The sequence below is a fragment of the Hemitrygon akajei genome, chromosome 6, assembly GCF_048418815.1.
Source record: "Hemitrygon akajei chromosome 6, sHemAka1.3, whole genome shotgun sequence".
Lineage (NCBI taxonomy): Eukaryota > Metazoa > Chordata > Chondrichthyes > Myliobatiformes > Dasyatidae > Hemitrygon > Hemitrygon akajei.
In genome coordinates, this window is record NC_133129.1 from 67,220,557 (window position 1) to 67,292,645 (window position 72,089).

Consider the following 72,089-nt stretch of genomic DNA (forward strand, 5'->3'; position numbering starts at 1 on the left):
GAAGCAGCAGATGGAGTTCAACCCAGATAAGAGTGAAGTGGTTCATTTTGGTAGATCAAATATGATGACAGAATGTAGTATTAATGGTAAGACTCTTGGCAGTGTGGAGGATCAGAGGGATCTTGTGGTCCAAGTCCATAGGACGCTCAAAGCAGCCGCACAGGTTGACTCTGTGGTTAAGAAGGCATACGGTGTATTTGCCTTCATCAATTGTGGAATTGAATTTAGAAGCCAAGAGGTAATGTTGCAGTTATATAGGACCCTGGTCGGACCCCACTTGGAGGGGTCAGTTCTGGTCACCTCACTACAGGAAGGATGTAGAAACCATAGAAAGGGTGCAGAGGAGATTTACAAGGATGTTGCCTGGATTGGGGAGAATGCCTTATGAAGACAGGTTGAGTGAACTCAGCCTTTTCTCCTTGGAGCGACAGAGGATGAGAGGTGACCTGATAGAGGTGTATAAGATGATGAGAGGCATTGATCGTGTGGATAGTCAGAGGCATTTTCCCAGGGCTGAAATGGCTGCCACAAGAGGTCACAGGTTTAAGGTGCTTGGGAGTAGGTACAGTGGAGATGTCAGGGTTAAGTTTTTTACTCAGAGTGGTGAGTGTGTGGAATGGGCTGCTGGCAACGGTGGTGGAAGCGCATACAACAGGGTCTTTTAAGAGGGTTTTAGATAGGTACATGGAGCTCAGTAAAATAGAGGGCTATGGGTAACCCTAGTAATTTCTAAGGTAGGGACATGTTTGGAACAACTTTGTGGGCTGAAAGGCCTGTATTGTGCTGTAGGTTTTCTATGTTTCTATGAAGTATTCTAAAGGGAGGATGAGGCAACCGTGACTCAAAGGGAAGTCAAAAACAGTATAAAAGCAAAAGAGGGCATATGACATATAATATAGCAAAATTAGTGAAAAGTTAGAGGATTGGGAATCTTTTAAAAACCAACAGAAGGCAGCTAAACAAGCAATAAGGAGAGAAAAGATTAAATATTTATTTAGCGATACAGGGTGTAGTAGGCCCTTCAAGCAGCACCACTCCAGCATCCACCAACAGCCCTGATTTAACCCTAACACAATCAAGGGACAATTTACAATGTCCAATTAACCTAGCTGGTACATCTTTCCGGGAGGAAACCAGAGCACCAGGGAAACCTCATGAATTCCATGGAGGACGTACAGAATCCTTACAGAGGATGCTAGGATTGAACTCCAAACTCTAATGCCTCAAGCTATAATAGTGTTGTGCTAACTGCTACACTACATGGCACCCAAAAATGAAGGTAAGCTAGTCAATAGTATAAAGGGGGAAACCAATTTTTTCCCGGATATATAAGGAGTAAAAGAGAGGCAAGAGTGGATATTGGACTGCTGGAAAATGACACTAGAAAGATAGTAATAGGGGACAAAAAATAGCGGAGGAACTTAATAAGTGTTCTGTGGAAGATATGCCATAAATTTGAGACTGTCAGGGGGCTGAAGCAAGTGTGTTCGCTATACTAAGGATAAGGTGCTTGGGATGTTGAAAGATCTGTCGGTAGAATAGTCACCTGGACCTGATGGACTATACCTCAGGGTTTTGAAAGAGGTAGCTGCAGGAATTGTGGAGCATTTATAGTGATCTTTCAAGAATCAATAGATTCTGGTATGGTTCCAAAGGAATGAAAAATTGCAAATGTTACTCCACTCTTTAAGAAGAGATGGAGGCAAAATACAGGAAGTATTGGGCCAGTTAGCCTGACTTCAGTGATTGGGAAGATGTTGGAGTCTATTATCAAGGATGAAGTTTCAGGGTATTTGGAGGCACATGATAAAAAAGGCCAAAGTCAGCATGGCTTCCTTATGGAGAAATCTTGCCTGGCCAATCTATTGGAATTCTTTAAGGAAATAACAGGCAGGTTGAGACAAAGGAGAGTCAATGCATGTCGTTTGCTTAGAATTGCAGGAAACCATTGACGAGATGCTGCACAAGCCTGCTAAACAAGAGCCCATGGTAGTTTAGGAAAGATACTAGCATGGGCAGAATATTGGCTGACTGCAGGTGGCAAAAAATGGGAATAAAGAGGGTATTTTCTGTTTGCTGGTTGACTGCAGGTGTCTAGTAGTGTTCCACTAGGGTCAGTGTTGGGATCACTTCATTTCAAACTATATGTCAATGATTTGGATAACAGAATTAATGGTTTTGTGGTCAAGTTTGCAGACAATACAAAGATGGGTGGAGAAGCAGTTTCTATTAGGGAAAGACAGATTAGGAGAATGTGCAAAGAAGTAGCAAGTGGAATATAGTTTAGGGAAGAGTATGGTCATGCACTTTAGTAGGAGAATTAAAAGGGTTGATTATTTTCTAAACTGGGAGAAAATTCAGAAATCAGAGGTGCTGTGGTGAACTACATATACCTGTCTAGACATGCCCACCCTGCTGACTGCTCCTGTGGCTCCTCCCACAGACCCCTGTATAAAGGCGATTGGAGGCACTGCTCCTTCCTCAGACTCCAGGATGTTGTGTGGCGGTCACTTGCTGCTTGTGCTTTCTTCCAGCCAATAAAAGCCTACCTTAACTCACGTCTCCGAGAGTTATTGATGGTGCATCAGGTGCAAAAGAACTTGGAAGTCCTTGTGCAGAATTTCCTTAAAGTTAATTTGCAAGTTGAATTGGTGGTAAGGAAGGCAATTGCAGTATTAGCATGCTTTCCAAGAGGACTTGCAAGGATGTAGGGCTGAGGCTGTATAAGGCATTGATCAGACTGCATGGAATACTGTAAGCAGTTTGGGTCCCTTATCTAAGAAAGGACATGCTGGTATTGGAAAGGTTCAGAGGAGGTTCACCAGAATAATTCATAGACTAAAAGGGTTAATGTATGAAGAGCATTTGATCGTTCTGGACCTGTACTCACTGGAGTTTAGAAGAATGGTGCAGGGGGCATCTCATTGAAACCTATCAAATATTTCAAGGCCTAGAAAGAGTGGATGTGGTGAAGATGTTTCCTATAGAGCAGGAGTCTAGGACAGTTAAAAATTCAAAGTAAATTTATTATCAAAGTACATATATGTCACCAATTACAACTCTGAGATTTATTTTCTTGTGGGCATACAGGGATAAGGTTCCTCACCTACCACTTAAGTAGCCTCCATGTTCAGCACATAATTCTCCATAACTTCCACCATCTCCATCACCAAGCACCTCTTTCCCTCCGCTCACTTTCTGCAGGGGTCGCTCCCTACGTGACTACCTTGTCCATTCGCCCCTTCCCACCGATCTATCTCCGGTATTTACCCTTGCAAGCGGAACAAATGCCATACCTGCCCCTACACCTCCTCCCTCACTACCATTCAGGACCCCAATCAGTCCTTCCAGGTGAGGTGATAGTTTACCTGTGAGTCTGTCGGGGTCTGGTGCTCCTGGTGTGGCCTCCTGTATATCGGTGAGCCCTGATGTAGACTGGGATTCTGTTTTGCTGAGAACCTGCACAATGTCTGCCAGAGAAAGTGGGAACTCCCAGTGGCTCCCATTTCAATTCTACTTCCTATTCCCATTCCAACATGTCAGTCAATGGCCTCCTCTACTGTCGCGATGAGGCCACACTCAGATTGGGGGATCCACACCTTATATTCCATCTCAGTTGCCTCCAACCTGATGGCATGAACGTCGATTTCTTGAGTTTCCACTAATTGCCCCCTCCCCTTTCCTTCACCATTCCCCAGTCCCATCTCCCTCTCTCACCTTATCTCGTTACTTGTCCATCACCTCCCGCCTGTACTACTCCCCCTTCCCTTTCATCCATGGTCTTCTCACCCTCTCCTATCAGATTCCCCCTTCTCCTGCCCTTTTATCGCTTTCATCTATTAACTTCCCAGCTCTTTACTACCCCTCCCCCTGCTTCCCCCAACACCTACCACTTTGTATTTCTTCCTCCTCTCTCCTGCCACCTCTTACTCTGACTTCTCATCTTTTTTTTCCAGTCCTGATGAAGGGTCACGGTCCGCGATTGTTTACTCTTTTCCATAGATGCTGCTTGGCCTGCTGAGTTCCTCCAGCATTTTGTGTGTGTTAATTGCAGTCACTTGGATTGGTTGAAATGTGTCTATTTTGATGAGGGAAGTATGAGGTGCAAGGGTCAGTACATGGAGCTACAACACTGTGGCCATTGTGGTGAGTTGGCTATCACAAGGGCAGAAATAGCTGCTGGATATTCTGGGATTCAGATGTTTCAAAGGTGACAGGAAGGGGGGTGGTTGGTAGGGTGTGGTGGCAGTACTAAACAGTGATACTTTCAGCACTGTTGCAGAAGAGAAGGATATCCTGGAGGGGTCATCTACTGAGTTGCTGAGGTGTAAGTAAGAAACAGAAAGGGAGCAAATCTATTAGGAGTATTCTATAGACTTCTCAGCCCTCCTCCCCAGCCCAATAGCACAGAAACACTAAGATGCAAATTGGGAGGCAAAAGGTTTTGGAAAGATGTAAAAAAAAACAAGTGTTGTTGCATGGATAGCTTCAGGTTCCCTAATCTTAATTGACACCTCCTTAATGTAAAAGGTTGAGATGGTGCAGAATTTGTTAAGTGTGTCTACACAGTATGTAGATAGGCCGACTACAGGAGAGGTCATACTGCATCTGGTACTAGACAATGAACCTGGTCAGGTGTCAGATGTCTTGGTGGGTGGGCATTTAGGACCATGACCTCAAGTCCCTGACATTTACCAATGCCTTGGACAGAGATTAAAGCAGGAGGCATAGAACATTATTTAATTGGAGGAGGGCAAATTATGAAGCTGTTGGGCAGGAACTGGGAGCATAGATTGGTGATGGATGTACTCAGGGAAATGCATAGCAGAAATGTGAAGGTTGATTAGGGAGCACTTGCATGGGGTTCTGGATAGATTTCTCCCATTGAGGCACAGAAAGGATAGTAGGATGCACTTACATCCACTCTGATAAAGTGCTTTGAGAGGTTAGTCATGAGGCATATCAATTCTTGCCTGAGGAGTGACTCAGATCAGCTCCAGTTTGCCTACCATCACAATAAATCAACAGCAGATGCCATTTCATTGCCTCTTCACTCAGCTCCAGAACATCTGGTCAATGAAGCTGCATACATCAAAAACACTTAATTGACTACAGCAGATTATTCAACATAATCATCCCCTTGAAACTAATCACTAAGCTCTGAGATTCTGGCTGTTAATACTATCCTGTGCAACTGGATCCTGAATTTCCTCATTTGCAGGTCCTAGGTAGCACAGATTGACAACATCATTTCCTCCACAATCACCATCAGCACAGGTGCACCACAAGGCTGTGTGTTTAGCCCCTGCTCTACTTGCTTTATGACTGCGCAGTTAAAACTCTACCATGGATGGTCTCAAGCCCAGCTGCGAAAAGAGCTGCGAAAAGGGCTGGGCATGAGGCTAGCAACCTCATGAGGCTAGCAACCTCATCCTATGGAAACCCAGAAATGCCAACAGAACCTCTTAAGGCAACCTCATGAGGCTAGCAACCTCTTAAAGCAACCTCATGAGGCTAGCAACCTCATCCTATGGAAACCCAGAAATGCCAACAGAACCTCTTAAGACATCATCCCTGGGAGAGGAAGGATACACCAAGAACATGGGCTACACCTGAGAACAACTTAAAAGAATGGCCCAGGACAGAGATCTCTGGCAAGCTACTGTCAGTGGTCTATGCTCCAGTAGGGTGATGGGCTTAAGAAGAAGAAGCATGGTCAAGTACAAATCCAATGCCATATTTAAGTTTGTTGATAGCACCATTGTTGGCCAAATCAAAGGTGGTGATGAGTTGGCGTACAGGAGGGAGATTGAAAATTTGGTTGAATGGTGCCACAACAACGCAATCTCACTCAACGTCAGCAAAAACAAGGAGCTGATTACTGACTACAGGAGGGAGAAGCCGGGGATCTCATTAGGGGATTGGAGATAGAGAGGGTCAGTAACTTGAAATTCATTGGTGTTACCATATCAGAGGATCTGTTCTGGGATCAACAAGTAAGTGCCATCACAATGAAGGCATGACAGTGCCATTACTTCCTTAGAAGTTTGCATAGATTTGGCATGGAATATGGAACAGTACAGCACAGGAACAGGCCCTTCAGCCCACAATTTGTGCTAAATCAGCTAAAATGTAAATCAAAAGAACTCCCAAAATGAATAACTCCTACCAACACAATGTCCACACGTACAAACAAGCTGGATGAACTCAGCAGGTCAGGTAGCATCCTTTGAAATTCAACGGATGCTGCCCAACCTGCTGAGTTCATCCAGCTTGTTTGTACGTGTAAGTTTGAGCACAGCATCTGCAGTGTACTTTGTGTTTACACAATGTCCATATCTCTCCATTTTCTTCATATTTCTGTGCCTATCTGATCATCTCTTAAAAGCCTTTAATGTATTTGCCTGTACCACGATACCAGGCATCGCATTCCAGGCATGTACCACTCTCTGAATACATAAATAAACTAATCCCTCACATCCCCTTTGAACCTATCCCATCTCACCTTCAATGCATGCCCCTGGTGTTAGATATTTCTACGCTGAGAAAAAGATACTCCCTATTTACTATACCTATGCCTCTCATAATCGTATAAACCTATCAGATCTCCCTCCCCTCAGCCTCCGCCACTCCTGAGAAAATAACCCATCTTTGTCTAGCCTCTCTTGATAGCACATGCTATGAGGAAAAACTTCTTCACACAGAGAGTGGTGAATCTGTGGAATTCTCTGCTACAGGAAACAGTTGAGGCTGGTTCATTGGCTATATTTAAGAGGAAGTTAGATATGGCCCTTGTGGCTAAAGGGATCAGGGGGTATGGAGAGAAAGCAGGTACAGGGTTCTGAGTTGGATGATCAGCCATAATCATACTGAATGGTGGTGCAGGCTCAAAGGGCTGAATGGCCTACTCCTGCACCTATTTTCTATGTTTCTATGCCCTCTAAACCAGGCAGCATCCTGATCAACCTGTTCTGCAGCCTTCCAAAACCTCAACTTCCTTCCTATAGTAGTGCAGAACTGTGTGCAATACTCCATAAGTGGCCTAACCAGAGTTCTATCAAGTTGCAACATAGCCTTTTGACTTTTGAACTCAATGCATCAACTAATAAAAGCAAGCATTCCACAAGCCTTCTTGACTACCCTATTGACCTGTGTGACCACTCTCAAGGAGTAATGAACTTGGACCCTGAGATCTCTGCTTGACAACACCTTAACAGTGCACTGTCTCCTAGCATTTGTCCTACAAAGGTGCAACACCTCTCATTTAAACTCCACCTGCCATTTCTCTGCTAAAACTTTGGCGAACTTCTATAAATGTGCAGTCGAGAGTATCCTGACTGGTTGGATCATGGCCTGGTATGAAAACACAAATGCTCAGGAGTGGAAAAGTCTACAAAAGGAGTAGATACAGCTCAGACCAACACATGCACTGAGTACATTCACAAGGAGCCCTGCCTCAAGAAAGTAGCATCCATCATCAAGAACCCCATCATTCAGACCATGCTCACATCTTACTACTACCATCGAACAAGATGTATAGGAGCCTTAGGTCCTCGATCACCAGTTTCTCAAACAGTTATTACCCCAAGCTCTTGAAACAACTTAACTCAACTCTGAACTGACTCCACAACCTATAGACTCACTTTCAAGGACTCCACAATTCATTATTTGTTTACTTATTAGTTGTCTTTGTTATTTATAGTTTTTCATAAATTCTATTGTAGTTCCTTGTTTTCCTCTAAATGCCTCTAAGAAAATTAATGTCAGGGTAGTGTATGATGGAATATACTCACTGCGATAATAAATTTACTTTGATCTTTGAACCATGGTTGACGAGAAATGTGGAACATCTAGTTAAGAGAAAGAAAGAAGGATACTTAAGATTTAGGAAGCAAGGATTGACATAGCTCCAGTTACAAAGGAGTTGGGAAGAAGTTTAAGAATAGGATTAGGAGAAATGGAAGGGGAAGGGAGAAGGTCTTGGCAAGTAAGATTAAAGAAAACCCCAAGGCATGAACATGTATGTAAACAGGAGGATGACTAGAATGAGGGTAGGACTGATCAGGGATAAAAGAGGAAACTTACCCAGAGTTGGAGGAAGTGTGGGTGCTCCTTAATGAATACATTGCTTCAGTATTCATCAGTTAGAAGGACCTTGACAAATATGAGTTTAGCATAGAACAGACTAATATGATGGAAGATGTCAACATTAAAAAAGGGGATTGTGAGACGTTTTGAAAAATATCAGGATGGTTAAGTCCCTAGGGCTAGATAGGATGTACCTCAGGTTACTACAGGATGAGAGGGGAGATAGTGCTGTGTCTTTGTTGATGATCTTTGCATCCTCACTGGCCACAGGAGTAGTGCCAAATAATTGAAATGTGGCAAATGTTATTCCTTTGTTCAAGAAAGGTAACCATGAGAATTATAGACCAATGAGACTGTTGGAGAGGATTCTTAGGGACAGAATTTATGAGCATTTGGAGAAGTATTAGGGATAATTAGCATGGCTTTATGAGGGTAGGTTGTGCTTTACAAGCCTGATTGAATTCTTTGAGGAAATGATAAAACTCATTGATGAAGACAGAGCAGTGGATATGGTGTACATGGATTTTAGGAAGGTTTGCCAAGTAGGCTCATTCAGAAAGTCAGGCGGTATGGGATCCAGGGAAATTTGGCTGTGTGGATTCAGAACTGCTTTGCCCACGAAAGGCAGAGTTGTAGTAGATTGAGTGTTTTCTGACTGAAAGTCAGTTACCAGTAGTATTCTGCAGTGACTTGTTCTGGAACCTCTGCCTCTTAGTGATTTTTAAAAATGACTTGAATGAGGAAGTGGAAGGGTGGGTTAATAAGTCTGCAGATACCATGAAGGTTGCTGGTGTTATGGATAAAGTAGGTCAAGCAGGAAGAAAGTAAGGAGAACATATGAGGGTTAAACCTAAAGGCAGAATACAGGGTTGATGGCAGGATTCTTAGCAGTGGAGGAGAACAGAGGGATCTTGGGGTCAATGTTCGTAGATTCTTCAAAATTGCTGCACATTTTGATGGAGTGGTGAAGAAGGATGCAGTGTTGGCTTTCATTGAGTTTAAGAGCTGTGAGGTAATGTTTCAGCTCTATAAAACTCTAGTTAGACTTCTCTGATTATCTCATTGTAAGAATATGTAAGTCCTGGAGAGGGTGCAGAAGAGCTTTACCAGGATTATAAAGCATCTCTTTGAGGATAGGTTGAGTGAGCTAGGGTTTTTCACTTTAAAGAGAAGGGTAAGAGGTGACTTGATGGAAATGTATTAGATAAGAGCCTTAGACCTGGTGGACAGACTTTTTTCACAGGGTGGAAATGGCTAATATAAGGGGGCATGACTTTTAAGGCGATTAGGGGAAGAATGTCAGTAGTAACTTTTTTTTAACCGAGTAGAAGGAGCGTGAGTCAGAGGGAAGGAAACAGAGTCGATGTTTCATTTCAGTGGACCATTTGTGAGAATATGGGAAAGAGATACCCTAAGCCTACAGTGTGGAACAATGTGAAAATGCTGTCCACAGAGCAGAATTAAACTTTTTCATGTTTGTCTTTCCTGAAAGTTAAACAGTAGTTAATTTAGCAAGAAAGTGAAAATTTAAAAAATGCTGTACATCTAAAACAAAAACGGAAAATGCTGAAAATCAGGCCAGTCCCATCATTGGGAAGTCAGGTACAGTAGTAAACTCTTCAACCAGCTGATTTGAATAGGCGTCCACTAAATTGAACTACAAAGGAGAAACAAAACGTTACAATTACATTCTGCATTTCCAGAATGTTCTTTTTTTCTCTCGCGCGTCCGGTATCTGCATGTTTTTGCTTAACACGACAACTCTAATCACGCCTTCCTCCGAGGCTACGCATGCGCGCCTCCGGCCGAGGTTGGACTTCCTGATCCTGACGTCAGGAGCCGGCCCACAAGTCCCCGTATGAGCCGGCAAAAAAAGCAGAAATTTCCAGAAGGTTCCCGGTGTCTTCAGAGCAGCTGTGGGTAAGTGATGGTTGTTGGGGGGATTTAACTCATCTTGCTGAAGCTTCATACCCCGTTCGTCTCTCTCAGAACATCTGTGTGGAAATATCGAAGTTAATGCTTTAGCCGGAGTTTAACCATTTATTTCTTTGTAACTGTAATAACCTCGTACGATCATAACCGTGCTGCTGTCTTTCTCCTCCTCGGATTTTTAAAATTGGTTTACGTGTCAAACATCTGGATTAAAAGTGTGAGCCTCCCTGCCCCGACCCCTTTCTGTTACAGATGGCGGCCCCGCCACATGAGACCACGGGTCTGGCGACATTCTGTCCGTCTCCCCACTCCTGGTTTCCGGTGGCGATCGGCGGCCCGGCCCACGTGACCCCGGTACCCAGCCCACGTGACCCTCCAGCCGCCGTCGCCGGTATCCAGCCCATGCGACCAGGCTGTGGTAGCTGGTCAGCGGCAGGTACTTCCAGCCGGTCATTGTCTCAGAGTCGTATGGGTTCCAGTGGATATCATCCATAAACACTGTGCCCCGTCTGTTAGATTATCTCTAAGGAGATCGCGAATACTTGGATTTAAAACATTCTAGGGTATTGAATTTAATTAGAAAGGGGGGAGGGCTGCTCTAAAGAGGCAAAAACGCAGTGGTCAAATGTGTGCTGCTGCTTAGCAAAATTGCCGATCTGGTCTGTCGAAGCCTGATTTCAGTCGCTCTTGGAATAACAGCTCCCATTTTGCTGATTAGAATTCTGGTCAGGCCTCAGGTACTCCTAGCTTCACGGTAAGTTACAACGTTGTTACGGTTTCTAGGCTGAAAGTACAGAAGTTTAGTGGCATTGTATGTAGGTAGACATATTGGCGTAAAATTGTACCAGAATTAAAGAGCGATTAATTGTTTTATTTTTTTAACAATTTAGTGAAGTTATCTTTGTGAATAGCTGTGTTTTTCGTATTCTTAGTACAGTGGTTTATAAGGAGATTGACAGCTACCAGGTTTTGTGGGAACTTTTAAAAAGAAAAAATACTGCAGATGCTGGGTATCGGAAATAAACAACAGCTTATTCTGGGAATAATTTGAACATTAACCTCTTTTAACCTTGACAGTTGTTGACCAATCTTACTTCAGCGCTTCTGTTGTGAATCAAAATATCAATTAGATTAATACTTAAGATGAGTGTTGTGCAGTCCCTTGGTTAAAGAGCAGTGCAGTAGGATTGACTGGATAGCTATTGAGAGATGGTGCACAGGCGCCAATATCTGGGAAAGCAAGCTGTCCTTTTGGGGATGTGATTGACAAATTGTGCTGGGACTGGTGCATTGGTGAATTAAACTAGCACCACAGATTAGGCTTAACTAGATAGTGGAGAACAATTGTAGTTGAGTTTAGAAGACCATTGATCTCATTGAAATATACAGAATTCTGATTTGATGTATCATTTCCCAATTCAGTAAAGGGAACTAGAGGCATGATAGAGGTGCTGTCCAATGTTGATTAGAAGGGGACAATAGCAGGGATGACAGTCCAGCAGCAATGGCTGGAGTTTCTGGGAATAATTCCGAAGGTGCAGTATTGGTTCATCACAAAGCGGCAGTGTTCTAAAGGGAGGATGAGACAACAATGGCTGACAATGGAAATCAAAGACAGCACAGAAGCAAAAAGAGAAGGCATATAATATAGCAAAAAATTAGTTGAAAGTTAGAGGATTGGGAAGCGTTTTTTAAACACTGAAGGCATCTCTTATCACAATAAGAAAAGATGAAATGTGAAGGTAAGTTTGCCAAAAACATCAAAGAGGATACCGACAGTATTTTCAGATATTAAGAGTCGGGAATGGACATTGGACTACTGGAGACATAGTAATGGGGAACAAGAAAGTGGGAGACAAACTGAATACATATTTTGTGCCAGTCTTCACTGGAAGACATCAGCAACATCCCAAAGCTTTGAAAGTGTCAGGGGGCAGAAGTGAGTATATTTGCTATTACTGTACTAAGGTGAAAGGGCTTGGGAACCTACACCCCAGGGTTCTTAAAAGAAGTTGCTGAAGGGACTGGGAAAGGCTTAGATAGAGGGGATGTGAGGAGGACATTGAAATAGTGGGAGAGTCTAGGTACACAGAGAAGCCTCACAATAGAAGGATGTCTCTTCAGAACAAAAATGAGTAATTTCTTTAGCCTGAGGGTGGTGAATCTGGAATTTATTGTCATGGGCTGCTGTGGAATCCAAGTCATTGGACATAGTTTTTAAAATAAAGGTTGATAGGCTTTGATTAGTGAGGCTGTCAAAGGTTGCTGGGAAAAGGCAGGAGAATTGGATTGAGAGAAAGTAAATCAGCCGTGGTTGGTGGAATTGACTTGGTCTGAACAGCCTAATTCTGTGGTCTTATCAGGAGGAAAGTGGTGCTGAGGTAGTGATTCATGTTCATCAGTATTGTGTAGAGAATGCTGAAAGGAGCTGTTGGTGAGAAGTGGTTGTTGTGTATTGCAGTGTGACAATAATGTTTGTTTTTCGACTAAATTTAATGCACTACTTGGGCAATGGTACTCCAGTGTCCTCTTCTGGGTGAGGTGCTAAGTAAAGGTGATGTAAGAAAATTTAATCAATGTGAAACATTTTGAGGTAATGTTTTAATAGGAAAATCCTCCTTTACCAGTAACTGATTTGTAGTTGAAATACAGAAAGTAGATGTAATACTGAAACTTTTTATTGGCATTGTATTTTAATAAATGATTCTGAAACAATGTCATAGGAACTTCCCACGTTGGTTATTGGTTATGAGGCATCTTTACTTCTAAATGATTAGCAATGCACAGAATTAATGAAAAGTTAAACAAAGGTCATTTGGCCCATTATATGTACTTCCCCCCCTCCCCCGCCATATATGCATCCTGGCTATTTCTAGGTTGTTACAGATTGCAAATTCCAATGACCTTAATACAGTGGATTCTGGTTAATTGGGACAGCTGCTTATTTGAGCAACTCTTAAAGAACAAAGGCTAATCAAGAAAATAGCCATAGTTCCTTTTGTTCAATTGGGACACTGTGCTGCTTAATTGGGACAGGAGACTTGTCTGTCTGTTAAATACTACACTGTATAGAACTGTTTCAAACATTCAGGCTTGGAGATGCCAGAAATGACTGAGTGAAAGCAAAATGATTTTGCTACTTCAGCAAGTTAAGAATTATGAATAATTTGAAGGTAGTGACAAATCATCTTGAATTTTACAATGAAAACAAAGATATGGAAGATTCAATTGTCCTGAGCACTGTATGAAGGTAGTCCATTATCTGCACTGCATTGTTAACAGTCAGTTAAAAGAACATGGCAGTCTACATTGGTTGAATTCCTTTATTAGGAACTTAGCTTTATAGGACTATAGTTGTAATGGTAGTGTTTGTATTTGTTCTATATTTCATTTAAATAAGTTTAACTCGTTTGTAGTTTGTCTTTTTATATCTATAACAATTTCCATGAAACTTCAGCTAATTGGGACAGCTGCTTAATTGGGCCAAAATGCACTGGTCCAAGTTAACCAGAATCACTGGTTAATTCCATATAACTTTGCAAGTACAAACTTGGTCTTTAGGGTGTCAGTTGAGCTTGAATATACTTGGCTGTATATTGAAGGAGATCAAGGGACTCATTTGTGGTGGACTTCAATACTGCATTGTTGTGTATCTTTGTAAGGTTTAATTACATTTCTTTGTACATTACAGTGAAAGATGGTGAAGGAAACTGCATTCTATGATGTTTTGGGGGTTAAGCCCAACGCAAGTTCAGATGAACTCAAGAAAGCGTACAGAAAACTAGCTTTGAAATACCATCCTGATAAGAATCCAAATGAAGGTGAAAAGGTAAGTGTATTTTCACTTAAGGTTAACCAGTGAATCTTCAGTGAAAAGAAATTCCTTCTCATTTGTAGCTATATTAAACAGTCCTTTTCCTGAGCCTTTTATTGCATCCTCCCCAACCCTGTCTTATTCTCTGCTACATTGGTTCTGTTTGTTGCACTTTTAAAAAATGCTTTAATTAAATTTTCAAATAGGATACACAAGATAGAAAAGAATAGTGAACAATATCAACCCTTCTCCCTCTCTCTTCCCCCCCCCCCCCCAACATGTCCCTATATTTAAAAAAAAAAAGAGAGAAAAAGAAAGGAAGACTACCTGGATATCGGAAGATCCCCACATGCTCCATGGAATTCAAAAAAAACTTTGATATATATTTCTTTCTTTCCCCAGATAACCAATAACTTTATCTTCGGAGCACCTATATATTTAATCCTATCTTTTGTAAATAAGGGCGCCAAATTTTCAGAAATATATCATATTTATTTCTTAAATTATAAGTAATTTTTTCAAGTGGAATACAGCTAAGAAAATTTCATTCTTCCAACCATCCATACTTGAGCATGAATCTGATTTTCAAGTAACTGCAATAGCCTTTTTGACTACTGCCAATGCAATTTTTATGAATTCTTTCTGATATTTGTTCAATTTGGGTTTCAGTTTTATCCCTTCTAATATCACCTAGTAAAAATAATATTGCGTTATGTGGAAGTTGTGTTCCAATAATTTGTTCCAATAAAACTCTTTAAATTTGTCAAAAAGGTTGAATTTTAAAACAAGACCAAGTAGAATGTAAAAAAAAAAGTACCAGTTTCTTGATTACATCGAAAACATTAATCAGATAAATTTGGGTTTAATCTGTTTATTTTTTGTGGTGTAATATATATTGATGTAAAAAATTGTATTGTACTAATCTATAAGTCAGACATTTGTTGTATTTGTCATACTGTCAAGGCATAGTCTTGACCAATTTGTTTCATCATTTTTAATATTCAAATCAGTTTCCCATTTTTGTTTTGACTTATGAATTCCTTGTTTAATTGGCTGTTTTTGAATCAAATTATACATACAAGTAGTAAATTTTTTAATTTTTCCTTTTTGAATTAAAGTTTCTATTTCATTAGGTTTCTGCATTAACATTGTTTGACCCAGTTTATCTCTTAAATAAGCCCTTAATTGGAAATAAAAGAAAAGTATTATTTGATATTTTATATTTATTCTATAATTGATCAAATGACATTAATATACCTCCTTCAAAACAGTCTCCTATATCTAATCCCTTTTTGAAACCAGCTATATAAGAGTTGGTTATCCATTGTAAAAGGAATGACTATTCTGAATTAAAGGTCTCTTTGCTAATAAAGATTTCTTTATCTCATCATCAATGTTTATCTTATTCCATAGATCAATCAAATATTTTAATATAAGGGATTCTTTCTTTTCCCGTATCCATTTAGATTCCCATTTATATATAAAATCTTCTGGTATATTTTCTCCTATTTTATCTAATTCTATTCTAATCCATGCCGGTTTATCTTCATCGAATAAAGATGCAATACATCTAAGTTGATTTGCTTTGTAATAATTCTTAAAGTTTGGTAATTGTAACCCTCCTAGGTCAAATTTCCATGTCAATTTTTCCAACGATATTCTTGACATCTTACCTTTCCAGAGGAACTTCCTCACGCATTTATTTAGTTCTTGAAAAAACTTCTGCGGTAATTGTATTGGTAGTGTTTGGAATAAATATTGTAATCTAGGGAATATATTCATTTTTACAACATTGACTCTACCTACTAATGTTATTGGTAACATCATCCATTTATCAAGATCATCTTGAATTTTTTTCAATAATGTCAAATAATTTATATAAATTCTTTATATCATTGTCAACTCTTATACCTAAATACTTTATACCATTTATCGGCCATCTAAATTGAGTTACTAATCAACATTGATTATAATCTCAGATTCAGATTCAGTTTATTGTCATTTAGAAACCACAAATGCAATGCAGTTTAAAAATGGGACAACGTTCCCCCAGAATGATATCACAAACATATGACAAAACAGACTACACCAGAAAATCCACATAACGTTTGGCAATCCCCAGTCCGGAGAGGCTGCTGCGTATTAATATCGCGCTACCATCTTAGCGCGTTCCCCGGAAGGGAGCGAGCTCCAAATCCACCAGACAAAAACAAGACCAGAAACTAAAGCTACAAGACCTGTACAAAATCACATAGTTACAACAGTGCAAGCAATAGCATAATTGATTAAAAAAACAGACCATGGGCACAGTAAAAATAGTCCAAAGATGTTAAAGGACTATAAGTTCAAAAGAAATCACCACACAGTTTCCACAAGTCCCCAGGGTCCCGACAGACTCGCCATCCCACGCCGGCGGCAGAAGGGAATACCCCCACTATGGACTTCCACGGCGCTGCCCGATTCAACCTCGCGGATACAACGCACAACGAAAGCTACGTCGAACCCAGCCTCGCAGACGCAGAACACACCGAAAGCGACCTCACCGCAGTGGACTCCGAGTCCATCCATCGAACCTCCGAGCCGACGACCATCCCCTCCGGCACAGCTTCTCCGAGCACCATCCTCTGCCGAGTGTATTAAGACAGCCCCGCCAATGGCCATTGGCAACGCGACCCCGAGGACTGGGGGCCTGTTCTTCCCAGCAGAGACCCGGACCTCGCAGCAGCAGTGGCAACGAAGGTCTTCCTGGAATTTCCGGATGTTCCTCCGTGCTCCCACGTCCGTTTTCAATTGATTATGATTGCGCATGGCACCCCACTTCACAAATAACAGATAATCAGTTCTGGAGTGGCCGCTGCAAGCTGCGTCGTGCCACCATCTTGGATCTCCTTTAGTAAGGGGTAAAATTTCACTTTTATCCCAATTTATTTTATACCCTGATATTTTCCCTTATTCTTCAAATCTAGAAGATAATTTACGCAACGAGTACAATGGGTTTGTTAGATAAATCGGATCTTCAGCAAATATGTTAATCTTGTATTCCTCCTGATTAACTCTGAAACCTATAATATCTGAGTCAGTTCTAATTAATTCAGCTAATGGTTCTATCGCCAATACAAACAAAGCAGGTGATAATGGACAACCTCGTCTAGTTGACCTTGTTAACCGAAATGATGTTGAAATTTGGCCATTTTTAGCTACTTTAGCTTTGGGATTAGTATTTAAGGTTTTAATCCAATTTATAAAAGATACTCCTAATCCATATTTTTCCAATACCTTAAATAAAAAATCCCATTCCAATCTATCAAATGCTTTCTGTGCATCCAAAGCAACTGCTACACTCATTTCCTCCCTCTTTTGTGCCAGATGAATTATGTTGAGTAACTGAGTTACATTATCTGCTGATTGTCTGTTTTTAATAAATCCAGTTTGATCCTTGTGTATTAATTTTGGTAAGTATTTAGATAATCTATTAGATCAAATCTTTGCTATTTATTTATAGTCCGTGTTCAACAAAGAAATAGGCCTATATGATGCTGGCTTTAAAAGATCTTTTTTTGGCAATACTATTAAAATCGCTGTCAAAAAAGATTCTGGAAGTTTTTGTGTTCTTTCCGCCTGATGTATTAACTCCGTATGAGGAGAAATTAATAAATCTTTAAACTTTTTATAAAATTCAGGCGGAAAACCATCTTCTGGAGATTCATTACTCTGAAGTGACCCTAAAGCTTCTTCGACCTCTTTTAATGTAGATAGATAGATAGATACTTTATTCATCCCCATGGGGAAATTCAACTTTTTTTCCACTGTCCCATACACTTGTTGTAGCAAAACTAATTACATACAATACTTAACTCAGTAAAAAATATGATATGCATCTAAATCACTATCTCAAAAAGCATTAATAATAGCTTTTAAAAAGTTCTTAAGTCCTGGCGGTTGAATTGTAAAGCCTAATGGCATTGGGGAGTATTGACCTCTTCATCCTGTCTGAGGAGCATTGCATCGATAGTAACCTGTCGCTGAAACTGCTTCTCTGTCTCTGGATGGTGCTATGTAGAGGATGTTCAGAGTTTTCCATAATTGACCGTAGCCTACTCAGCGCCCTTCACTCAGCTGCCGATGTTAGACTCTCCAGTACTTTGCCCACGACAGAGCCCGCCTTCCTTACCAGCTTATTAAGACGTGAGGCGTCCCTCTTCTTAATGCTTCCTCCCCAACACGCCACCACAAAGAAGAGGGCGCTCTCCACAACTGACCTATAGAACATCTTCAGCATCTCACTACAGACATTGAATGACGCCAACCTTCTTAGGAAGTACAGTCGACTCTGTGCCTTCCTGCACAAGGCATCTGTGTTGGCAGTCCAGTCTAGCTTCTCGTCTAACTGTACTCCCAGATACTTGTAGGTCTTAACCTGCTCCACACATTCTCCATTAATGATCACTGGCTCCATATGAGGCCTAGATCTCCTAAAGTCCACCACCATCTCCTTGGTCTTGGTGATATTGAGACGCAGGTAGTTTGAGTTACACCATATCACAAAGTCCTGTATCAGTTTCCTATACTCCTCCTCCTGTCCATTCCTGACACACCCCACTATGGCCGTGTCATCAGCGAACTTCTGCACATGGCAGGACTCCGAGTTATATTGGAAGTCTGATGTGTACAGGGTGAACAGGACCGGAGAGAGTACGGTTCCCTGCGGTGCTCCTGTGCTGCTGACCACCGTGTCAGACCTACAGTCTCCCAACCGCACATACTGAGGTCTATCTGTCAAGTAGTCCACTATCCAATCCACCATGTGAGAGTCTACTCCCATCTCCGTTAGTTTGTGCCTTAAGATCTTGGGCTGGATGGTGTTAAAGGCACTAGAGAAGTCAAGGAATGTAATCCTCACAGCACAACTGACCCCATCTAGGTGAGAGAGTGATTTGTGCAGCAAATACGTGATAGCATCCTCCACTCCCACCCTCTCCTTATACGCAAACTGAAGAGGATCCTGGGCGTGCCTGGTTTGTGGCCTCAGATTCTGTATTATCAGCCGCTCCATGGTCTTCATCACGTGCGACGTCAAGGCCACAGGTCTGAAGTCATTCAACTCCTTTGGTTGTGGTTTCTTCGGTACCGGGACAATACAGGATGTTTTCCGCTGTCTGGGTACTCTTCTCTGCTCCAGGCTCATGTTGAAGATGCGCTGTAGTGGTTCTCCCAGCTCATTCGCACAGGCATATCTAATCTCTTCTGTTCTTCTGAATTCAATTTTGGGAGAGTTATTTGTGATAGAAACCTTTCTATCTCAACAATATCATTTTGTCATTCTGATTGATATAATTTAGAATAAAAACTTTTAAAAGTTTCATTAATTTCTAAAGGTCTATAAGTAATTTTATTTACACTTGTTCTAATTGCATTTATCGTTTTGGAAGCCTGATCTGTTTTTAACTGCCAAGCAAGAATCTTGTGTGATCTTTCACCTAGTTCGTAATATCTCGGTTTAATTCTCATAATTGCTTTTTCTGTTCGGTTTGTCTGAAGTGTATTATATTGTAGCTTCTTATTAACAGGTTGTCTTTGTTTTTCTTCTGTCATATATCTTTGAGATTCTTTTTCTAATTTTGTAATCTCTTTTTCCAATTGATCTATTTCTACCATATATTCCTTCTTAATTTTAGAACTATAACTTAATATCTGGCCCCTCAAATATGCCTTCATCGCTTCCCATAATACAAATTTATCATCAACTGAATGTGAATTTGTATCTTAAAAAAAAACTGAATGTTTTTTCATAAAATCACAAAAATCTTGACGTTTTAATAATATTGAATTAAATCTCCATCTGTAAATCAGTTCCTCCTTATCCATCATTGTCATTATCAAGGGGGAATGATCTGACAATATTCTTGCTTTATATTCCATATTTTTCACTCTGTCTTGAATATTTGTTGATAATAGGAAAAAATCTATCCTTGAATAAGTTTTATGTCTATTTGAATAAAATGAATAATCTATTTCTCTTGGGTTAATTTTTCTCCATATATCAATCAAATTTAAATCTTTCATCAATGATAAAGTTAATTTTACTACTATTGATTTTGTAACAACCTTTGTTGACCTGTCTAAAACTGGGTCTAGACAAAAATTAAAGTCTCCACCTATTAGTATTTTATCATGTGCGTCAGCCAAGTTCAAAAAGGCTTCTTGTATAAATTTTACATCATTTTCATTTGGTACATAAATATTCATAAGAGTCCATAATTCTCAAAAGATTAGACAATGTATAATCACATATCTCCCTGCAGAATCAATTAATACATTTTGTATTTTAATTGGTAAAGTTTTGTTAACCAAATTGCAACTCCCCTCGCCTTTGAATTAAATGAAGCTGCAATAACATTTCCAACCCAATCTCTCTTTAATTTCTGATGTTCTATCTCTGTTAAATTTTTTTCTTGTAAAAAAAAGCTATATCTATTTTCATTTTCTTAATGCATGTTAAAATTCTCTTCATCGGTCCATTAAGCCCATTAACAGTAAAACTTAAAAAGTTCAGTAAATTAGTCATTATTTTTAACAAGGTTACTCCAATCTATAACAATACATAATATTTCAACTCTCGTAGTATCTTGGGGAATCTTTTTAAAATTCTCCATGTTGCTATGTGTCACCCCCTGATCATCCAGGCAAAGAAAGAAAGATAAAAGAAAAATAGATTATAAAGAAAAAGATGACAAAATACCCCCCTACTAATGTTGTGAATGAAAAAAAAACCACAACATTACCCCCCTCCATTGTATGGGTCATGGCAATTGCCATGATTACACACGTGAATCCCGTAGTGATGGATCAGAAGTTCCCCCAGCTCCCCCGTAACGAACAGAAAAGATATGTAAGAGAAGAGAAAATAATACCACTACTCCCGATTAATATTCCTCAAATTTTTACCTTTCTCCCCCTCTATCACATATTTAAGAGTATATTTATATATTCTTCTGTCCTTCAATATCCATCAATTCCATTCACTATCTCAGTCTTCATCTTTAATCCGTTTTGCTTCTATAGATTCTTAGCTGTATCTAGCGAATATTTGGGAGTTCTTGTGCGAACTCCTCTGCTTTCCGATAATCAGTAAAAAAAAAAAATTTAAAAAAAAAATCTTTTTTCGTCATCCAAAAAAATTATCAGTGTTGCCGGGTGGCGCAGTGTAAATTTATAACCCTTTTTCCATAAGACTTTTTTCACTAGGTTAAATTCCTTCTTTCTCTTCAAAAGGTCATAACTTATATCAGGATAGAAAAGAACTGTTTTCCCTTCTATCTTCAATGGCCCATTTCTCTTTCTGGCACATTGGGCAGCCGCCTTCAGGATCCTTTCTTTATCTTGGTATCTTAAGAATTTTATCAAGATTGGTTGCGACTTCCGGTAAGATGGTGATTGTTTAGTCGCTTCAAACTTTTGCTCCGTTACATTTCTTACCTTTACACTATGTGTCTCCCTTTTTAAACCTTAGTTTGTTATTCTATCTGTTTTTTTTTATCTGCCTGTGATTACGTCTATCTTACAATGGCTACAAAAAATTATAAATCCGGGAAAAAAGAAACTCCCACGTCTTTGTCTGCCGAGATTCTCTCTATCCTGGAACAGAATCGACAAGACATTTTAACTGATATCAAGACTGAATTTAGAGCCTCTATCAGTCAGCTGGAGTCAAAATTGGATCAGATTAATGCCAGAGTGGATGATCAAGCCGAACATTTATATGGCATCGACCTAACCTCTGAAGATTTAAAACGCCACGTTCAGCATTTGGAAACTCTCTGTTCCAACTTAACGAGCAAAACAGCAAACTTATTTCCATAATGGCGGATCTCAAATCAGAACAGGCGCTGCAATCTGCGAATTCTCGGTTTACCAGAGGCCACTGAAACGGGTTCCCCCGTTGAATTTTTCTCTTTTCTCTGAGATTTTCCGGAAAGAATTTCTCCCGACTCCACCTGAGCTAGAAAGAGCTCACAGAATTTATGTCCCTTGAGCTGTTTTGGGTTCTAGAGCACGACCAGTTATCCTGTGTTTCCATCGTTAACAGGTGAAAAACCGTTTGATTATGGAAGTACGCTGACTTTCCGAAATAATACCATTCGTATCGTGGAAGACTATGCTCCCCAGGTTCTGAAGATGCGTGCCGAGTTCAAAGGCGTTATGAAAGAGCTCTTTAATCGTGGATTCAAACCTTCCCTTTGCAATCCTGCCGATCTTCGAATTACGCTTACTACTGGAGAATATAAGTGGTTTAAGTCAGTTAGAGAGGCTGAGATGTTTGTTGGAAATCTTCCAGCCATCTTGACTTCTTTGGACCCGGTTTGACTTTCTAAAATGGCTGATGAGTATTTTTTGAATTAAAGTCTTTTTTGCGAGCTCAGACTCTTATTTGAATAATTTGGTCCTTAACTACTGAGAACCTAAGGGTTTTAGTTGGTCTCTCCTTGGACTTGGTGTGATTTTCTTAAATAGATGATTTAAATTAATGTTTTCCTGTGGACTTGGATTTCATTTGTGTAATTTAGTTTACTTTTGAATAACTACCGGTAACTATAGAGAACTAGAACTGGTCTTAATTTATTTGGGAGGCTTAGAGTTTTTTTTAAATTGAAGGTCTCCCTGTCAATTTACTGTATAAGACCTGCCTTTTTTTAAAACGGCTGATATGTACTCTTTAAATATAGAATTTTCCCCCCTTTTACCTTTTTTCAATTTTTCATAGTTTCTCGCGGGTAGGTTAGTTCTTGATTGTTATTTTGTATTAAGTTTTATATTCTTTCTGATGAAGTTGTTCCTATTTGTAATTTTGATTTGTAGTGCATAAATTAGTTGGTATCTGCTATATTATTTACACGGAGCTTATGTTAATGTTACAGAACTGGAAGTTGGTTTTTGGGGTGTCCTATTTTCTGTAGAGCTCGCTGCTTTTTTGGGTAGCCATCTAGTTTTGGGTTGTGAGGGTGGGGTGGATTCTCCAGTACCAACACTATTGGTTTTTTTTGTTTTTCCTTGTTATCCAGGACATGTCTATGTCCTGATTTTATTGATTTATGTTTTATTGATTTATGTTTAAACTGTTATTGCAATGTTTGATCTTATATATGCCTACTGCCTTTTACGTCTTAACAATTGATAATGGTTAGTCCATTGAAATTTGTGAGCTGGAATGTAAAGGGATTGAATCATCCTGTTAAAAGAAGAAAGGTCTTCTCCCATATTAAGCAACTTAAAGCTGACATTGCTTTCCTCCAAGAAACTCATATTTGTAGTTTCGATAATTCTCGGCTTATGTCAAAGTGGGTGGGTCAACATTTTCATTCATCCTTCCCGGCCAAAGCTGGGGGGGGGGTGGGGGGGGGGGTTTCCATTCTTATCAACTCAAATGTTCCTTTTGAACTCCATAGTAAGATATCTGACACAAATGGCCGTTTTATTATTGTTTCTGGGAAATTATATAATACTAAGGTAGTACTAGCTAACCTGTATGCTCCCAATTCTGACGATGTTACTTTTTTTGAACGCTTTTTTTCCTCATTACCAGATCTGAACCTATATATGGCGACTTTAACTGCTGGTTAGACCCAACTTTGGATCAATCGTCCCCTGTTACTAGATTACCTACTAAATCTGCATTAGCTATTCTCTCTTTTCTTTCTAACTATGGTATCTCTGATATATGGTGTTTCCTTCATCCTGCTGAGAGAGATTATTCCTTTTTTACACATGTTCATTCTTGTGACTATCAGAGTATACTGATCTCTGATCATGCCCCAGTCACTTTGTCTCTAAATTTTCCTGGTCTCCCTCAAAGGAATAAGCATTGGCGCTTTAACCCGACTTTATTATCGGATGATGATTTTGTAAAATTTATTAAGGACCAGATAACTTTTTTCCTAAACACTAATACGTCATCTGAAATTTCATCCCAGATTGTCTGGGATGCTATGAAAGCATATTTGAGGGGTCAAATAATTTCATATACAGCGAATCTTAATAGAAAGTCCCGTTCAGAGCGATTTGACCTGATTAATCAGATTAAAGAATTGGATCAATTATATGCTCAGACTAAAAACCCCGAATTATATAAGAAGCGTGTAGAACTCCAAACTAAATTTGACCTTCTCTGTACTCAACTAGTTGAACGTCAACTTCTTGAAAGTAAGAGTCGCTTTTATATTCATGGTGACAAATCTGGCAAGTTTCTAGTTAATCAGTTGAGACGTTCTAAAGCTAAACAACATATTACAAAGATACAGAAGGAGAACGGGGATATTGCATTAAATCACTTAAATTAATGACTTATTTAAGAATTTTTATTCTCTGCTTTATTCCTCCGAATCCCTGAATGAGTATATTTCTGTTGACCTTTTTTAAATAGCTTGAATATCCCTTCGATTTCATCTGATTCTAAAGCAAAACTTAATGAGCCTATATCATTAGAAGAAGTATCTTTTGCAATCTCTGCACTGTCGTCAGGCAAATCTGGTCCTGATGGGTTCCCCATAGAATTTTATAAATCATTCTCTTCACTTCTTTCACCTCAGTTACTCTCAGTACTATCTGATTTGTTTAATTATGGTAAATTGCCACCCTCATTTAATGAGGCATGTATTATTCTTTTACTTAAAAAGGGCAAAGATCCAACAGAGTGCTCCTCTTACAGGCCGATTTTTCTTTGCTTAATTTTGATAAAATTTTGGCCAAAGTTTTGGCTCATAGATTAGAAACTGTTATACCCTCTATTATTTCTGATGATCAAACTGGTTTTATTAAAAATCGTCTTCCCTTTTTTAACATACGGTGTTTATTTAATATTTTATACTCGCCTTCAACTGGGACTCCTGAATGCGTTATCTCTCTCGATGCGGAGAAAGCGTTTGATCATATAGAGTGGAACCTCTTTGTGGTTTTAGAAAAATTTGACCTCGGTCAAAGTTTTATCTCTTGAATCAAATTACTATATCTATGCCCTACCGCCTCTGTTTTGACTAATTCTCAGCAATCCCAGTTGTTTAACCTTAAACGTGGCACCCGTCAAGGATGCCCCTTAAGTCCCTTTCTTTTTGATTTGGCTGTAGAGCCTCTGGCGATTGCATTTCGAAGTTGTCCTGAATTGACGGGGATCTGGAGGGGGTTGCTGAGCATAAAGTTTCTCTTTATGCTGATGACCTATTACTTTTTCTTTCAAATCCGTCCACATCCTTACCTCCAATGTTTTCACTTCTTGATCAATTTAGCCAGTTCTCTGGCTATAAACTTAAGTTACATAAGAGTGAACTTTTTCCAATTACCAAGAAGCACAAGTATTAGTATTTCGTGACCTCCCCGTTAAAGTAGTTGATAATCAATTTACCTATCTTGGTATTACAGTTACAAGGAATTTTAAGGATATTTTTTGTGAAAATTTTGCCGATCTTTTGTACTCTACAAAACAGAGTTGTCACAATGGTCACCTTTATCTATGTCCTTGGTAGGTCGTGTTAATGTTATTAAAATGTATGTTCTCCCTAAATTTTTATACTTATTTCAATCTATTCCAATTTTTATTTCTAAAACCTTTTTTGATTCCTTAGACTATTATTTTGTCCTATCTGTGGAAGGGTAAGCGTTCCAGAATTAACAAAACTTACCTTCAAAAATCTAAAAAAGAGGGCGGCATGGCCTTACCTAATTTTCGTCTATACTACTGGGCAGCTAACATTTGTTGTCTTATCTTCTGATCTTTTTTCCATAGCCAGCCTGACCGCCCTAAATGGGTAGCGATGGAGCTGAATTCCACTAAGGATCTATCTATCTCTGCACTTCTTGGATCTGTACTCCCTAGTAGTTTGCATAGACTAATTGTTAATCCTCTTGTTAGACATACTCTGCGAATATGGGCCCAGTTTAGGAAATTTTATGGTTTCAATGGTTTTTCCCTTTCTAGTCCTATTTTACATAATCATCTTTTTATACCTTCTATGCATGATTCAACATTTTATGATTGGTATAGAAAGGGCATTAGGTATTTTGAAGATCTTTTCATTGATAATCACTTTGCATCTTTTCAACAGTTCTCTGCTAAGTTTAATCTACCTAATGCCCATTTCTTTAGATATCTCCAAATTAGACACTTCATTAATCCTTTATTACCCAACTTCCCTGAGATGCCCGAGAAAAATGCTACGGACTTGTTTCTTTCTATTAATCCATTGTGTAAAGGTTTAATATCTTTTATTCCTGATAAATTAGTATCTTTATGGCACGCCCCTTTGGATAAAATCAGAATGGCTTGGGAGCATGACTTAAATATCCCTTTATCTGATGAGATTTGGGACTCAATTCTCAAGTCGGTTAACTCAACTTCTCTTTGTGCTCGCCACTGTCTTTTACAGTTTAAGATTGTTCATAGGGCTCATATGTCCAAATCTAAATTATCTCGATTTTATCCTAATATTAGTCCTCTTTGTGATAAATGCAAAAATGGCAAGGCTTCTCTCATTCATATGTACTGGACCTGTCCTAGTCTAGAGAAATTTTGGAGGGATGTTTTCTTAACTTTATCCTGTATTCTGAATCGCCACTTAGAACCTAATCCTTTTTAGTTTCTTGGCTGAGACAGATATACGTTTGAGTTTGACTAAACGTTGAATATTATCTTTTGCTTCTCTCCTGGCTAGACGTCTAATTCTTCTTAGATGGAGAGATGTTGCCCCACCCATGCATGCTCAATGGCTTAATGATATTATGTCCTATTTAGATCTTGAAAAAATTCATTACTCAATTCTTAATTCGGACATAAAGTTTCATAAGGTCTGGGGACCTTTTATTGAGTATTTTCATAACTTTCCTTTTGACTAAGTTTTTCAGTCCTTTGCTTTCAGCTTTTTTTTGGTAGTAGGCATTATTATCTTCTGTTTTTAATTGTATTTACAGTTTTGGGGGTTTGAATGTTCTGATTTATATTTCCTACATTTTGCTCTGATTGGTCTGGAGTTTTTCTTGTGGGGGTGGGGGTGGATACTAACTTTACACGACTTCAATTTAGATCCTTTTTCAATTATATTCTGTATTATATTACCATTGTATATTTATCTTGCACTGTATTAATTTCCTATTTAGTTCTTGGGTTTTTTGTAGTGTTGTAGAAAATGCATTAAAAAAAATCAATTAAAAAAAAATGATTGGTTGCGGGTTTTGGTCGGGCTCTATGAGCCCTTTCGATTTCAATTAACTGATTTCCCTCTTCCATTTCCAAATTTTCCGGGATCCATTTTTGAAATTTTTTTATTGAATTCTCTGTACCTTCTTTAAGACCAACAATCTTAATATTATTCACTTTCACTTTCAATCGTAGCTGGGAATTGTAGTTTAATTTGCTCCTGTTTGCGCATGCCCATTTCTTGAATGTGCAGTTCCTGTTGCTCCTTTTTAGAAACTGTTGATATTGCCACAGTTTCCTGCTCTGCATCGCTGGATGCGAAATGCACCTTGCCAAGAAGAGGTCCAACCTGAGCTTGAGGCTCCGTCATAACGGTTGGCCTTGTTTCTTTTTGAACTCGTGCTGTCTTCAAAGTAGTAGTTTTCTTCTGTTTCTGTTTATAAGACATGACTAAAGACAATCCTGAGTAGTTTATAAGTAGTTTTTAGAAAGTATTTAACTTTTCTTCACTTAAACATTACTAGTTTTTTACGGGAGAGCTGGATTTCCACGTTTCGATCCTACGTCATCACGTGACATCCCCCCCTGTTGGTTACACTTGTACAGGACTCAATTTCATCACCTGTGTCCACCTACCTTTCATCACCAGTTTTGATTCCCCTGGATTACCTTCCTTTCCTGAATCTGTCTTAATCTCAGGAGACAGACGGACTTCAAATATGAACCTACTGACTCCAGCCACTACCTTGACTATACTCCAGATTCTTGTTAGGTTTCTATTCCTTTTCCTCAATTCTTCCTTTTCTGCTACATGTCCTCAAGATGAAGCCTACTTTTGTAGTGCTTCCAAAATGTCAACTTTTTTCAGAAATAATTATTTTCTTCTGCCATAGTTGATGGAGCTGTCAGAGGTATTCCCTCATTTTCCCCACATCTGCTCACACCACTCATCCCCTCCCCAGAAAAATGGCAACAGAGATAAAATGCTGGAGGAACTTAGTTTCTGGCCAAGACCCTTCATCAGTTCTGAAACATCAACTGTTTATTCCTTTCTGTAAATGCTGACTGACTTGCTGAGTTCCTCCACTATTTTGTGTTATTGAAGAGTTCCAGCAGCTGCAGAATATCTTGTGTTTAAACTGGCAATAGAGTTTGATCCCTTTTTTCTCCTAACCAGCATCTGCATCCAATATCATCTTCTACCAACCACAGCTTAATATCATAAGTGGTCACCATTTGAGGTGTTACATGTGTCCTTTCACCTCTCACCACTTAACTTCTACTAGGTGACTTGTGTGTCAAGCACCTGTATTCTGTCCCCAGTGGCCGCCTTGAGCTCCCAGTTGCATATTGACTTTCCCTTCCTGCTTCCACATTGATCTGCCTGTCCTCTTTCGCAAATTAGACAATAACATTTTGTGTTTTGCTTGGGTAGTTTAGAGCCCAATGTTTGAATGTTGAATTCTCTAACTGCAGATAACACATCCCCAGTGTTTCCTCCCACACATGCATTTGCCTATCCAACTAGTTTTCTTTTTCCTGGTCATCTCAAGCATTCCTTCTTCCTGGTTCAATCTGCCTATCAATCTTTCCCATCTTGTTTTGTCTAACAGCCTCTGCTGCTCCACATCCCTTCCTACCCATACTGCTATATCTTGGAAACTTTTCCTGCTTTCCTTGAGTCTTTTCTCTAAACTATCAATTTACACCTTCAATTTCCATGAATGCTGTTTGATCTGAGTTCTTCCAACATTCTCTATTTTGTTGAATGGGGAATTTTGGCTTGGTATGTTAATTTTAAATTCCACATTTCCTCAGCATTACATTTTCATTTTTTTTTCAAGAGTAGTTTGTAAAAGCTTTTAATCTATTATCCGTTCTAGTTAACTTTTCAGGTTACATAAGTAGCAATTGAAAATCTTGAAACGCAGCTAGGAATTGTATTTGACTGCATCCTTGTTTTCTTTATAACAAGGAGCATAGTTTTTGTACTACTAGGTCAAGCTATTATTCTTTTGGGTCACCATATTACAAGACGGCCTGCTTTGTGACTACTAATGGAATGAGCAAAGAAATGAATTAGAAACAAATATTAAAAAACAAATTATTTTGAATATTCTGGAAGTGAATATATTTCAGTTTCATGGCATGCAAGAGGTCATCAGTGGACAGATGCCCTTACTTCAAGATGTTGCAATCAAAGACCTAGATCTAGATGGAGAAACCATACCCACACAAAGGAGTTTGGGCCTCCTTTGGGAGATTACAACTGACACATTCACTTTCTCCATGCCGACCGTGATCAAGCCATTCACCCGCCGTGGAGTTCTCTCCACTGTCAACAGTGTTTTCGATCCCTTGGGTCTACTGGCGCCAGTTACGATCCAGGGAAGAGTCCTTCTCAGAGAACTTATCTCTGAGCTCTCTGACTGGGATACTCCCCTACCAGAAGACAAGCTAAGCAAATGGGAGGCTTGGAGAGATTCACTTCAAGATCTAAAACAGCTTCATATCCCACGTAGGTACACTGCGACCTCACTCACCGAGGCAGCACACAGAGGATTGTGCGTTTTTTTTCCCGGATGCGTCAACCAAGGCCATCGGTGCCGTGGCTTACTTGAAAGTAGTCGGGAAGGATGGTCAAGTTGAAGTAGGATTTGTAACTGGTAAGACGAAGCTCGCTCCTCAGTCCGAGCCGACAGTTCCGAGGCTTGAACTGTGCGCAGCTGTCCTGGCTGTGGAAATGGTGGATCTTATCCAGGACGAGTTAGACCTAGAGCTGGATTACACCAAGTTCTACACAAATAGCAAAGTAGTGCTTGGTTATATTTATAATGAATCAAAACGTTTCTACGTGTACGTTCATAATAGAGTTCAACGTATCTGCCTGTCATCAGAACCTGAACAATGGCATTATGTACGTACCGAGGATAACCCTGCAGACCATGCATCGAGATCCTTACTTGCATCCCGTCTGGCGCAGACTTCCTGGTTCACCGGACCCCCCTTCCTGTATCAGCCACCAACAGAAAAAATTCAAACGAGCGAGACATTTGAGCTGATCGAACCCGAAAGAGACTCGGAAATTCGGCCGTAAATACAAACAGGAGTCACCTACCTGGAAGAATCAAGACGTACCACCGAACGCTTTCAGCGGTTCTCCACCTTGAATTCCTTAGTGAGAGGACTTGCGTTCCTCATTCACGTGGCCAGATCTCACAAACACTCATCCTGAAATGGTAAATTCAAGCGATGGCACAAATGTAACTTATCTCGCACTGCGGACAAATCGGCCCAGGCAAAGGACATCATCCTTAAAGCAACTCAAAGAGCAGCCTTTGCAAGGGAGTTTTTGGCCCTCCAAGCTAATAAACTAATACCAAAGGACAGCCCTTTGAGGAAATTCAACCCGATCCTGAAGAATGATCTTATTTGCATTGGAGGCCGGTTAATACACTCTCACCTTTAAGCTGCAGAAAAGAGCCCAGTAATCCTGCCCAAAGAAAGCCACATGTCCTTACTGCTCATACGCCATCACCACGAACAGGTAAGGCATCAGGGCCGTCACCTGACAGAAGGAGCAATCAGGGCAGTGGGACTGTGGATCTTGGGAGGCAAAACACTGATCAATTCAGTACTCCACAAATGTGTAACCTGCAGGAAACTGCGAGGGAAGATGGAAGCTCAACGTATGGCGGACCTCCCACCAGAACACCTTGAAGCCTGCCCTCCTTTTACGTATGTGGGGCTCGATGTATTTGGTCCCTGGACTATCACCACTAGGCGCACTAGAGGAGTACAAGCAGAGAGCGAACGGTGGGCCATCATGTTCAGCTGCATGAGTTCAAGAGCGGTACACATTGAGGTAATCGAATCTTTGGATGCATCCAGCTGTATTAACGCTCTCAGGCGCTTCTTTGCACTAAGAGGCCCTGCAAAACAATCAAGGTCTGATTGCGGCACGAACTTTGTTGGAGCGTCCAAGGAGCTTGGGGTGGACAAAACGGTGCAAAGGTACCTTAGTGAGCAGGGATGCAACTGGGAGTTCAACACACCACACGCCTCGCACATGGGAGCGGATGATTGGTATCGCCAGAAGAATTCTTGATTCAATGTTTCTTCAGCAATGCACCCGACTGACTCACAAGGTACTGTGCACACTAATGGCAGAGGTCACAGCCATTATAATTGTACGACCACTCCTACCTGTCTCTTCTGATCCGGAAAACCCCTTCATACTTTCGCCATCAATGCTCCTTACGCAGAAGGCAGGAGCTCTCCCTCCACCTGGGGACTTCTCCGATAAGGATTTGTACACAAAGCAATGGAGACAGGTTCAGGCTCTCGCAAATCGGTTCTGGTCCCGTTGGAGACATGAATATCTACCTTTGTTGCAACACAGACAAAAGTGGACAGAACCTCGCAGGAATCTTCAAGTTGGAGATTTAGTCCTGCTCGGGGACAAGCAAATCGCCCGCAACTGCTGGCCAATGGCCAGAATCATTGCCACATTCCCTGGTAGGGAGGGGCATGTCGGGAAGGTTGAGTTGAAAACTTCTGACCAAGGTGATGTGAAACCTTACCAAAGGCCAGATGCAGAAGTCGTTCTACTTCTACCTAAGGACTGATTTAGAGACTGAAGTTTTGTATTATGTTCATAGTGACCTTACGAAGGTCAGGCGGGGAGTGTGTTGCCTTTAAGGCATTCGTTTAGCTTTATTACATTTTTGCTTTAGTAATTCGTTTGTAATTATTTTCTAGTTAAAGTTAAGGCTGTTGAAAGTAAATTCGTTGTCTGTGATGTATCGCGGCATGCGATGACGTCACACCCGGTTTCGCCACGTCTTGTGGGAAAATACCGGTTTGGAGAAACGGGAAGGAGGGGGCTTCTGTGTGCAGGATCAGCGCAAGAAAAGTTTCTTTCTACGCGCTAAGAAGCATCATAGAAGCAATGGCGTAAGTTCATAAGATAATCGTTATGTTGAAGTAAAAATGTTAACGCTGATTCTGTTAAAAGTAATGACGGTTGATAAAGTTATTTTCTTGTCCTATTGAAAATGTTACCGGACAGTTTGTGTTGAAGTATTTAAAGCAGTTGATGGTGTAGGTAGATTCTGACTGTATGGCGTATTTTAATGTAATATTGTTTGTTGTAGTTTTATTTTTGCAAGTATTTATGATGTAAATCTAATGCCAAGAAGGAAACAAATACTGCATATATTTTGTATTGTTTATCAAGTTTTCACCATACGTTAATGTGGAAGAGTAAACGGTTAATCTTACTGGGATCGCGCCTCATTGACTACGGTTTATACACCTGTGCGAGAACACTAGAAGGACACTAAATTGGCTGACAAGTGAAGTCAGAGGCAAAGTAAAATCAAGAGGGCATACAAGGAAGCCAAAGCTAGTGGGAAGCTTTTAAAAACTTGAAGAAGGAAACTAAAAAGGTCGTTAGGAAGGAAAAGATGAATTATAAAAGAAAACTGGTGGCTAATATCAAAAAGGAGTTGAGGGTAGATATAGGACCATTAGAAAATGACACTGGAGATATTGTAATGAGGGACGCAGAATTAGCAGAGGAACTGAATGCGTATTTTGCATCAGTCTTCAGTGGAAGACAACTACAGTATACCAGACAGTCAAGAATATCAGGAAAGTGAAGTATGTGCAGTGAAAATTATGACTGAGATGGTGCTCAGGAAGCTTAATGGTCTTGAGGGTGGATAAATCTGGACCTGATGGACTGCACCCTTGGGTTCTGAAGGAAGTAGCTAGTGAGATGGCAGAGGCATTAACAATGATCTTTCAAGAACAATAGATTCTGGCATTGTACTGGATGACTGGAAAATTGCAAATGTTACTTCACTATTTAAGAAGGGTGGGAGGCAGCAGAAAGGAAACTATAGACCTGTTATCCTGGCATCAGCAGTTGGGAAATTGTTGGAATCTATTGCTAGGGATGAGATTATGGAGTACCTGGAGGTACATGACAAGTTAGGCCAAAAACAGCATGGCTTCCTGAAAGGGAAATCCTGCCTGACTATCCTACTACAATTGTTTGAGGGAATTACAAGCAGGGTAGACAAAGGAGGTGTAGTAGATGTGGTGTACCTGGATTTTCAGAAGGCCTTTGACAAGGTGCCGCACATGAGGCTGCTTAGCAAGATGAGAGCCCATGGAATTACAGGGAAGTTACTAGCATGGGTGGAGCATGGGCTGATTGGCAGAAAACAGAGTGGAAATAAAAGGAGCCTATTCTGGCTGGCTGCCGGTGACCAATGGAGTTCCACAGGGGTTGGTGTTGAGACCACTGCTTTTTATGATGTATGTCAATGATTTGGAATATGGGATTAGTGGATTTGTGGCTAACTTTGCTGATGATACAAAGATAGTTGGAGGAGTGGGTACTGTTGTGGAAATGGCCTGCAGAGAGATTTAGCTAGTTTAGGGGAATGGGCATAGAAGTGGCAAATGAAATACAATGTTGGAAAATGTATGATCATGCACTTTGGTGGAAGAAATAAACGGGTAGACTGTTACTTAGATGGGGAGAGAATTCAAAATGCAGAGATGCAGAGGGACTTGGGTGTCCTTGTGCAGGATACCTCCAGGTAGAATCAGTGTTAAAAAAGGTGAATGCAATGTTGCCATTCATTTCTAGAGGTATAGAATATAAGAGCAGGGATGTGATGTTGAGGCTCCATAAGGCACTCATGAGACCACACTTGGAGTATTGTATGCAGTTTTGGGCCCCTTATTTTAGAAAGGATATATTGATATTGGAGAGGGTTCAGAGAAGATTCACAAGAATGATTCCAGGAATGAAAGGTTTACCTTATGAGGAATGTCTGGCAGCTCTTGGACTGTATTCCTTGGAGTTCAGGAGAATGAGAGGGGATCTTGTAGAAACATTCCAAATGTTAAAAGGCCTGAACAGATTAGATACGGCAAAGTTATTTCTCATGGTAGGACAAGAGACGATGTCCTCGTGCCATCTAGGACAAGAGGGCACAACTTAAGGATTGAAGGATGTCCTTTTAGAACAGATTTGGAGAAATTACTTTAATCAGAAGGTGGTAAATCTGTCAAATCTGTTGCCACGAGTGGCTGTGGAGGGCAAGTCATTGGGTGTATTTAAGGCAGAGATAGATAGGTTCTTGATTAGCCAGGGCATCAAAGGGTATGGGGAGAAGGCAGTGGAGTGGGGATGACTGGAAGAATTGGATCAGCCCATGATTGAATGGTGGAGCTGACTCAATGGGCTGAATGGCCTGCTTCTCACATCTTGTGGTCTTGCCTGTCTGCTTCAGGGTTGTACTGCTTATTATACAGAAAATAAACATGGAGCACATTGAACAGTGATTTTATTGTAGCAATATAAAGATACTTCTATTAACAGTGTGAAAATTACAATTAAAGTCAGTAACTACTTGTAACTTGCACAGTTAAGTCTAAGCTAGACATTAGTTTCTATAGATATCTAAAATTGCATGTTAAAGTTATAAAGCCATTCAGAATTGTACAGATTGGCTGTTGTATTTCGGGCTGTTTTGATGCTGAAAATTTTTAGATTAATCTGGCACGTGCTAACTTGTTTCCTCTATTTTATAGTTTAAACAGATTTCCCAGGCTTATGAAGTACTGTCCGATTCCAAGAAACGTGAACTATATGACCGAGGTGGTGAACAAGCCATCAAGGAAGGTGGTAGTGGTGGTGGTGGATTTGGCTCGCCTATGGACATCTTTGACATGTTCTTTGGTGGAGGGGGCAGAATGCATAGAGAAAGGAGAGGTAGAAATTACTTTCATTTTGAATTCGTAGTGTGGGTTTACAATTAAATGTCCTTTATAAACATGCATGTGTTTGCATGTACCCGAGACAAATGGCGGAAGATCATATGTGTATTAACAGCATTTGTCTATTTTGTGCAAAAGGTGATGAAGTCTATTTAATTGTAAAATAAAATGACTTGGTAATAACCTATTTATTGCCAATTGCAGGCAGTCCAATCACTCGTGTAATTATGCATATAATTTGCTGAAACCTTAAGACCTGACTTTCCTTGCAGCTGGCAAGGTGGTGTAACAAGTGCAATTTCTCCAATATTAATGTATCTATAAATACAATCTCATGTATCTGAAATCCAAAATATTTAAGTTTCTCAGCTCTATCATTAGTCTTTAATGTGAGCTTTTTAAAGTGTTCTGTACAATAATTTTGACATGTAGTGCGACTAAAAATCAATTTTGACTTGAGCTGCTGAAATAGCTTGGGGCTTGCTGTCGAAGAAAATTTGACTATTGTAAGTATGGACAAAAATTGTCAAACTACAATATTAGACTTGGTTTTAAGAAATGTTAAAACAAAACAATGAAATGCTTTGATTAGTAGAAAGTGCTTGGCAAAATCTAGCTTCTATTAGCTGATGGGAAAGATTGGCAATGGTTTATGACTAAATATTGAATAGATTGGAGCAAACGTGTAGTTAAACCACTGTGCCGTATTGAACTGTAATATTGGTTTACCTTACGTGAATTTTTAAACTTTTCTGCCTTTGTTAATGACAAATTATTTTGCATGTTAATTGCAAGTGTGACATTCACAAATAAATCGGAAGTTTTATTTTAATTTCAGGAAAAAATGTGGTCCATCAGCTTTCAGTGTCATTGGAGGATATGTACAATGGAGCCACTAGAAAATTAGCCCTACAGAAGAATGTAATATGTGAGAAGTGTGAAGGTATGGAACATGTCATCAACAATTACTCATTGAGATGAGTAACTGAATAGGAGAAATTTAGGGGAATGGGCAATATAGTTAGTATGGACAAAAGAGCCCGTGTCCATGCTGTGTTAATTTGACTGTCAAAATGTCTGTATAATAGACAATAGGTGCAGAAGTAGACCATTCGGCCCTTCGAGCCTGCACCGCTATTCTGAGATCATGGCTGATCATCTACTATCAATACCCGGTTCCTGCCTTGTCCCCATATCCCTTGATTCCCCTATCCATAAGATACCTATCTAGCTCCTTCTTGAAAGCATCCAGAGAATTGGCCTCCACTGCCTTCCGAGGCAGTGCATTCCAGACCCCCACAACTCTCTGGGAGAAGAACTTTTTCCTTAACTCTGTCCTAAATGACCTACCCCTTATTCTCAAACCATGCCCTCTGGTACTGGACTCTCCCAGCATCTGGAACATATTTCCTGCCTCTATCTTGTCCAATCCCTTAATAATCTGATATGTTGCAATCAGATCCCCTCTCAATCTCCTTAATTCCAGCATGTACAAGCCCAGTCTCTCTAACCTCTCTGTGTAAGACAGTCCTGACATCCCAGGAATTAACCTCGTGAATCTACGCTGCACTTCCTCTATAGCCAGGATGTCCTTCCTTAACCCTGGAGACCAAAATTGTACACAATACTCCAGGTGTGGTCTCACCAGGGCTCTGTACAAATGCAAGAGGATTTCCTTGCTCTTGTACTCAATTCCCTTTGTAATAAAGGCCAACATTCCATTAGCCTTCTTCACTGCCTGCTGCACTTGCTCATTCACCTTCAGTGACTGATGAACAAGGACTCCAAGATCTCTTTGTATTACTCCCTTACCCAACTCTATACTGTTCAGATAATAATCTGCCTTCCTGTTCTTACTCTCAAAGTGGATAACCTCACACTTATTCACATTAAATGTCATTTGCCAAGTATCTGCCCACTCACTCAGCCTATCCAAGTCACCCTGAATTCTCCTAACATCCTCATCACATGTCACCCTGCCACCCAGCTTAGTATCATCAGCAAACTTGCTGATGTTATTCTCAATGCCTTCATCTAAATCGTTGATGTAAATCGTAAACAGCTGTGGTCCCAATACCGAGCCCTGTGGCACCCCACTAGTCACCACCTGCCATTCCGAGAAACACCCATTCACCGTTACCCTTTGCTTTCTATCTGCCAACCAGTTTTCTATCCATGTCAATATCTTCCCCTCCCCCCCCCAATGCCATGAGCTCTGATTTTACCCACCAATCTCCTATGTGGGACCTTACCAAATGCCTTCTGAAAATTGAGGTACACTACATCCACTGGATCTCCCTTGTCTAACTTCCTGGCTACATCCTCGATAAAGCTTCAGTACTGAATGTCAGTCCGTGAAATAAAAATGAATAAAAGAATACCCAATAAAATCCTATTCATTTCATGTTGCCATCAATTCCGCCACCCCTTCCTCCGAGATTCCTGTGTCACTCTGCCTCCATAGTATTAAAACCTTTATGAAAGTGAGTTGCTCTACCTTTAGATTGGAAATTATTCATGAATTTGGTCATCTTCATAATTTATCAGAACATAGGTAGAGTTTAGTCTTTAGTATGATCAATTAAAAAAAAGACATTTGTAGTCAATTGTGCAGTATCATTAACTGATGGAAATAACGGTATTGAATAAATTTTGATTTTCATGTTTCTCCTTCTGAACTAGTTCAGACATTTCCAGTGTTGTCTGTGAAATCCCCATACAAACCCCTACCCTACAAACCAGTGTGTGAAAACACATCGTTCTAGTTCTCTGCTGTTGATGAAATGGTGGCCTCTAGACTTGGGCACTTAAAACTTGGTCCAGTGAAAGCTGATTGTAATCCAGATTGCATGGAGATTCATTGTACTTTGAGTAGATTAAGACTTCCCAATTATGTAAAATACATAATTCAGTTATTTTAGAAAAATCTCCTATTTCTTGCAAATTTCAAATTAACCCGCCATTATGCTCTTCTAAACCATTGCAAACACCTGATCACTTGGTGCTCTAATGCAGTGAAAAGCTTTTGGTGCAGGTATAATGGCACACTAACATCTTGATTCCAGCCCTACCATCCTCAACCATGTATAATCAAAAGTTCCATTCCCTGTAGCTGATTTTCCTCATCCTCAGTCCTCCATTAATGCTAGATACTACCTTTGTGCAGATATCTTTTACATCCGCTTGTGTACTCAAGTAATAGTTTTTGAGGTGTCTCAAATATTCTGATTTAAAGTTTGAGCTGAAAAAATTGAAAATACTATACTCACTACAAAGTTGAATTAGCAGTCTGTTGAATGGTACATGCTTGTATTTAGAACTGCAATGTGCTATGGTCAGGGGGCCAGGTAAATGTGGCTCTTTACAACCTACGCACAACATCCTAAATACTTTAAGGAAGCATGTAAAAGACGTGTGCATGCATTTTATAAGAGGGAATAATTTCTCCTTAAATGATAGTTTTATTGTTTTTTAAAAATCTGCAGTTCTTTCCAACAGCAAACCAAAATTGAGCCCAGTGCAGCTGCCCAGTCTTGTTTCCCCAACATTAATACTCTTCAGTCCTTTCCCAGTGCTGCAATGAAGAAATTGTGTTCTTAGCTATTTATAGAACCTGGATTTATATTAATACATCGACTCTCCTTCCCTTTACCTCAGCATGTTGAAGTTTCTCCATGTGTTTTTAATGCCTGATCTGGACAGTCTTCCAGTTTACATTTATGGCAGAAAATATATTAAACTCTCAATTGTAGCAAAGCAGAGTGGACTTAGTAGTTGACATAGTACTCAGTGCTGATGTTGATAAGTGGTATATATCTTATTCACAATGAGTTAGGATTTGATAGATTATTTTGAACTTTAATTGTTAATATGCAAAGGGTTATGTCTCCTTTGATAATCTATAACCTGTCTGCCTCTGTAGGTCGTGGTGGCAAGAAAGGCTCAGTAGAGTGCTGTCCTGTTTGTCGAGGATCGGGTATGCAAGTACGAATTCACCAAATCGGACCAGGGATGGTTCAACAAATTCAGTCTGTGTGCCAAGAATGTCATGGCCAAGGAGAGCGTATCAACCCCAAGGATAGATGCAAAGTCTGTAGTGGAAGAAAAATAGTTGTGGAAAAAAAGATTCTGGAAGTTCATATTGACAAAGGTACTATATTATAACATCAAAAGGGATTGTGGAAAATCACTTTATTTACTGTTTCTTGTTGCACTTGCTAAAGGAACTTGTTAATTGCAGTTTGTAGAAATTTATAATATTGGAATTTTTTTGAATTCTGCTGTTCCATGTTGGGCATTTAAATTCTCTCTGTTTGAAAAGGGTATATTCAACTTGTGAAGTTTGGGAGAACTGTTTCTCGTTTATATTGTGTTTAAACTATCTAACATCAAAAGATTCAGATTTTTGTATCGTGTGTGTTGAAACATACAATGAAATGCATCAATATTGAACACAAGTATGTGATGTGGCAGCCCACAAGTGTCGATACACATGGCCACAATATATAATGTATAATCCCTCCCCCACCAAAAAAAATCAGGCTATAACTTCCGATTTACCGATTTTGGGTCGGTCCTGGACTAGCTGGGACAGTACCCTGTGGCTCGAGCTCCAAGCACAACTGACAGGTTCTTGTGCCTCCTGCTTTCATGGACGTACTCTGACCTGGGAAAGTCCGACAATCACAGATGTCCTTTGTCCCAGTGTCCATATTGCAGGCCTTGACTGTGAAGTGGAGGGCTTGACTCCGGATGTGCTTTATCACCTCTGCTTTGCTGGGCTTCGGGGTGTGGAGTGGAAGCTCGATCAGACCTCCAACTGATCTTGGTGCAGTCTTGAATCTTTGATCTCAGTAGCAAGCAAGCAAGGGCCATTCCCTTTCACACCATTGAAACATCAAAAGGTTATGAATTATTTTACATATCCATTATTTAAACAATCTAAAGTCCAGCTGTTGGAAACTAGGCTTCTGTACCTCCCTCTGCAACTGGATCCTCAACTTCCTGACTGGAACACACAAGGATCTGTACTTAGCCCACTGCTGTACTCTCTCTACATCCAGGACTGTGTGGCTGCACGCAGCTCAAATGCCATCAATAAATTTGCTGACTATTGGCAGAATTTCAGATGGTGGCAAGGGTTTAGAGGAGTGAGATATATCAGGTAGTTGAGTGGTGTCGCAGCAACAACCTTGCACTCGATGTCGACCAAAGAACAGATAGTGGACTTCAGAAAGGGCAAGTCGAGGGAACACACACCAGTCCTTATAAAGAGATCACTGGTGGGCAGTTTCAAGTTCCTAGGTGTCATTATCTCTGAGGATCTCTCCTAATCCTTTTCTGGTTGGCTGCCAGTGACTAGTGGTGTTCTGCAGGGGTTGGTGTTGGGGCCACTTCCTTTTATGCTGTATATAAATGATTTGGATGATGAAATTAGATGGTTGTGTTGCCAAGTTTGCAGATGATATGAAGATTGATGGAGGGGCAGGTAGTGTTGAGGAAACTGGTAGGATGCAGAAAGATTTGGACAGAGTTGGAGAATGGGCAAGAAAGTGGCAAATTAAATACAATGTTGGAAAATGCATGGTCGTGCACTTTGGTAGAAGAAATAATTGTGTGGACTATTTCCTAAACAAGGAGAAAATCCAAAAATCTGAGATGCAAAGGGACTTGGGAGTCCTTCTGCAGAATGCCCTAAAGGTAAACTTGCAGGTTGAGTCAGTGGTGAGGAAGACAAATGCCATATTAGAATTTATTTCAATAGGTCTAGAATATAAGAGCAAGGAATTGATGCTGAGGCTTTAAGACACCCTTGTGTATTGTGAACAGTTTAGGGCCCCTCATTTTAGAAAGATGTGCTGACATTGGAGAGGGTCCAGAGGAGGTTCACAAGGATGATTCCAGGAATGAAAGGGTTATCATATGAGGAACATTTGATGCCTCTGGGTCTGTACTCGCTGGAATTCAGAAGGATGGGGGTGGGGGATCTCATTGAAACCTTTAGAATGTTGAAAGGCCTAGACAGTAGATGTGGAAAGGATGTTTCTCATAGTGTGAGAGTCTACCACGAGCGCACAGCCTCAGGATACAGGGGTGCCCCTTCAAAGCAGAGATGCAGGGAAATTTCATTAGCCAAAGGGTGGTAAATTTGTGGAATTTGTTGCCACATGCAGCTGTGGAGGCCGGGTCATTGGGTCTATTTCAGGCAGAGATTGATGGGTTCTTTATTGGACATGGCATTGAAGGTTATGGAGAGAAGGCCAAGAACTGGGGTTGAAGAAGTGGGGGGGGGGGGGCGGGGAGGATAAGCCATGATTGAATGGTGGAGCAGATTCGATGGGCAAGCTGGCCTAATTCTGCTCTTATCTCTTATGGTTACGTATTGCAGTTACAGAGAAGGCACGATAGTGGCTATATTTCTTCAGGAGTTCGAGGAGATTTGGTATGTCACCAAAGACACAGTGCGGATGTACTGTAGAGAGCATTCTAACTGGCTACAACACTGTCTGACGTGGGGGCTACTGCACAGGATCAAAATAAGAGTTGTAAATCTAGTCAGCTCCATCAGAGGCACTAGGCTCTAGTAGGATATCTTCAAGGAGTGATGCCTCAAAGGTGGAATCATATCATTGAGGACCCCCATCACCCAGCTTATGCCCTGTTCTTATTGCTACCATCAAGGAGGTACAGGAAGGTGCATGTGGAACAATTCAGGATTAGCTGTTTTCCCCCACCATCTGATTTCTGAATGGACATTTGTACTCATTTGTACTTTTTTGTACTAATTTAACTTAAATATAATATTTCACATATTTTCTCAATTATTATGTATTGCATTGTACTGCTGCTGCGAGGACAACAGATTTTGTGACGTTTGTTGGTGACATTAAACCTTATTCTGATTCTTTTCAGTCATTATTCCCTCCGATTTCAGTAACTATAGCAGGTTGGCTCGGGTGTAAAAATCAAAACCAAACCACAGCAATCAGAATATTGCCATCATTGTTACGGTTTTTATAATTCCAAATCTGACCTGAAGTCATTTGGTGAACGTTGCTATTTCATTCTTATCCATACCCTAAAAAAAGCATTCCAAGCCCTGGAATATTCTGATTCACATTGCTGTGATATTTGGGACTGATTTCAAAGCCTGTTGATTTGTGAAGATTTGTGGTTGTATGTACTTTATCCCTGCTAGCCTAAACACCAGCAATGTACTAGGCATTTGATAATTTATGTCAACCCTCCCAAAAAGTATTCATTTAGTGAAGTTTGAATTTTCAAAGATTTTCAATCTGGAATGGGGACTGTCCTGTAAAAGAGATTAAGCTGATTTTCACAAGATCAAGATGACAAATTCTCTTGAACCTTGATTCACTGTATCAAAAAAGGGTTGTTCATTCAAGACAATTAAGATTTGTGGGGACGACACATGATGACGTAGGATCAAGACGTGGAAATCCAGCTCTCCCGTTTAAAAAAAAAAACTAGTAATGTTTAAGTGAAGAGAAGTTAGTAAATACATTCTAAAAACTACTTATAAACTACTTGGGATTGTCTTTAGTCATGTCTTATAAACAGAAACAGAAGAAAACTACTACTTTGAAGACAGCACGAGTTCAAAAAGAAACAAGGCCAACCGTTATGGCGGAGCCTCAAGCTCAGGTTGGACCTCTTCTTGGCGAGGTGCATTTCGCATCCGGCGATGCAGAGCAGGAAACTGTGGCAATATCAACAGTTTCTAAAAAGGAGCACCAGGAACTGCACATGCAAGAAATGGGCATGCACAAACAGGAGCAAATTAAACTACAATTCCCAGCTATGATTGAAAGCGAAAGTGAAGTGGAGTCGGATTCTCTGGACAATACAGATGAAGATAAGGAAGGAAAAAAGAACAGCAGATAGAAATTGGAAGTGGAAGATTTCCTGAAGATATAAGAAAAGCCTTGGTGCAAATAATGAATTAAAAAGAATTGAAAACATTAAAAGTAATAAAAACAGATATTAAAAATATGAAAATTATGTTTGATAAAGGTGTGAAAAAACAGGAGAAAATGGATAAGAAAGTTTAAAAAGTTGGAAGAAATAACGGGAGACACCATGGATAGAGTGAACAAAATGGAAGATAATATCCTTGCCTGGACATCAGAAAGAAAAACGGTTGTTGGAAAAAGTGGACGAGCTTGAAAATTTTAGCAGATGAAATAATATTAAGATTGTTGGTCTTAAGGTACAGAGGGAGAAGATTCAATAAAAATTTTTTGAAAATGGAAGAGGGAAAGCAGTTAATTGAAATCGAAAGGGCTCATGAGCCTTGAGACCAAAACCTCAACAAGATCAAAACCCACGACCAATCTTGATAAAATTCTTAAGATACCAAGATAAAGAAAGGACCCTGAAGGCGGCTGCCCAATGTGCCAGAAAGAGAAATGGGCCATTGAAGATAGAAGGGAAAACAGTTCTTTTCTATCCTGATATAAGTTATGACCTTTTGAAGAGAAAGAAGGAATTTAACCTAGTGAAAAAAGTCTTATGGAAAAAGGGTTATAAATTTACACTGCGCCACCCGGCAACACTGATAATTTTTTTGGATGACGAAAAAAGATTTTTTTTTTATTTTTTTTTTACTGATTATCGGAAAGCAGAGGAGTTCGCACAAGAACTCCCAAATATTCGCTAGATACAGCTAAGAATCTATAGAAGCGAAACGGATTAAAGATGAAGACTGAGATAGTGAATGGAATTGATGGATATTGAAGGACAGAAGAATATATAAATATACTCTTAAATATATGATAGAGGGGGAGAAAGGTAAAAATTTGAGGAATATTAATCGGGAGTAGTGGTATTATTTTCTCTTGCATATATCTTTTCTGTTCGTTACGGGGGAGCTGGGGGAACTTCTGATCGATCGCTACGGGATTCACGTGTGTAATCATGGCAATTGCCATGACCCATACAATGGAGGGGGGGTAATGTTGTGGTTTTTTTCATTCACAACATTAGTAGGGGGGTATTTTGTCATTTTCTTTATAATCTATTTCTTTTATCTTTCTTTGCCTGGATGATCGGGGGGGGGGGGGGGTGACACATAGCAACATGGAGAATTTTAAAAAGATTCCCCAAGATACTACGAGAGTTGAAATATTATGTATTGTTATAGATTGGAGTAACCTTGTTAAAAATAATGACTAATTTACTGAACTTTTTAAGTTTTACTGTTAATGGGCTTAATGGACCGATGAAGAGAATTTTAACATGCATTAAGAAAATGAAAATAGATATAGCTTTTTTTTACAAGAAAAAAAATTTAACAGAGATAGAACATCAGAAATTAAAGAGAGATTGGGTTGGAAATGTTATTGCAGCTTCATTTAATTCAAAGGCGAGGGGAGTTGCAATTTTGGTTAACAAAACTTTACCAATTAAAATACAAAATGTATTAATTGATTCTGCAGGGAGATATGTGATTATACATTGTCTAATCTTTTGAGAATTATGGACTCTTATGAATATTTATGTACCAAATGAAAATGATGTAAAATTTATACAAGAAGCCTTTTTGAACTTGGCTGACGCACATTATAAAATACTAATAGGTGGAGACTTTAATTTTTGTCTAGACCCAGTTTTAGACAGGTCAACAAAGGTTGTTACAAAATCAATAGTAGTAAAATTAACTATCATTGATGAAAGATTTAAATTTGATTGATATATGGAGAAGAATTAACCCAAGAGAAATAGATTATTCATTTTATTCAAATAGACATAAAACTTATTCAAGGATAGATTTTTTCCTATTATCAACAAATATTCAAGACAGAGTGAAAAATATGGAATATAAAGCAAGAATATTGACAGATCATTCCCCCTTGATAATGACAATGATGGATAAGGAGGAACTGATTTACAGATGGAGATTTAATTCAATATTATTAAAACCAAGATTTTTGTGATTTTATGAAAAAACATTCAGTTTTTTTTAGATACAAACTCACATTCAGTTGATAAATTTGTATTATGGGAAGCGATGAAGGCCTATTTGAGGGGCCAGATATTAAGTTATACTTCTAAAATTAAGAAGGAATATATGGTAGAAATAGATCAATTGGAAAAAGATTACAAAATTAGAAAAAGAATCTCAAAGATATATGACAGAAGAAAAACGAAGACAACTTGTTAATAAGAAGCTACAATGTACACTTCAGACAAACCGAACAGAAAAATCAATTACGAGAACTAAACCGAGATATTACGAACTAGGTGAAAGATCACACAAAATTCTTGCTTGGCAGTTAAAAACAGATCAGGCTTCCAAAACGATAAATGCAATTAGAACAAGTGCAAATAAAATTACTTATAGACATTTAGAAACTAATGAAACTTTTAAAAGTTTTTATTCTAAATTATATCAATCAGAATGACAAAATGATATTGTTGAGATAGAAAGGTTTCTATCACAAATAACTCCCAAAATTGAATTCAGAAGAACAGAAGGGATTAGATATGCCTTTTACATTAAAAGAGGTCGAAGAAGCTTTAGGGTCACTTCAGAGTAATGAATCTCCAGAAGATGGTTTTCCGCCTGAATTTTATAAAAAGTTTAAAGATTTATTAATTTCTCCTCATACGGAGTTAATACATCAGGCGGAAAGAACACAAAAACTTCCAGAATCTTTTTTGACAGCTATTTTAATAGTATTGCCAAAAAAAAAGAGATCTTTTAAAGCCAGCATCATATAGGCCTATTTTTTTGTTGAACACGGACTATAAATAAATAGCAAAGATTTGATCTAATAGATTATCTAAATACTTACCAAAATTAATACACAAGGATCAAACTGGATTTATTAAAAACAGACAATCAGCAGATAATGTAACTCAGTTACTCAACATAATTCATCTGGCACAAAAGAGGGAGGAAATGAGTGTAGCAGTTGCTTTGGATGCACAGAAAGCATTTGATAGATTGGAATGGGATTTTTTATTTAAGGTATTGGAAAAATATGGATTAGGAGTATCTTTTATAAATTGGATTAAAACCTTAAATACTAATCCCAAAGCTAAAGTAGCTAAAAATGGCCAAATTTCAACATCATTTCGGTTAACAAGGTCAACTAGACGAGGTTGTCCATTATCACCTGCTTTGTTTGTATTGGCGATAGAACCATTAGCTGAATTAATTAGAACTGACTCAGATATTATAGGTTTCAGAGTTAATCAGGAGGAATACAAGATTAACATATTTGCTGAAGATCCGATTTATCTAACAAACCCATTGTACTCGTTGCGTAAATTATCTTCTAGATTTGAAGAATAAGGGAAAATATCAGGGTATAAAATAAATTGGGATAAAAGTGAAATTTTACCCCTTACTAAAGGAGATTATAATCAATGTCGATTAGTAACTGAATTTAGATGGCCGATAAATGGTATAAAGTATTTAGGTATAAGAGTTGACAATGATATAAAGAATTTAAATTAAATTATTTGCCATTATTGGAAAAAAATTCAAGATCATCTTGATAAATGGATGATGTTACCAATAACATTAGTAGGTAGAGTCAATGCTGTAAAAATGAATATATTCCCTAGATTACAATATTTATTCCAAACACTACCTATACAATTACCGCAGAAGTTTTTTCAAGAACTAAATAAATGCGTGAGGAAGTTCCTTTGGAAAGGTAAGATGTCAAAAATATCGTTGGAAAAATTGACATGGAAATTTGACCTAGGAGGGTTACAATTACCAAACTTTAAGAATTATTATAAAGCAAATTAGCTTAGATTTATTGCATCTTTTTTCGATGAAGATAAACTGGCACGGATTAGAATAGAATTAGATAAAATAGGAGAAAATATACCAGAAGATTTTATATATGAATGGGAGTCTAAATGGATACGGGAAAAGAAAGAATCCCTTGTATTAAAACATTTGATTGATCTATGGAATAACATAAACATTGATGATGAGATAAAGAAATCTTTATTAGCAAAGAGACCTTTAATTCAAAATAGACTTATTCCTTTTACAATGGATAACCAACTCTTATATAACTGGTTTCAAAAAGGGATTAGATATAAGAGACTGTTTTGAAGGAGGTATATTAATGTCATTTGATCAATTAAAGAATAAATATAAAATATCAAATAACACTCTTTTCTGTTATTTCCAATTAAGGGCTTATTTAAGAGAGAAACTAATGCCGAAACCTAATGAAATAGAAACTTTAATTCAAAAAGGAAAAGTTGAAAAATTTACTACTTGTATGTATAATTTGATTCAAAAACAGCCAATTAAACAAGGAATTCATAAGTCAAGATAAAAATGGTAAACTGATTTGAATATTAATAATGATGAAACAAGTTGGTCAAGACTATGCCTTGACAGTATGACAAATACAACAAATGTCTGACTTATAGATTAGTACAATACAATTTTTTTACATCAATATATATTACACCACAAAAAATAAACAGATTAAACACAAATTTATCTGATGTTTTTGATGTAATCAAGAAACTGGTACTTCTTTACATTCTACTTGGTCTTATTTTAAAATTCAACCTTTTTGGACAAATTTAAGAGTTTTATTGGAACACAACTTCCACATAACCCAATATTATTTTTACTAGGTGATATTGAAGGGATAAAACTGAAACCTAAATTGAACAAATATCAGAAAGAATTCATAAAAATTGCATTGGCAGTAGTCAAAAAGGCTATTGCAGTTACTTGGAAATCAGATTCATGCTTAAGTATGGATGGTTGGAAGAATGAAATTTTTTAGCTGTATTCCACTTGAAAAAATTACTTATAATTTAAGAAATAAATGACATATTTCTGAAAATTTGGTGCCCTTGTTTACAAAAGATAGGATTAAATATATAGATGTTCCGAAGATAAAGTTATTGGTTATCTGGGGAAAGAAAAAAAGTATATTAAAGTTTTTTTTGAATTCCATGGAGCATGTGGGGATCTTCCAATATCCAGGCAGTCTTTCTTTTTTTTTCCTTTTTTATATATAAGGACATGTTGGGGGGGAAGGTTGATATTATTCACTATTCTTTTCTATCTTATGTATCCTATTTGAAAATATAATTTACATTTTTAAAAAAAAAAAAGACAATCAAGATTTGTTTAAATAGGCGGTGATGAACATTTGCCACTTTATACATAGTGATGGTTGGTGCATTTGCTAAAAGGGTTTAGTTGTATATTCAGGGTGGCAAATACTACATATGTTGTATGTAGTACAGGTGTCCCCTGCTTTACAAATGTTCACTTTACGCCACTTCGCTTTTACAAAAGACCTATGTTAGTAATCTGTTTTTGCATTACAAAGAGGATTTTTGCTTTTACGAAAATTTTTCCCATATAAATTAATGGTTCTTCGCTTTACACCATTTCGGCTTAAGAAAGGTTTCATAGGAATGCTCTACCTTTGTAAAGGGAGGTGGGGTGACACCTGTACAAGAAAATGGCATTATGCTTGAGGATCAGTCATGATCTGATTGAATGGTGGAGTAGTTACAAGCGACCAAGTTGCCTATTATATGTTGCAGAAGTAATTCACTTTACTGTTTTGGATTATTTTGTTGCCATTTTATTAGTGGCATTTATAAAATGTCTTTTTAAGCATTTTATCTAATTGTCACCTTGACATTGGGTTAAAAGGTATGAAGGATGGACAGAAATTAACATTCCATGGCGAAGGTGACCAGGAACCTGGATTAGAACCCGGAGATATCATCATTGTCCTTGACCAAAAAGACCACGGTGTTTTCACTAGGTAATTAAAGTAACAATGCCAATTAAATTTGTGAATTGTGAAATGAGCATGGTTAAAAATTTTTTTTATGGTTTCCCCATTTTTAGGCAAGGGGAAGATCTAGTCATGCAAATGGAACTGGAATTGGTGGAGGCTCTTTGTGGCTTTCAGCGTCCAATCACAACTTTGGATAAAAGAGTTATTATCATTACATCACATCCTGGTAAGTAGCATAAAAGTGGTTTTCCATTTCAGGAAAGGATATTCTGGGTTAGTTGCTTTTATTATCTTGCCTTTTTATTAAGAGAGGGGAAAATTCTATTGTACAATTAGGAATGCTATTTGCAGAGTACACCAAGAATAACGATGGCATAAGTGGAAGGAAAATTGTTATTTTGCATAGAAAGGAAGATTTTTTTAAATCTTCAGTTAAATATTACTACCATTTTGTTTTGCAGGTCACATTGTTAAGCATGGGGATATCAAGTGTGTGTTGAATGAGGGATTTCCTATTTATCGTAGACCATATGAAAAGGGTCGTCTAATCATTCAGTTCAAGGTATGCAGTTGTTTGCAAGTTGGGACCCGATCAGTAATCTTGCCTTTTATCCCTAACTTGGTGCTGAACCCCTTAATGATTGGTTAAAGATTGCATATTTGAAATACTAAACCCTTATAAATTATCACTACCAACCATTTGATATTTACTGTTGCAACCTGTGTCAGAATTGAAGGTTGTTTATTTATCAAGATACAGTGCTTGGTTTTGTTTACAACTACTGTATGGCCATTCACTCAAGGTTGGTATTTTAGTAGTTCTAAATAAAATCCAATTCTAATTAAAAGTATTTATGACTTCATATAGTGCCATGATTATTACAGAATCAATGACTTCAGGATAAATTCTTCATGCTGCATGTTGCATTTTTTGAACACCTAATTGAATTCAGAAGTAGAAGTGATCAATACTCAGTCCTAAATAAGGGACAAACATGACTTCAGTACTCAATTTTAAGAAGCTGTTAGACTGAACCAGCGAAAGGTTACATGCCTTGGATTATCATTCTTTGTTTTGGTACTGTGTGATTCAAGGAAGTGCCATTTTCCATAAAGCAAGGTTCACTTTTATTCAAGATGGTTTTCTTGAGGATTGTCTGGTACATGAAGCATGCCTCCCTTAGGAAAAAGCTTAGAAACCATTTTAAGAAGATGCTGATCAGTGATTTCATGGCTAGAACAAAATACTTGTAGGACTTGTGTGTCCAAGCAGTTACTGTTGAATCAGTAGCTGTGTTGAAGGATTTCATTTGTTTGAAATTAAAATTGAATGTAAAAGTACTAATTTGGTAGTGTAATCTGAAACATCAATTGTACATGGGCAACTTTAAATTTGCGAAACTTGAATTGGATGACAAAATCTTTCCAGAAGCTTGGTAGTATGGAATTTTTCTTGCTTCCATGTGGAATTTTGGTTATTACTGGAGTAGTAATTACTTGAGTTATTACTGGGCTGTCTAGTGGTTGATTTAAATGGGATTTTTTGTTGATCTGGAAACTCAATTGTTTGCTAGTACTTCACAAAATGACAATCCATATGAAAATCTAACCTGCCAATCAGCAAATGTACTTTATCTAGCTGCTTGCGCTTTGTGTGATTGACTGTACACCAAGTTAAAACAAGCATGAACCAGACCTGTACTGACTTGAAGAACCATTTGATACCCAGGGAGGCAAAGAATACAGTCATGCAGAGATTAACCACCTAATAGCTGCTTTAAGTCCACTAATTATACACTTCATTTCTCTTTCCAGAGGTTATTGTTAAAAGTTGATATTTCCATGGAGTGGTAGATGGTGTTAAATTATTATTGAGTAAACTAAAGTACAATCTACTGTAGAGCTCCAGCATTGTTGCATAGATAAAAAACACAAAATGCTGGCAGAACTCACCAGGCCAGACAACATCTATGGGAGGAGGTAATGATGATGTTTCGGGCCGAAACCCTTCATCAGGAGTGAAGTAACATGGGATGGTGGAGAGGGGATAAGAAGTGGGGGGAGGGATGAAGTAGAGAGCTGGGAAGTGATAGGCTGGAGGGAAATGGGCTAGGGGGAGGGTGGAGAATTATGGGAAATAAAAGAGAAAGAAAGTTAAGGCTGGGGGGGAGATTTATAGTGGGGGGGGGGAAGAGAGAAAGAGAACCAGACTAAAATAATAGGGATGGGGGTAAGGGTGGGGGCAGGGGTATCAACGGAGGTCAGTGAGTTGGATGTTCATGCCGGCAGGAAGGAGGCTACCTAGGCGGGAGATAAGGTATTGCTCCATCGACCTGCGTGTGGCCTCATCTTGACGGTAGAGGAGGCCATGGACAGACATGTCGGAGTGGGAGTGGTCTGTGGAATTGAAGTGTGTGGCCACAGGGAGATCCCGTCACTGCTGGAGGACCGAGCGCTGGTGTTCGGCGAAACGGTCTCCCAAATGTATAAATGCCCACATCGGGAGCACCGGATACAGTATATCACCCCAGTTGACTCACAGGTGAAGTGGTGCCTCACCTGAAAGGACTGTCTGGGGCCTGGGATGGTGGTGAAGGAAGAAGTGTGGGGGCAGGTTTAGCACTTCTTCCGTTTGCAGAGGAATTAGACCTCACCCTGAACAATTTCTCCTTTGGCTGCTCCCACGTCCTCCAAACTAAAGGTGTAGCCATTGGCACCCGCATGGGTACTAGCTATGCCTGCCTTTTTGTCGGCAATGTGGAGCAATCTATGTTCCAAGCCTGCACTGGTATTTGTCGTCCTCTTTTCTTGCGTTATATCAAAGACTGCATCGGTGCTGCTTCCTGCACGCATGCTGAGCTCGTCAACTTCATTAAGTTCGCCTCCAATTTTCACCCCGCCCCCAAATTCACCTGGTCTATCTCCGACACCTCCCTCCCCTTTCTAGATCTTTCTGTTTCTATCTCTGGAGACAGCCTATCCACCGACGTCTACTACAAACTTACTAACTCCCACAGCTACCTAGACTATTCCTCCTCCCACCTTGTCTCCTGCAAAAATGCTATCCCTTTCTCTCAATTCCTCCGCCTCCACCGCATCTGCTCTCAGGATGAGGCCTTTCATTCTAGGACAAAGGAGATGCCTTCCTTTTTTAAAGAAAGGGGCTTCCCTTCATCCACTATCAACTCTGCCCTCCATCGCGTCTCCCATATTTCACGCACCTCTGCCCTCACCCCATCCCCCTGCCAGCCCACCAGGGATAGAGTCCCCCTGGTCCTCACCTATCACCCTACCAGCCTACAGATCCAACGCATAATCCTCCGTAACTTCAGTCACCTCCTACGTGATCCCACCACCAGCCACATCTTCCCCTCCCCCCCACTCTCGGCTTTCCGCAGGGATCGCTCCCTACGCGACTCCCTTGTCCATTCATCCCCCCATCCCTCCCCACCGACCTCCCTCCGGGCACTCATCCCTGCAAACGGAAGAAGTGCTACACCTTCCCCCACACTTCCCTCACCACCATCCCAGGCCCCAGACAGTCCTTTCAGGTGAGGCACCACTTCACCTGCAAGTCAGCTGGGGTGATATACTGTATCCAGTGCTCCCAATGTGGCCATTTATACATTGGGGAGACCCCGCCGCAGACTGGGAGACCGTTTCGCCGAACACCGGCGCTCGGTCCTCCAGCAGTGGCGGGATCTCCCTGTGGCCACACACTTCAATTCCACAGACCACTCCCACTCCGACATGTCTGTCCATGGCCTCCTCTACCGTCAAGATGAGGCCACACGCGGGTCGATGGAGCAATACCTTATCTCCCGCCTAGGTAGCCTCCTACCTGCCGGCATGAACATCCAACTCACTGACCTCCATTGATACTCCTGTCCCCACCCTTACCCCCATCCCTATCTATTATTTTAGTCTGGTTCTCTTTCCCCCCCTCACTATAATCTCTCCCCCCAGCTCTACCTTTCTTTCTCTTTTATTTCCCATAATTCTCCACCTTCCCCCTGGCCCATTTCCCTCCAGCCTATCACTTCCCAGCTCTCTACTTCATCCCTCCCCCCACTTCTTATCCCCTCTCCACCATCCCATGTTACTTCACTCCTGATGAAGGGTTTCAGCCTGAAACATCGTTATTACCTCATCCCATAGATGCTGTCTGGCCTGCAGAGTTCTGCCAGCACTTTGTGTTTTTTATTTATTTCCAGCATCTGCAGATTCACTCGTGTTGCCTTGTTGTTGCATAGATATCTGGAGTGCCAGGAAATCCCTGGTGCCTGGGGAGTCAGCATCACATCTAAATTGTGACTATAGTTGAAATACTTCTGATTCATTTCAGCATTGTTACAATTTATTTTGCTGTGTGGAACAAGTCTTGGGGCCTCCTTGAAATTTTCTCATAATCACATACTGAAAGCTATAAAGTGATACTCGGGTTCATTCCTGTACATTACAAGAGGCTGTCTTTGTATCATGTTAGCAGGTTTTAAAATGACTTGTTTGCAATATCCTGATCTAAATTAGACTGGTGTGAAGAATGCTGTCTGACTGATAAATCTGTAACCATGGTAGTGCTCAGTCTACATGATGAAATGGTAAAAATGGCAATACAGGAGTGGTGGGGGAGGGGAGAACCACTGGATGAACTTGAGTGGACCAAGTTGCCATCTAAATTCGAGGGGACGAATTGTCACTACTTCAGTTTGAGACCCTATATCACTCCGTTCTTGGTCCCAATGCAGGTTCTTGACCTGAAAAATTGATAATTCCTCCCTTCCTGTACATATGCTTCTTGATCCAGATTTTTGTGTGTGAAAATGGTGTTTGTTTATGCTAGTCATAGTTCAATGTTGCATACTTTCAAAAATTAACTATTGTTTGTAAAACTAAACTCCCTATCCTTCTGACTTCAGGTGAACTTTCCTCCAAATGGTTCCATCCACACAGATAAATTAGGCCTGCTAGAAAAATTGCTGCCTCCACGACATGAGGTTGATATCACTGATGATATGGAACAAGTAGATCTGGTAGATTTTGATCCACAGCAGCAAAGGCACCGCTATAACGGAGAGGCTTACCACGACGATGAGGATGATCACCCCAGAACTGGGGTTCAGTGTCAGACTTCTTAAAGATAGATCAGCTTTGTGAGTTAAAGTTATGTTTGTGGAAGATTTTAAGTATGAAGACTGGAGCCTTGGTAATCATTTATACATGTTTAACATCATGGTTGTCTTACTTGTAGTTGGAGGATAAGCTGTGTATTGGATGTTTGGTGTATTCTACAAAATTTATTTAAATAAAAAGTACTGTCTTGAGATTAATTTTACTTAATCTTGTTTGTCCTTATTTTGAATGGAGTACTGTTCAGTATCTATAGTTGTGGAAAGTATATATTGGATGGTGAATAACCACTTGGAACAGTACAACACAGCAACAGGGTGAACCAGCTAAAAAGTAATCAACCCACCTGCTTCCCCCATCCCCAAAGACTAATCCCTCCTAGCAAGCCAATGTTCATCTTCCTTGCATTCATGTGGCTATCTAAATATCTCTTCAAAACCTCTAATGAATTTGCCTCTACCTCCATATCAGACAGTGTGTTATATGGTATTAGATATTTCTACCCTAGGGGAAAAATATAAGCTGTCTTAACCACACAACTGACTCCATGAAGCTGTGAACTTGCACCCCAAGAATTGCTCAGCAACACTTAGGGTCTTAACTTCAACAGTGTACTGTCTCCTTGCATTTGCCCTACTAAGGCACAACACCTCATTTATCTGGGTTAAATTGCATCTGCCATTTCTGTCCATATCTGCAACTGATCTATATTATGCTCTATTCTTTGCCAGTCTTCTACACTATCCACAACTCCACCAATCTTATCTTCAAACTGACCTTTCACCATCTACATTTTTCATCTAGGTCATTTATATACATCACAAACCAGAGGTCCCAGCATGGATCCTTGCGGAACACCACTAATTACAGACCTCCAGCTCGAATAAGTCCCTTTGACCACTACTTGTCTTTGATGTGCAAGTCTGTTCTGAATCTAAACAGCCAATTAATTGTGGACTTAGTGCATAATCTTCTGAATTGGCCTCCCAAGAGGGTCTTTGCCAAACAACTTACTAAAATCCATGCAGACAACATAAACTGTCCTTTTATCAATCTCTCACCACCCTGTCAAAAAAAAATTCCAGCTGGTAAGACACAACCTGCTTCTGGCTCTCCCTAATAAGGCCATGGGTTTCTAAATGCTCATATCCTATCCCTAACGAAGTTCTCCAGCAATTTCTCTACAATTCACTTAAGGCTCATTGGTCTCTAGTTCACAGGATTTTCCCTTGTTCCCTTTAAAGGTAACATTAGCCACTCGCCAGTACTCTGGGACCTTGTCTGTTTCCAGAGAGGACATGGAGATAGATAGCAGTCAAGCCCCAGCAAACTCATCTCTTGTCTCCTTCAATAACCATGGGTAAATATCAGGCCCTGGGGAGTAATCACCTTAATACTCATTAGTAGACTCAAAACTTCCTCATCATAACACTTGTTAACATTTATGCATTCAGCACAGATCTGTGTCCTTTTCCTTGGTAAATACAGAAGCAAAGTACTCATTAAGTACCTCATGCACATTCTCTGCATCCAAGCAAATGTTCCCCCTTTTAGCCTTGAGTGGCCCTACACTCCCTAGTTATGCTTTTGACGCATATATGGAATACCTTGGGATTCACCTTAATCCTACCTACTAAGAACTTTTCATGGCCCCTCCCGGCTTTCCTAATTCCCTTCGAGCTCTTTTCTGATGACTTTATAATACTCATGTACTTTGTTTTATCCTAACTTCAACAGCTTTACATACTTTTCCTTTTTCTTCTTGACTAAATTTATCACCTCTTTGTGGACATCTCAGGTTCTCTTGTCTTTCCATCCCTGTTAGTCTTAACAGGAACATACCTTTCCTGTACTGTGCAATTGATCTTCCTGGAGTTCTACCCAAATTGGTTCACCTCTTCCCACCCTGTTACTCGTGAAAATGCCATCCCCTTCTCTCATTTCTTTTGTCTCTGCTACATCTGCTGTCAGGACGTGGCCTCTCATTCTAGAATTAAGATGTCCTTTCTCCACCATCAACACTGCCCGCAACTGCAATTCATTGACATCAGAAGCGGACTAAACTAGGTATAAACTCAATTACAACAATCATATGTTTCAGGTGCTGTAACAAATTACTGCACAACTTGGTCAGTGCCAGAAACAGCATTTTATTAACATAGGCCAAGTTCTGTGATAAATTGAAATACAGTCAACATTATTAAAAACATCAGCAATTTTTTTTTACAAGGGGGAATGTGGAGAGCTTTCTAAAATTTAAAATGGTGGCATAATTGAATTGAACCTAGTATCCTACACAGTAACATTACAGCTAAATATACAGGAGACAAAAACAAGTACTTAAGGTTTCCACAGCTTAAGCAGACCATCTTCACTGTAGGTTCCAATTAGATTCTGGTGTGGATGATGAGCAATTCCAATAACATCTTTCTCATGAACCTACAGAAATGAAGTAAATCAGTTAAAGCTCCAAACTTCCTTACGGTTATATCTTTGAATTTGGCTGAATCTCACAATTATAATGCCTTCAATGACATCAGTAATTTATCCCTCAACCCTAGCTAAAATTAATCTCTCCACTTTTCATCAACCAGTCATTAATACATTTTAGTGCTTAGTCCTAATGAAGGACCTTGGCCTAAATATCATCTGTCCAGTTCCCTCTATTGATGCTGTCTTACCCGAGATCCTCCAGCTTTGCGCATTGCTCCAATGTCATCAATGGGTTCTCTTCCCACTGCGGGCCTTAATGACTCCCAGCAATGGTACATTGCTTCAGACATACGCTGCCTCATCACCATGACTACTGAACCCACACAATCTTAAGTTCTCCATTAATGGAGGAGAAAGCAACATTGCCTTTAACCTCCATTATAAATTTCAACTGCAGATTTCTATCTCTCTCTTTCTCAACTGTCTGAAACCAAGCTAAGACTGCATTTTTTTATTCTTACACAAGCTTCACAATAACACTGCCAGATTTCATCCATGCTGCAGCTAATTTTCTAAAACCTTAATTTATAATCCACATGCCTTCTTATTTTTAATCCCCATAAAAAATAAATCATCCAAATAATTTGAGTGCTACAACTATGCTACCTGCCCTCATTCAACTAGCAGCTTGATCTTAATTATTAGCTAGTCTTCAGCCGTCAAGTCAAGGCCTTATGATTTGGAAATTCATTCTCACCTCCTTTACCTCAGAGGCATTAAAGCTTAATATCTTTTTACGTGGCTTGGAGTCTTAATTTTTTTTGGTGTTGCAAAGGTGCTTTATAAATAATCGTAAACTTCTCAGCTTACAAATGCCAAACTTATGCACAGCCCATGTATACAAATGAGCATTTGGGAGACCGACAGGATGGATTTGCTGGCAACTACAGAACATGTACTCATTAATGCAAAGATAAAGGACCTCAAATGGGTTCGAAATAAGCAAAAGTACATATTGTATCAACACTTTCAGAATATTTTCCTGCATCAAATAAACCAAAACATTTTTAATATTAATTCTGTTTTCAAAGATTTCAAAATTTGATATATTTAGTTTCATAGCAATTTCTTACCGTCAATGTTCTTTCCAGCTTTCCAGTCACTGTACTGAAACAGTAAAGCACAAAATCTTCACCAACACAGTAGATCCATTCGCCACGAGGAGAAAGGCAGCAGCACACAAAATCACCTCCCTCTCTTTTACCGGAACTGAAGCTCCTCACAATCTGCCACAAAGGATAGTTTAAATTTAATCAATATTTGGCTTGAAATCACTTTTATAAAACAGAAGGTGGCTGTTTTGGTTGACATCTTCATTAGTTCCCGCCGCCCCCATTAAATGTTCAGTCACCATTTTCTATTTACAAAACCCCATTTCCAGAAAAGTTGGGATATTTTCCAAAATGCAATAAAAACAAAAATCTGTGATATGTTAATTCACGTGAACCTTTATTTAACTGACAAAAGTACAAAGGAAAGATTTTCAATAGTTTTACTGACCAACTTAATTGCAATTTGTAAATATACACAAATTTAGAATTTGATGGCTGCAACACACTCAACAAAAGTTGGGATAGAGTTAAAATAAGATTGAAAAGTGCACAGAATATTCAAGTAACACTAGTTTGGAAGACTCCACATTAAGCAGGCTAATTGGTAGCAGGTGAGGTATCATGATTGGGTATAAAAGTAGCGTCCATCAAAGGCTCAGTCTTTGCAAGCAAGGATGGGTCATGGCTCACCCCTTTGTGCCAAAATTCATGAGAGAATTGTTAGTCAGTTCAAAAGGAACATTTCCCAATGCAAGATTGCAGAGAATTTAGGTCTTTTAACATCTACAGTGCACAATATTGTGAAAAGATTCAGAGAATTCAGAGGCATCTCAGTGCGTAAAGGGCAAGGTCGGAAACCACTGTTGAATGTGTGTGATCTTCGAGCCCTCAGACGGCACTGCCTAAGGAACTGATATGACAATTATAGCCACCTGGGCTCGGGAGTACTTTGGGAAACCATTGTCACTTAACATAGTCTGTCGCTGCATCCAGAAATGCAACTTGAAACTGTATTACGCAAGGAGGAAGCCATTCATCAACTCTATGCAGAAACGCTGGCGAGTTCTCTGGGCCCGAGCTCATCTCAGATGGAACCCTGTGCTGTGGTCAGATGAGTCCACATTTCAGCTAGTTTTCGGAAAAAACAGGCGTTGAGTTCTCCGTGCCAAAGATGAAAATGACCATCCTGATTGTTATCAGCGAAAGGTGCAAAAGCCAGCATCAGTGCCCACAGCATGGGTGAGTTGCATGTATGTGAAGGTACCATTGACTCTGAGGCGTATATTAGGATTTTACAGAGACATGTTGCCATCAAGGCGACGTCTCTTCCCGGGACGTCCATGCTTATTTCAGCAGGACAATGCCAGACCACATTCTGCACGGGCTACAACAGTGTGGCTTTGTAGACACAGAGTGTGTGTGCTTGACTGGCCTACTGCTAGTCCAGATCTATCTCCTATTGAAAATGTATGGCGCATCATGAAGAGGAGAATCAGACAACGGAGACCACGTACTGTTGAGCAGCTGAAGACTTATATCAAGCAAGAATGGACAAAATTTCCAATTGCAAATCTACTACAATTAGTATCCTCAGTTCCAAAACGATTAAAAAGTGTTATTAAAAGGAAAGGTGATGTAACACAATGGTAAACATGCTTGTGTCCCAACTTTTGTTGAGTGTGTTGCAGCCATCAAATTCTAAATTTGTGTATATTTACAAAATAAATTAAGTTGGTCAGTAAAACTATTGAAAATCTTTTCTTTGTACTTTTGTCAGTTAAATAAAGGTTCACATGAATTAACATATCACAGATTTTTGTTTTTATTGCATTTTGGAAAATATCCCAACTTTTCTGGAAATGGGGTTTGTAGACAAGTTTGCAAAATTTACCTCTCAAAGTTTATTTCTATTGCAAATGATATGTGATCTGACAGGCAGTAATACCACAGGCCCACAGTCACATAATGGACTCGAGAGTTTGATTCAACACTAAATGCCTAAAAGAATTTAATCTCAAAAAACACATGAACCAAATGTGTAAAACAAATCTAAGGAAAGGCATAATGAAACTTATAAGGGGGGAAGCAATTGTTTAAAAAAAGTAAGGTTGCCATAGATGTATGTTGCACTAATCATTATCTTCTGAAAAGACAGCAAATTTCCCACTTTCAAAAGCAACTATCCTCTAATAACCAAATAAAAGTATTGATTGCATTAGCAAACAAACTATCAGCCCAATATAAACCTCTCATGTCTCACACTATGAATGCACTATTAATGATATTTTCATATATCATGATACATGAAATAGTACAATTCTTGTCTAATATGTGTGTGCGCGCCCTTAACTCCTGGTGTAGTTGTTGGGGTGCCGTCATGACAAGCTTTTTTGGTAATTTTTGGCTCATCGTGCCTGGTGGAGCCCATCCTCTCCAGGTTTTCTTTTTATGAGGTCGAGTTGCTAGCTCGACACTTAACCCAGACACGGATAAAGACCGTGCAAGGGAGCTGGCCGGATTCGAACACAGGACCTCTCACCCCAAAGTCCAGCACTGATGCCACTATGCCACCAGACGGCTTATCTAATTATATATTTAAATAAAGGCATTTTCAATGGAAATAAATCACCAGGGTAAGTTGCTGCACAGCCATACCTGTCCTTGCATGTTCATGATGACCACTGTATTTGATCGGTTACACACTACGAAATGTTCAGGGTTCTTTGGCAATAGGTGTACACTGTTCACTGTGATATCAGTACCAGCAGAGCTTCCCAATGACTTAAATGTATTTACACATTCTGTTGTCTTCACGTTCCAGATCTGCAAAAGAGATGATAATTAAAGATAATTAATAACAGAATCAGCCTACCAGTGACTCAGCAGCTGACGTATACATGAAAGCCAAACACAATATGGTATTTATTCAAAGATTCAATGAACAAAACCTTACACACATTACCATAATCAAACAGAATTTGTTTAACCTATTACTCCTATATAAAACCCAGCTTTGTCAAACTTTGATGACTGAAATACATGTTGGTTCTGATACACAGCAGTTTGCTTTTTATTTAATTCTAAAGGATGTCTAAAAGAGATATTACACTCTGATGGTTAACAACTACATTGTAGCACAGTGTTCATGTTATTGAAGTAGTAATCGAGGGTTGATTAATAGGTAAGAAATACAAATTCAAACATCTCTAGGACAACTGAGGATATAAATTATTAGGTAAACTCAGAGTAAAATAATCTGGTCTCATTAGTAATGGTCATATCTGGTGGTGACCCTGTGTTCTTTGGGGAATACATTCTTTGCCCAGCAATGGCGCTGACTTTTTAAATTATCTTCTGAGATGACCCCACAAGACACACAGTCCAGAGACATTCAGGATGGGCAATTAAAGCTGAGCTTTGACAATAAGACCCATATGCCCCAAATAAATAAATCATTACTTGTAATACGATTTAGTGATAACATTTTTCGTGATAATACTGTTTAATACCTTTACACTGCCATCAGATGATGCACTGAGAATGTAATGCCCATCTTGTGTAAAAGTCACTTCATTAACAAATGATGTGTGACCTCTGAACTCCTTCAATGTTTTTCCAGACTTTAGACCATGAATCCTACCAAAAACAGAACATAAAATTAACGTCAATAGTGACAAATTCACTCAAATTCTCACCCCAGCAACCAGTCAAGTCAAATATTACTGAGCTTTCTCCTTTAACTTAAGAGCTAGAATTGAAAATAGTAAAACATTTTATCTCTGCTAATAGATACATTATTTGCAATTTTTTATTTCTACCTTTTCTGCTCTAGGACCTCTGCCCATTGGATCTTACTCCAGACATATGACTTCCCGTATAGTTATTGGAGCCCTCAAAGACATTTCCTCCATTTCCCACCTTGCCCAAGCAGTACAGAAATAGTGTTCCATTGTTTCTTCCCTTTTATCCCAAGAGCCTTCGTATCAGGCATATCAACCTTCACCAATTTTACCGGTTCTAATAGGGAGCTATCATGAATCACACTATCCCCCTCTCCCCAACTTCCTCATTTCCAGAGGGACTACACCCTATGACCCTGGGGTCCGTTCATTCCTTCACACCCACCTGCTCCCAGTCCCTTGGCATTTTTCCCCGCAACCATAGAAGATGCAACATCTGCCCATTCATCTCTATTACCTCCATTTGTACCTCCTTTATTGTGTTCAATACTCAGAATGTGGTTCAAGCAGACAACTTGCACAGCACCTGCATTCTATGGACAACTTGAACTTTCACTTGCATGTCACTTCAACTTCCATTCCCACACCAACTTGTCTGTCCTTGGCCTTCTCCGCTGCCAGTGATGGCAAATGCAAACTAGAAGAACAGCAGCACATATTCTGCTTTGGTAGCCTACAGCCTGATGATATAAACACCGAATTTTCCTATTTCAGGCAACAAACTTCCACCAATCCATCCAGTTCTCTCTCCTTTTGTTCACCTCTTCAATCCCGCAACCTTGTTACCTAGACTCATCACCCTTCCACACCTGCTTTCATCTGCCTATAACCCACATACCTGTCCACCTGGGTTTTTTTCTCCCTTGATTCACCTTACCTATCCCCTTCCCTCCCTCCTCTCACTTCCAAATACTGGCCATCTTCTCTCTATGCTCAGTCCTTAGGCAAAGTCTCAACCAAAAATGTTGACCATCCCTTTGCCTCCACAGATGTTGCTTGAGCTGCTGAGTTTTTCCAGAAGTTATTTATCACTCAAGGTTTTACAGTGCAGTTTTATTCTATTTTCACTTCCTGAGATTGAATATTAAAAAACACTATTCTTGTACAAAGCACAGACTGTTCAAGCTTAGCACAAGATTCCTTTCTACAATATGGATAGACTGCTTGCTGCTTTATCAGCCTCAAGCACTCACAACCCAAACAGAAAAATAAAATCTTACCGGATTGTTTGATCAAAAGATGCGCTGAGAATCTGACTGCTGTCTTTGGAGAAACTCAGGCAGGTCACTCCCTTACTGTGAGCACGTTCAAATCGGCGTAGGCACTGACCACTCTGTATCTTCCACACCTGTGGGAAGGCAAACATTCAGCCCACTATGTACATACTGACCCTCTCTAATAGCAATCGAGCCATCCATATCCCTTAGCTGTTTCTATTCATTCCCGAACCCACCGCCCACCCCAGGGTCATTGTTTCCTTTTGAAAGTGAAAATTAAATTTGCTTCAAGTACTCATTTGGAAAGTGAATTCAATGACATGACTGCTCTTTACATGAAAAATATTTGGTCACAAGCATCCAAAGCATTGACAACCTTGGGATGTAAAGGGATGGTGTTTTGGGAACTTCTGATTAAGTAGGTAGCATAGATACAGTTGATGGGATGGGAATTAATTTAAGTGAGAATTTACTTTAGTGAGTAGATTAATGAAATTTTAAGAATTGAACATAACTTTTATAACACAGGACAGGTGGTCAGTAATGTACAGTTATTTTAACGAACAGTAATTAAATCATAAAAGTCTTTAGAAAGTTTATTAACGGATCAATAAGCTCAAGATCTCAGAAGATGAAATAGCAATCAAATGGTAACAGTAATGAGCTGTCAATATGAATCAAAATTAACTAGCAGACTAGGAATCCAGTAATGCTTTATTTGAATTGTTTCCACTACTTGAATAATGATGCTACCAAAACAGGATGATTCCTGGATTTCTACAGCATAACACTGTAGGCTGAAGGGCTGCTGTATTATTCTATGTTTAACAACTTCTTTGCAAGTGAATTTAAATGATCAGTTCAGAAGTGAAAACTCTGTTACAAGCTTCACAACTTCGAAATATTTCCTCAGTGTAGCTACTCACCTTAATCTTTCCATCCTGTGCTCCTGTTGCTAACATTTCAGTGTCACGACTGAAACACATGCAAAGGACTGCATCATCCATCATCATGAAGTTATCTTGTGCCTGGTATTTCAGATCCTAGAAAGTGGCATATGAGGATTTAAGAAAAGTGAACACAGTGCTGTCTACACAAAAACAGTAAGGACACACATGGTGCAGCAGGAGAGAATCAACTAACTGTCTGCTTTTCACTCAGGACCTGGACACACAACCTTCCATCTTAGACGTACATTTCATTCCCGAGTCCTAACTAACAGTAAAGCAAACCAAACAGATTTTCATTACACCTGTCATAAGCTACTAAATTTACTTACAAAACTGTCATTGGCGTTAACTGAGAAACAATTAATCATCAAACTTAAACTGTATCACTAACTTATCCTATCCAATCCAGCCAAATAATACTTAGTCATACCATCTTAAAAAGTACTTAAGATTCAGATTCATTTATTGTCACATATACAATGAAACATACAGTGGAATACATATTTGCATTAACAACCAACACCCAAGGATGTGCTGAGGGCAGCCTGCAAACATCGCCACACATTCTGGTGCCAATGTAACATGACCGTAACTAAATAGAACAGCAGCAGGAAATCAAATCACTTTCCTCCCTCCGATCCACTCAGATAGGTCTCCAACCAGGACAGGCTTCCATCGGGCCTCTATTTCCAGACTTGCAAACTTCCGTCTTTGATCTTCGGTATCAATCCCAGGACTCACTGATCATGGAACTTTGAACTCCGGCCGCCAACCTAGGGAGTTGTCTCTGGCCCAGACTGGCAGACATCGGGCCTCTCATTCCTGGACATACAGACTCAGGAATTTCAGCCATCGGGCCTTGACTTCCAGAGTCACTGACTTTGGTCTTCAAACTTTGTTATCGAACCCAGGATTCGTCGATCATGGACTTTGAACTCCAGCCTCAAACTCTGGAATCACATGGACCTCCGACCTGGGACTCACCTACATGAGGCCAGTTTGTCTCAGTCATTGACCATGGAATCACTGGTCATGCTCCTCAGCATATGCTGACTGACATCCATCCATGGGAATCACTGGCCTTCAACCACAGAACACTCTTGCCTGGACTCTGGCTTCTGTCCTTCACTCTTCAATTTTTGCCCCTGAGCTCTTAACTCCCCTCATCCCTGTCTCTACATCCTAACCTGTCTCCCAACATCTCATGCTGCCCTCAAAACCATACTTACAAACCTAAAAATCAACTGGCTGAGCCATGACCTCAACAGCCATTACAACTTGGCCTCACCAAGTTGCTATAACTCAACATGCAGAATATCAGTTATCAATTACGCAAAGAGTAAAAATATAATATCCCCATGTAGAAAGTTATCGATGGATTTGGTATGTCTAACAGAGCTTGTTCTGGAGATTAGAGCAACAAATTCATTAAAATCTGTACCTGGTTAGTTCTTCTGTATGCCTATGTTAATCTGACAATGAATTAGTTGATTTACTAACAATGAAACAAGAATTTTTTAAAAATATATTCAGCACACCAGAATGTTCTTGATGTATTTTAAACCGTTCAAAACCAGTGCCAAATTTACTTCAGCAATTAAAGGATTTTTTTGCAAATATTCATACATCAAAACAAAGATCTTAATATTAACAATACTATAAATATATTTAAAAGAAATGCACTCAGTCATGTCATTCCTCTCTGATTTTTAATCTCATGGACCCCTAAGAGTATTGAACCCAGAAATGGGAGGGCATAATGGTCACAGCATCAGAAATAACTAAAAAAAAAATCACAATCATGACATGTCAATTGGTTTTTAAGGTGCCTGTGTAGAGAAGCCGGATCTTTAAACTAACATGTAATAAGATATTCTTCTGGTTTTCTGTACTTGCCTTTCTAATTTTGCCAGTGGTGAAGTTCCATACTTCGATAAAGCCGTCGACAGAACCTGTAACCAAATACTGGCCATCTGGGGAGAACCGGGCACACTCCACGTGGGACTTCTGCCCAAACTGTTGAAAGCATAAATCAGACAAGGTATTTAACTGACAATTTTTCAAAAATCTCTTTTGACAGGTAGCTTCCCCTCACTTGAACTTTTAGTTGTTTATTTCATTCATATATGAGGGTTGTGTTTAAATGAAACCTTGAAATGCACAACAACAATTAATGAAACACTAGAAAGAAACCAAGAGAGCTCAGTGATGTGAATGGCACAATCAATGTGTCAACACAAACTCTCAGACCTGAGACTCCCTTTGCAACTGAATCTTTTGAGTTTCTGACCATCAGACGGTAATTAGTAAGAACTGGCAGTAACACCCATGCCACAATTATCCTCGGCACTGATGCTCTCCAAGGTTATGTTCTCAGAACACTACTCTACTCTCTGTATATTCATGACTGCGTGGTCCAATTCTGCTCTAACTCCCATCTACAAATTTGCAGATGATACCACTGAGTGTGCACACCCTTAACTCCTGCTGGAGTCGTTGGGGCGCCGTCACAAGCTTTTTTTTAAGCTCATTGTACGGCGTGTCTTGGGCATCTGAAACAAGGCAGAGCCCATCCCTCTCCAGATATTTTTCTTACAAGGTCAAGTTGCTACTCTCAACCCAGGCACAGATGGAGCGTGCAAGGGAGCCGGCCAGATTCAAACTCGGGACCTCTCGCCCCAAAGTCTATGCAACCAGCCGGCTGACTGTAGTGGGCTGTATAATATCTCAAAGAACAATGAGTCTGACTGCAGGAAGGAGATATAGACAGCCCAGTGACATGATGACACCTTTCCCTAGGTGCCAGCAAAACAAAAGAGCTGATCATTAACTTCAAGAAGGGGAGCAGTGCACATGCTCTGGTTTACATCAATGGTGTTGAGCTCATGAGGGTTGAGATTTCCTGGGAGTAAACATCACAAATAGCCTGCCCTGGTCCAACCAGGTACACACCACAACCAAAAAGGCTCATCAGAGCCTCTACTTCCTCAGGAGGCTGAAGAAACGGCATGTCCCCTTTATTCCTCACCAATTTTTATAGATGCACCACAGACAGCATCCTATCTGGATGTGTCAACACTTGGAATGGCAACTGCTCTGCCCACCATCGCAAAAAACAGCAGAGAATTGTGGACAGAGATTAGCACATCACAGAAAACCAGCCTCCACACTGTGGACTCCAACCACATTTCTCTCTGCCTTGGTAAAGCATCCAACCAAATCAGATACCACCCACCCTGGACAGGCTCTCTTCTTCCCCTCTGCCACCCCCCACCCATCAGGCAGAACATACAAAAGCCAAAACAAGAACATCACCAGGCTCAAAACCAGCTTCTAACCCCATTAAAATACTACTGAATGATTCCCTAGAATGACAAGATGGACTCCTGGCCTCTCAATCCTTGCAGTTTATTGTCCATCTGCACTGCACACATTCTCTGTAACGGTTTATTCTGCACTCTTACTATTTTACTTTGCATTACCTCAATGCACTGTTGTAATGAACTGAATGACATGCCAGACAAGGTTTATAATGTACACTGGATGTGACATAATAAATCAACTTACCAATTTAACTTAGCGTCTTATTTAAATTCATCATTTGAGAAAGTTGGTTCTATTTTGAAACATCCCTAAGTCCCTAGCTTTCACTAAATCTATGTACAATATTTACCTTGATATGCCTGCTGAGTTGAGTGGGAAATTTCTCCTCTTCTACATCTTTCACAGCTGCTTTTCCTCTGAACAAATCAATTGTCATACCGGGGGGCAAAAGACCCTGATGCTGCTGCCATTTTAATGCCTGAAGAAAAACAGAAAAAAGAGGAAAGGTTTAGCATAAAGCTAACACATTTATCAAAAAAAATAAGTTTCAATCTCACACAACTTATGTGAAACAATTGCCACAAATTCTTCTTTTCAGTTTGCATTTCTTGACGATTATGGACCACTTTCCTAAAATGCAACCCTACCCCTGTCCCAGTGAGTATTGTTTTCATTAACCAAGGTAAGAGTTTTCATACTTTTTAAATGCTTATTATTAATGCCAATGTTGCAGAAACATCTATAGGTGTCTTTCAAATGACAGTCACTGCTATGTATTTGCTCCAAGCAACTTAGCACCAAGTATCTCTCACCAGAATGCTCTCAGTATTGAAAACAAAGACCTGACGCACCTGACCCAACAAAGCCATGAGACGCGAGGGGGGCACCACACTGACTTCGCCTGCCAATGCCTGAGCGATGGCTGCTCTCCGCTTCTCTTTACTGCTGCCGTCTGGGTAAGCCTAAGTACACAAATACAAATGTTTGCTGAGACACAACGGACAATTTAAAGATCAAATTTTCGAACTCCAAATACACATGTACCAGTTGCAAAAGCACAAAAGCATTTTATGCACTACTTTGCAGAATTGATGATTTAGTGACTGCTTCTGAGGTTTTGTTTTTCAGTGTAACAAATAAAATGAAGTAAAGCTCTTTACAAGACACAAGAAACTGCAGATCCTGGAAACACACGAAAAGCTAGAGGAACTCTGCGGTTAGGCACGGACAGTCCACATTTTGTGCCAAGTCACTTCATCCAGACTGGAAAGAGGGGAGAGGGGGTGGAGCAAAACTCTGTGGAAAGTGTCCCATACTCTTTGTATCAAGGCGAGATCAAAAGGTACCATTTTAAAAAAACATAGCAAGTTATGGTTATCTGCAATGAATATACAACAAAGATGGAGGAAGCAGATTCAATAATTACCTTCAAAAGGGAATGGAATGCAGCAAATGACATCAAATGTAATTCATCTCATAACGAAGGGGATTCGCCAGATACTACACAAAGAGTTCTCTGAAGGAATATTTACCAGCAGTCCTAGTATTCCATGGCTAATCTTGTAACTATGCTGACCAGATCACTGGATAGCTAAGAACTAATATAGGTATGTGTTGCTGCTGATGGAAGACCTGATATTGGCTACAGAACTTTAATGTGAAGGCACCTAAAGCAGTTTGGTACATTTCTGTTCAAAAATTTCTGCAGCAACATCAAATTTTGCAAAGGCTGCAATATGATTATGAATATTCCTGCTAGCTTTGACTTTTAAAATAATAAACTGTGGTTACAAAGCAGACTAACATTATGAACAATAACGCAGTCAATGAATAAAACACCCTTTCAGTTTATTCAATAGTCATTAGTTATTGGGAAATTGTTTTAAAGACTGTTATTTGCCAGTAAATGGTGAACTTTGAATACTGAATAAGGGCATGTTATTGATCAATTAGATGCTTATTAACAACGTTGACCACTTTGGGATCACAAATATTCTTTGGAAAAATCAGAGTAGGAGAGTTTGTGACCATAATGGAACCATATGAATCCAGTGTCTTTTATTGTTGCTGCAAGATCAATTCATTTCATCTTGATTTTTTCAATTCAGACAACCATATGGATTAATGAAAGCACAGAGAATAAACTGAATGCTTGTTTTTTTATATTTTAGAGTTATAACAAAGGAACAGGCCTGTTTGCCCCAATTACACCCATGTGACCAATTAACTTGGCAGTAGTTTTGCATTTGATCTCCCCAGAGCAATGATTAGTAATAGCTGTCTTCTCAGGCAGAAGTTAATTTTACTGAGAGAAATGAGAATTCACAAAATTAAAGCAAAGTCCTTGAAAAGTTATTTTGATATTAAAGGTAAGAACAAAATAACCTGTATGTTCAAAAGTGTTCTACTTGTTTTCTAAATTTTGCCAAATGGCAGATATTAATTACCTCACGAGGATCAAAGTAAGACCTCGCCAGCAGGTTCTCTAGATGAATGTACCTCTCCGGTTGGGTTTGTTTCAGCATAATCATGGGGTCAGTCTGTCTGAGCAAGGATCTGGCAGCACCCAACTCACGAAGTTCAATTAATTCTAAAACCACCTGGTAAAAGAACACAAGATTTCAAATTATTGGTGATATGCCAAGCTATTTTACAAAGATTGCAATGATGGTATTTTTTTTTTAAAAAAAGTAAATGTTTACCAGGGAAAAGCCATCTAAATCATTCTCTTTGTGTGTTCAATGTTGAAGAATATGACTCTCAAATGTCAACCATTTTAAATTTCAAGATATCAGTCTTCATTCTATAGTCATGATTTGACATTCACAGATAATATTTATTGGATAAATGTAAAAAGGAGGCCATAATCAGATCAGCCGTGATCTCACTATATGGCAAATGAGGCTTACATATGAAGGTCAATGCTCTATTAACACTCCTACACCTTCTGCTCTTGCACAAGAAATTCACTATCAACCTTCTGTTACAAGTATTTGTAGAGACTGAAGCAATTTTAAAAGCTTGTTACAAAAATCAATATTAAACGTACACCAAAAGTTCAGTCAGCATTTGTGAAAAGAGGTAGAAAGATTAAATTTGCATAACTTACATAGCCTTATTCAAAATAATACCTTAGGATTCTTACATCTATTTGTAAGAGCAAAAAGGGTTTTAATTTAGCACGTGAAAGGCACTAACAGCAGTTTTAATCACTTTATTGAATGATAACAGAACACCGGTATTTTTGAGTAGACCGAAGGAAAACATTACATTGTGCACATGAAAATTGTTTGATATCAAGATAACAGCAGATATAATTAAAAGTTCTCTGTGTTTATATCTATAAATCTTCAATATTATAATTCTCAGTTTTATGAAATTCCTTCAAATCTAGCTTCTTGTTCACCTCAAATTATCTATACCTCATTACCAACAGAATTACCGTATCCTATTTACTGTTAAGTTACAGTTGCAAGTTTCTGAACCCTTTGCAATTACCTGGTTTTCTGCATTAATTACTCATAAAAATGTGGTCTGATTTTCATCTGTCACAATAATAGACAAACACAATCTGCATAAACTAACAACACACAAACAATTGTACGTTTCATGTCTTCATTGAACGCATTGTTTAATTATTCACAGTCCACACTGAAAAAAATTATGTGAAGTCTTGTATTTAATATCTGGTAGAACCTCCTTTAGCATCAATAACCTCCACAAAACATTTCCTGTAGCAGCTGATTGGACTTGCACAACGGCAAGGAGGAATTTTAGACTATTCCACCATACAGAACTGTTGCAGTTCAACAATATTTCTGCAATACCTTGCATGAACAGCCCTCTTCAGGTCATGCCACGCTATCTCAATTGGGTTAAGGTCTGGACTCTGACTTGGCCATTCCAAAACACAAATTTTCTTCTTTTTAAACCATTCTGTTGTTGATTTACTCGTCTGTTTTGGATAATTGTCTTGTTGCATCATCCAACTTCTATTAAGCTTCAGGTGATGGACTGCTACCCTGACATTCTTGATGCAATTTGTGAATTAATTATTCACTCAATTCCAGGCGCTGAGGCAAAGCAGCTCAAAACCGTGAAGCTGCTTCAACCATGCTTCACAGCTGGGATGAGGTTTTGGTGCTGCTGTGCAGTGTCCTTTTTCCTCCAAACATAGTGGTGTGCATTTCTACCAAGAAGTTCAACTTTTGTCTCATCTGTCCACAGAACATTATCCCAAGTATTGTAGAACATCCAGATGGTCTTTTGCAAACTTGAGAGGTGTAGCAATGCTTTTTGTTAGACAGCACAGTTTTTTTCCCCCATGCTGTCCTTCCATGAACACCATTCTTATTCAGTGTTTTCCTTATAGTGAACATGAACAGAGAATTCAGCAAGTTTGAGAGATTTCTGTGGGTCTTTTGCTGTTATCCTTGGGTACTTTTTAACCTCCTTCAGCATTGTACGTTGTAGTCTTGGTGTGATCTTTGCAGGATGCCCACTCCAAGGGAGAGTAGCAACAGTACCGAATTTCCTCCATTTGCAATTTATTTTACTGTGGACTGACGAACACTTAGGTCTTTAGAAATGTTTTTGCAGCCGTATCCAGCTTTGTGCATTTCTACAATTCTTCTTCCAAGGATCTCTGAAGTTGTTTTGATCGAGACATGGTTGCACATAAACAGATCTTTCTTGAGAAGAGCAGGCTCTAACAGCAACCTGACATGATGTGTCTGTTTTATAGGACAGGACACCTCTACAACCCACACCTCCAATCTCACCTCATTGATCGGAACACCTGACTCCAAACAGCTTTTGTAGAAGACATTACCCCAGAGATTCACACACATTTTGAATCTAGACTGTGATTGTTTAAATGGTGTACTCAGTATTGACGAGCAGTAGTATAAATACTTGTGTGTTATTAGTTTAGGCAGATTGTGTCTGTCTATTATTATGACTTTGATGAAGATCAGATGATATTTAATGTAATTAATGCAGAAAACCAGGTAATTACGAAGGTTTAACAAACTCATAACTTGTAAGTTATAACAGGCCATGTCTAGACATCTGCACGACAAAGATAATTGACAATTAGATGAGCAAGGAATTAAATTATGAGAAATGTAGAGACATGAGAGTTATGGGACTAAAGAAATTTGCAACCATTTTTCCATGTGTCACGCTTCTTGTCATAAAACTTATACATCTTTTATAAAGTAAGCATAGTCGCAGACTTATCAAAAGGTCAAGACGTACAAAGGAATTTCAATATCATAAAAATTTAAAAATTGATCACTGGAGACAAAATATTTCTCAGGGACCACTGAAAATTAAAAGAAAGTCTTTTCACTTGGACTATTCAAAAAAAAAATTAACTCACCAATCAAAACAATTTTCTTGACTGGATGAAAATTTAAAAATATAATAATTCAATAATCTTATTTAATATCATTCAAATTGTAATTGCCTTTTGTTTGTAACCATTTTTCCACCTGTCATCTTTGGGCATTGTCAAAATTTGGTGCTTGTCACAGAATTATACTTATACTATGAATTTATGTAGTAATTTACTAATCAGAAATTAGAAACTGGGA

General features: G+C 39.3%; 2 protein-coding genes across 3 annotated transcripts in view; one reads left to right on the plus strand and one right to left on the minus strand.

The window, feature by feature from the left end:
- The first annotated feature begins 9,889 nt into the window (after positions 1-9,889).
- Positions 9,890-53,921, plus strand: LOC140729129 (dnaJ homolog subfamily A member 1-like). Of its 2 annotated transcripts, none has more exons than XM_073048565.1 (9): positions 9,890-10,008; positions 13,712-13,849; positions 34,629-34,809; positions 35,653-35,757; positions 38,737-38,964; positions 48,496-48,610; positions 48,697-48,812; positions 49,048-49,148; positions 53,506-53,921. In XM_073048565.1, the coding sequence occupies exons 2-9, from the start codon at positions 13,718-13,720 to the stop codon at positions 53,722-53,724; spliced, it is 1,197 nt and encodes a 398-aa protein (XP_072904666.1). In that variant the 5' UTR covers positions 9,890-10,008; positions 13,712-13,717; the 3' UTR covers positions 53,725-53,921. The 2 variants fall into 2 exon arrangements, with proteins under 2 accessions (XP_072904666.1, XP_072904667.1); XM_073048566.1 differs by lacking the exon at positions 9,890-10,008 and adding an exon at positions 10,498-10,774.
- Positions 53,922-55,846: 1,925 nt separating this feature from the next.
- smu1a (SMU1 DNA replication regulator and spliceosomal factor a) overlaps positions 55,847-72,089 on the minus strand; it is a 22,742-nt gene continuing 6,499 nt past the window's right edge. Inside the window, exons 3-12 of the mRNA XM_073048567.1 lie at positions 68,940-69,092; positions 67,344-67,454; positions 66,842-66,970; positions 65,065-65,184; positions 63,145-63,261; positions 62,222-62,349; positions 60,771-60,897; positions 59,917-60,084; positions 57,283-57,435; positions 55,847-56,155 (exon numbers count right to left, since the gene is read on the minus strand). Of these exons, the coding sequence (XP_072904668.1) occupies positions 56,057-56,155; positions 57,283-57,435; positions 59,917-60,084; positions 60,771-60,897; positions 62,222-62,349; positions 63,145-63,261; positions 65,065-65,184; positions 66,842-66,970; positions 67,344-67,454; positions 68,940-69,092 (1,305 nt within the window). The 3' untranslated portion in view covers positions 55,847-56,056. The remainder of the gene's footprint in view (positions 56,156-57,282; positions 57,436-59,916; positions 60,085-60,770; positions 60,898-62,221; positions 62,350-63,144; positions 63,262-65,064; positions 65,185-66,841; positions 66,971-67,343; positions 67,455-68,939; positions 69,093-72,089) is intronic.

Bases quoted from the DNA above. Each gene is read 5' to 3' on its own strand.
- LOC140729129 (XM_073048565.1), top strand. From the start codon at position 13,718: ATGGTGAAGGAAACTGCATTCTATGATGTTTTGGGGGTTAAGCCCAAC. The intron at 34,810-35,652 runs GTAGAAATTACT...TTTTAATTTCAG, and splicing joins AATGCATAGAGAAAGGAGAG to GAAAAAATGTGGTCCATCAG. The intron at 48,611-48,696 runs GTAATTAAAGTA...CCCCATTTTTAG, and splicing joins GACCACGGTGTTTTCACTAG to GCAAGGGGAAGATCTAGTCA.